This window comes from Neolamprologus multifasciatus, chromosome 11 (genome assembly GCF_963576455.1).
Source record: "Neolamprologus multifasciatus chromosome 11, fNeoMul1.2, whole genome shotgun sequence".
NCBI classification, from domain to species: Eukaryota; Metazoa; Chordata; class Actinopteri; order Cichliformes; family Cichlidae; genus Neolamprologus; species Neolamprologus multifasciatus.
In genome coordinates, this window is record NC_140449.1 from 30,523,472 (window position 1) to 30,593,032 (window position 69,561).

The following is a 69,561-nucleotide window of genomic DNA, read 5'->3' on the forward strand; positions in this document are numbered from 1 at the left end:
GCTAGTTTTAAAGCATGACCAAAAATAAATGGAAATGTGTTGAGGGAACTGCGCACTGACAGTCAGCTGTTCTAGTGTGTGGTGATCTTATTCACTCACTTCTGTGCTTAGATGCATCTCTCAGTATGCCTCTGTAATCTATATAAACTGTAAACTATATATAATCTATACATAGATGCCCCTTGTCTAGTTCATATTGGCTGTAACCCTGTCGAATACTTTGAACAGTTTTACCTGACATTCAGACAAATAGCAACAGTGCGTGAAGATTAAACAGCTGGATAACTCACTAAAACATTCTCCACCCTCCAACACACGCAGACAGTACGCTGCGTAAACAAACTCTCGCGAGATAAAATGACGTCAAATGATACTAATGTATCAGCCTGACCAAAGGTAAACTTTCGTCCCATAAAGGGGATTTAAAGGTAATTGGTCGCAGTAACAAAACCCTGCGGCCACTTTAAACCCGGGCAGAGTCGGTTTCCTCGATGTGAGAAGTTTACTCATTCGCTTGCACGCTCTCTATTTCGTAAGCGACCTACTTTAGGTGAAAGGTGCAGGGCACTGTGAGCAGACGTCTTGAAGTGGTTTAGCAGAACTTCGCACCTGCACAGGTAACAGAAACTCACCTGTGTAGCAGCTGTGAGTGATCCGCTGTCAGATCTGAAACCATGGAGTACGATTCGGTGTCGAGGGGAGCCCGAGCCATGTTTTTCATGCTCACACCGAATGAATCATCTTTTGAGAAAGTGGAGGATGTCCCTCAGTATGTGCAGCAGGTGGGTGTCGCCTCGTTCTCGTTCACAACTAATTCATCTGGTGTTTTAGGGTTATACTGAACCCGCCCCATTGTCCCCTCACTTTATCAGATACACTTGACAGAGCCTTTTCACCTGGTCAGTAAAGTATCGATTTGAGTTGAGTCAATCAACTGAAAATCGGCATATTTAAAACAGTTGAAGTATTCGTCAGAAGAAAAAGGTCGAACAGTCTGTTTTGCTTCTTTCTAAATGAGACTTTTGAACTGAACAGTTTTTATTCAGAGCACTTAGAGCTCTGGGGAGTAAGTGCACGAGTAAATATGAAGCGAGATTTGAAGTTTAAGTTAATAAATGTCAACCTATGGAGAATATTGCATTAAGTATGGAAAAGTTACATTTGTATCAACACAGTAACCAATCAGCTCAACTTATATAAATCTAATTACTTCTGCCTAATGAAAAATTTATAGCAACGTTCTTTCTTTTCTCCTTCTGTCACTTTACAGCATCTCAATTACCCTTTTATTGTGACAAATGGCTGGTGCAGGTTTAACAACACATGTTTGTTATGAGTTTTTATGAGCAAATCAGGGGAGGAGAACAATTACCCCCACAGCAGGAGTCCTAAAAATCCACTAACAAGTGTGATAAAGCAAATTTGTTGTTGCTGCAGGGCTTACTGGTGATTAATATTTTGCTTGGGTGTTCTCTCAGCTGTTTGGTGATTTAAAATGCAAACACAAAATTTCTCAGACAGCAGTGATAAAAGTGTTTTGTCAGTCTGCATGTTTTTAGCCAACATCACTCAACTGTGACCTTTTAAAATGGCTGTTGGGGGGGGGGGGGGCATCTGGTCCACAAATGTCATTTTCCATGTAGGTTTGAATTCAGAAGAAAATAAAATACAATTATTACAACGCCACAACAAACAGTCCACACAAGCTCAAAGTATACTCAAGTTTAAAAACAGGTTTGTGCAATTTTTAGTTCAAAATATAATCGCGAACAGTGTGACTGCATGCAAGATCACGAAGAACTGAAAAGAAAGAAGGTGATGCAAGTATTAAAAAGACAAAATAATGAAGAGAAGCTTTTCTTTTTGTTTTTTGATGCGCCGTTTGAGAATCGGCTTGCCTTGCTGAAAAATCTTGCCGCAAGCTGTCAAGAACTCAGGGGTGCAGCGGTAAAACTATCTGCTAGATAGGAAAGGGGGGTTGTCGGGGGGGGGGGGGGGGTTTAGGCCAGCGTCCAGAATGATAATCTCTCTCTCAGCGGGTTTGGAGGAGGTCTGCCTACGCAGCGAGCCCATTTGTTTGCTGCAGCTTTGCAGTCTGCTGCCAGATGTTGGAGTGTTGCGTGTGATCACTGGTCTCTGGTGGCGCTCTCGCCTCTGCTTGTGCGCACACGTTCACACACACTTGCATCACACACCTGCATGTTAAAGTTGAATCATTCACATGGGGATTTGTGCACACACACACACACACACTCTCACTTTAATCCACACATGAATACGCACACTTCCTCCCTCCTCACCTGCAGATGTGCTCCTCTGTGGTCTCGTCACGCCTTTCATTCCTTGCTGCTCTTGTGGGGGCCATGTGTCCCCTTTATGACTGCAGTCACTTGGTCAATGAGCACATTTGAGCTAAAGCTAAGCAGCAGGGCTCACATGCTGCCAAAGTCGTTGTTGTGACCCGTTTGCTAACCCCGTCCCTCGCTAATTTGTTCCATGTTTGACAAACCCATCAAGAGGTTATTACGGCTTTCCACCACTGTTACAAATAAAGGCATGTCACTGACTGTTTGCTTGGTGCTCACCATTTGTTTTGTCAAAAGCAGTTATTGTCATGTGTTTGTGGCAACTTTTTCTGTTTGCTCTTTGGTTCTTACAATGTAAGAAGTTATTCTTTTAAAGTAGGTTTTATTCATTTACAGGCCTTTACCCCATGAAACTCTTTCTACTGTTGTTAGTTTCTCTTTAAGTGTGAACTTTCAGTTTTTAACTATGTATCTTTAAAATGAGTAAAAGTTGGTGCACATCTTTCCAGATGAGTGTTTTCCAACTTGCGAAAACACCAAAAGTTTATGTACAGTCCATTACAATTTAAAAACATACTTATTTGACTTATGAGCATTTTAAACTGCTTTTTTAAAATTATCAAACATTCATCTGAAAGAAAAAAAAAATACTAAAAACCAACTTGCATAGCAGATGAGGCTCTTTTCTTAAAATATTATTTGAGGTTATGCTAAAAATGCCATATTTTGTTTTCCAAGACTTAAAGAATTAATTTCTAGGCACAGCCAAGTGTTGGGGGGTTTCCAGTTTGGTGCTTTTTGCAGATTATGTGGTGGTTCTAGCTGCTTCAAGCAGTGACCTCCAACTCACAAGGTCTGCAGCTGAGTATGAAACAGTGTGATAACAGTTAGTCCCAAGTATGAATTGGTCCCAATTAGTCCCGAGGCAATGCTTCTCAGCCAGAGAAGGGTGGAGTGTGCACTCCGCTTCAGGATCAAACTTCTGCTCCAAGTCAAGCAGTTAAATATAATGGGACCTTCTTGACTTAGTGGAGAGGGTGTAGAGAGCAGCGTCAGTAGTAACATGGCTGCTGTACCATCTGTTGTGGCGAAGAGAGCTAAGCATGAAAGTGAAGCTGGCAATTTACTGGCCAGTGTACTTGTGTACTTGCCTACCCTCCTCAATGACTGTGAACTGTGAGTATTGAGTGAAAGAATAAGATCACAGAAGTAGTGAATATGAGTTTCTGGGCTCTCCTTTAGAGATGGGCTGAGGAGCTTGGACATTCAGGAAGGGTTCAAAGTAGAGCTGCTACACATCAAAAGCAGAAACGTTGATGTGCTTTGGGTATCTGACTAGACACCTAAAACCTTAGACGTCAGTTTGCTTGAAACGCTCAGCTCTTATTGTCTCTTTTTTTCCTACCAGTGTGCCTACCCGATGGCAGCTCAAATAATTCCATATTTCATGAAACTGTGGCTCAGAATGTGCATTGAATACAAAGGTGGATGAATCCATGTGTAGATCAGCCAGTTAGAAGAAATTTGACTGTTTAGGGAGGATGGCCTTAAAGTGATAATGAAGTGGGTTGTTTCTAATAAAAGAAGAACTTAAGAATTGCATAAAGGCACAGTATAAGATAAGTAAGAATTCTACTGAAATGTGAATCGTGCAAAGTTGATTTAGTAGAGGTCCATGATGAAATTATGGAGCTGGAAAAGGGCACATCAGCCCTTTACGTGTTCCTGTAACATAAGATGCGTAGCTTGTTTACCTGCGGTCTCCATCTACTTACGTAGCCTAACAGACTTAATGCGCTCTCTCTGAACATGTATGACTTTATATTATCAGCGAGCGTGAAGACAATTAGGTTTCTTAAAATAAGATCTTGCTCCTCATTCTATTTTCCTTGGGTTCTGCTTGACATCACTGGAATGAAAGCTTGCTGTTGGTTAGCACTGATGTTTAATTCATCCACTGAGATAATTTCTACCTCCACTGCTGCCGTGCTTGGATAAATGTTTTTGTTCGCCAATCTGCCAATTGGTTGTGGTTTTATACCCGTTGCTCCAGGCTCATACAGTGAAACAAACATCATGGATCACAAGACATGAAAGTCCTGCAAGCTTTTAGCTCGTCTGCCAAAACAAATGCGCAACACAACGGGTAATGGCAACAGAGGACTTGGAGCAGTTGTGTTTTCATGGTTTGTAACACTGCTGAATCATGATTTTGTGTCTGTGCAGGCAACTCCTTTCTTTGTGGGACTGATGGTTCTGGAGCTGGTGGTGGGCTTTCTGAAGACGGGGGCCCCAGTGATCACAATCAGTGATGGAATCACCTCCCTATCTGCTGGAATGGTCTCCAGACTCCCACTGTGAGTGTTTAGGCAGGTCAGGTCACATAGTAATAGTGCAATTAAGGCATAATTTGGCTTCTGTTCATTTTAAACACCGTGGTTTTGTGTTTTTTGTGTTTTTTTTGTTTTTTTTTATATGGCTGAGCAATGTGGTTTTGTTTTGTTTTGTTTTTTTGTTTGTTTTTAGTTTAGGTTTTTTAGTTTATTTTTTTTGTGGTGTAACTCTGGATCTTGTATTAAAGAACCATTGCCTGTTAAAACTGAGTTCATGTGAGGAGGCCAGCAAGGAACAGATAAATTAGGTGATAAAAGGATGCAGTATGGCAGGTTTAGGATGTGCAACAGAACTGAATATAACCATTAATATTTATTTTTTCAAACAAACTTCAGCTTACTGAAATTCGTTTTAAGGTGGTTCTCTTAAACTGGTTCTTATAGTGGTTCATCTTCAATGTAAATATAAAGTTAGTTGGACATAATCTTTTCTAGTTCTGCATCGTTTTAAAATGTGGATTGAAATGGGGATGATGGGAACTCAAACAGGGGAGGCTTTGTAATACCTGATGTACAAAATTACTTCCAAATTAAACAAATTTCTGTCAAGGTGGAACACAAGGTGAACAGATGACTATCGTGATCCTTGGAGCGCAGCTGTACGTGATCACAAAGCTGTACTTGCATAAGCACATTTGAGCCGACACTGAGCTTTGACCTTTCCTCTCCACAGCTTGCTGATGAGAGGCTGTGAGCTGAGTGCTTACATGCATGTGTGGAACCACTACCGCTTGGTGGAGCTGCCCTGGGACTCTGCCTGGACCTGGTGGTTCACCTTCTTGGGAGTGGACTTTTGCTACTACTGGGTCCACCGTTTTGCTCACGGTACCAGTCGTACACTCACCCACAGCTGAAGGGAATTTATTGTGCAGATTTTAATTTACAAAAAAAAAAAATGTTTTGTGTAACAAGTTATGTTAATAGTTGTTGTTTTTTGCGTGTTCTGAAAACACGATTGCTCCTTTACCTGTAGGGTGCAGATAAAAAGTTCTCAGTCCCGCCCAAAAAAACCAACGACATACCTGATTTTAAATTTGCGTGCTCACCTTCTGTTGTGTTCGCCATTGTTAGTCAGTCAATACAAACTATAGCACAGGAAAAGTCTCTTTTGTTACATGTTTGGGTTTTTTGTTTGTTTGTTTTTTTTAATTACAAGTTTATAATCATTATTTATTTGGCTGAATGTAGCCAAAGAAATATGTTACAATGTTACAATATAGACACATTGTAACATATTAAATGTGAGATTCTATTTATTCAGGAATTTCAACCATAATGAGCACAGTACATTCAAAATATTCTTACCTGTTCCAACAGGGTAAGGTTGTTAATTGACAACACATCTTGATTTTGTTTTACTCAACTAAATATCACAACAGGAATAACAGCAAACCAAATCTAAAGTTCAGTTAATTGACTAAAATAGAAATAGTAAAAGTTGGATCTTTTTGCCGCTAAGTTGCTCCACGTGGTTTGCGAAGCGTCTTGTTTTCCTTGATATCACACGCAAAATGTTTCCATGTTTCCATTCTTCTCTTCGTCCCGTGTTGACATTACTTTGCATTTTCATGGGAAACGGAGCATGGGAGCTAGTTGTACCGTTTCCAAAAAAACCGCTGTGCAGTTTCCCAGGGATGCATTAAATGTGCCCGTCTAACCTTACTGCACAAGGACATAATAATAATAATGGATTGGATTTATTTAGCGCTTTTCAAGGCACCCAAAGCGCTTTACAATGCCACTATTCATTCACTCTCGCATTCACACACTGGTGGAGGCAAGCTACAGTTGTAGCCACAGCCTGAGGCAGACTGACAGAAGCGAGGCTGCCATATCGCGCCATCGGCCCCTCTGGCCAACACCAGTAGGCAGTAGGGTAAAGTGTCCCAAGGACACAACGACCAGGACAGAGAGCCCGGGGATCGAACCGGCGACCTTCCGGTTACAGATACGCTTCCCAACCCCCTGAGCCACGGTTGCCCCATTGCTTCTGATTGCATCACTTCCACATTGGTTGCACCTTTCTACACAACTTGATTAGGTCTTATTGGGTCTAGTCTCTCACAATATTTTCCTTATAGTTGAAGCAAGTGTTCATACATGGCATCATCATTTTTGTCCTTGTGTGTTAGTTTTTATTGTATGTCTGTATTTCTTTAGAAAAAGGTCGTTGACAAATAATTGCTTTACAGAATTATCACTAACTGGCACCATTACCACTGGCAAAAACATAAACCTGAGATATTCCGGTCATTCAGTTGGGGTTGAACCTCCATTTCCGTGGCTTATTTCTGCAAGATGTGTCTTGTGTTCCATAACTCCAGGTGCACAAGTATCTAGATCCACACTGTTTTGTAACATTGCTTGAAATGAACTTATAAAAAGCATTGTCCTGGTCAAGGTTGGTGACTCCTGTCAGTTTGGATTCATGGTGTTTGTTGTAAAATTTTTACAATGAGCAATTTGTGAATAGTAATAAAACCATTTAAAACATGTATCCAGGTTAATGCTGCTGAGTTGTGAATCACTCTGCTGCTTTTGGCTGCTCCCTTATTCATTTTTTTTAATATACACAGAATGCTCTACCTCACAAAATGGCAAAGGGATTTGTCTCCTCTTGGGACCAAACTGGTGATCTTACACTTGTTAGGCCAGTATGTAAAGTAATAACAAAAGCTGCAAAGTTAGCTGATGATAAATGGCTGTAAAATATTGATTTAGTTGCCATCCCCACAGGGAGGAGTCGTGAAGATAGGATGCACATCATGCTTTTCTGGACGTTGTAGAGGAAGCAATTATTTTTGAGTTACATCCAGCTGCTTTAGAGCTGTGCAGATGTGAGAGGCCATGGTCTCCAGAGGACTCCGGTCTTAACCCAGAGCTGTTGCAGCAACAGGCTGTACAAAGTCATGTCTCAGAAGTAGCAACGTCCTGCAGAATATGTCTTGAAAAAAAAAAAGGAAAGTATATTTAAAAAAATGTACATGTCAAAGAATTTTGTAGAGTAGTGGCTCTACAAAAAAGGCTTCTCCACGTGTCTTGTCTGATGTTCATGCCAGATGCTCAGCTGCCACTCAGCACATTGGAAGAGAGCTATTTATCTGTGGCCTGCGCTGATGTTTATTTGTGTCAGAGGCACATCAAGCTGACCGCTGTCTAGTCCACATAGCTTTGGATGAAAGTCCACTGGTTCTGTGTTGATGTTAGAATCTGAGTAAACAGAAGCTGTGTTTTTTAAACTTTCTGCCACAGCTGAACTGGCCTCTGTGCTTTTGAGGTGACCGAGAACATCAGCTCAAGATGCTGGTGGTCAGTTTTACTTTGACTTTTACTGTGCACTTTCAGAGTGCAAGGCATATAACCATCATGGTTATGTCTTTGTGTAAGTTGGAGTTTAGGCACTTTGGAATACAGTATAAGATGGTAAATTACAATCAGACATTCAGTGTCTGGTGTAACTATTAATGATGAAAATACAGCATTCAAGTTTTAAAAATCTACACGGCAACCTCTGTTGTAGTGCCTGCAAAGATGAGTAACTTGGATTTTTTTTTTCAGTGCACACTGTTTAATTGAGGAATAGCTTTAGATGCACACATATTACTTTATTATTTTACAGGGACATGAGGGATCCTCGTTTCTTGTTAGCATCACCTGCACACTAAACCTTTAAATGATCAATGACCTGGTAATGAAAACGAGTGTCAAAGAACAGATGCGAGTTACCTCGTCTTACATGGACTGGGACTGCACCACACTTTCCTGGCAGGGTGACAGGATGCTCATATTTTTCTGTGAGCTGAGGAACTCATGAGTCCATGTGGCGTCTGTTTAAAAAGCCTGCTTTCCTTTTAAATGGGAAATGCATGAAAGAAGAAGTTTAATAACTTAAAAGAAACAAGTGAATCTGCAAAAAGCCAAAGTTGCAACATAAGACATGGCTAATGAATACAAAAACATCAGCTTGTGTCAATTTATTGCATCATATTTGAAAAATGAGAAAATCTGTGTAGCTGCTCAGCAGCTGTATTGATGATGATAAGCTTTTATGTTGTCTGGATGCTCACCGGTGATTCAATCAAAGTATCTGTAAATCATTGAGGCAGGGATTGGCAGTCCTATTAATTGGGTCTCTCAGTTCAACTGTTGGGACAGAATAAATCCAAACCACTACCTGATCTGGGGAAAGAAATACCGGGCAAGGATCAACTTTCTGACTGGAAAAGTGCAGAGTCCATCTATCATGTACACAAAGCTCCAGACTTTTGTTTTGACAATCCAAGAAAACCGAGTTGAGTAACATTCACTGATTTTAAGAAGTATTCTGTCTGCTGAATCACATCCAATAACACCTGAAAGGTTATCTATGATGTTTTCCCATTGTTGTCGTCCTGTTGGTGTCACATGATGCAGAGGAATGTCGCCAATACTGTGACATATCTCTGTGGTGTGTTCGGTTGGAATTATTTTATTTTTGAACTGCAGAATCAGTTTTATGTCTCAAAAATGTTCCACTTACTTTCATTTCCTCTTTCTCCAGCCTCTTTGGGTTGTTATTATGGAAGATTGTGAGGTTGCAGATAGTCATCTGGTGCAGTGCTTGCTCAGGAATATAAGCTTTTTCCCTTGTTACCAAAGGGAAGTGGCTGTCCCTGACCACAGGACAGGGCCGGCACGGTCCTCACTCCTCACTCTGGTCAGGCGAGGTCATCTTGGGCAACCATTTTCTGACCTCCAGCTTCTTCCAGAGGAAGGTTCAACCAAAATGTTCCAATGTGAGTGAGGCATGTTTCCTATAAAGAAGCACTGAAGAATGAAATGGATGTAAGACGAGCACGTTTGCCATTTGTTGCCTCAACAGTCTGAACACTGCAACTGTAATTGTAGTGTCCAAATGAATAAGACAGAACTCCTAATATTGCATAATAAGAAAAAGATCACAATAGAAAAATGCTAGAAGAACCAACCGCATGCTTGGAAACGTCAGCCTCAGCATGAAATATCACTTTGTTTGACCAGCTTTATGGATATTTTCATAGTTTCCCCCTGATGACTTCCACATGAAAAGATGATTCAAAGATAACTGGAAGGGCAGCAGTCGTCTGTGCTGATGCCATCTTTACTAAGGAGACCTTATTAATTTGATGTTGCTCTTTCCAGACACTGATCTTGGGGATAACAGCAAATTAAAGAAGACTGAGCGGTTCAGTCTCCAGCTCTGTTTTTTAATTTGAGCTGGATGAAACTCAGGATTCTCATTCACAAAAGAAATGGCGAAAGCCTTTTACTACACTGTATTTATGGCCTTTGGCACTTGGTGTGATTCTGCTTAGGAAAACACCCGTTGTGGTTAACGTCGAGGCAAATCTGGAATTCCAAACATTTGAATGACCTTTGCGCACACACAGGCTCAAATGAAGTGTTTGTTTATGCTAACTCCCGATATCAGTATTTACTTGATCACATTGCTAATGCTAGAATTTTCACGAATCAGTGCTGTAACTTTACTTGGTACTGCTTGGTAATGTTTATCTATCTTTTCATGAAAGAAAAGATGTAAGTGTTCAACTGCTGACAGATTTCCAGAAAATTGAACTCCTCTGGCCTCTGAAATAATATGACCCTTGGTAAACATTTAACCGCTAGTTTATCTATTAGCAGCCATAGAAGCCACCTTCTAGAAACACATTGATTCAATAACCTGATGACTGACAAGAATAGAAAACAGATTCCCATTTTAACCCCATGCTTTTTTTTTTTGGGGGGGGGGGGGTTCCTTCTCCCCTCAGTTCTTTCAGCAGCAGGCGCACTATATATGTTAAAAACGCTGATATTCTGAACCAGCCTGAACGCAGATGGTTTTGGGTGAGCAGCAGGCCAGCTTGATTCAGATGCGGCCATGTTGTTGACAGCACTGTTGATTCTGTTTATTCTAACCTCATATCGCGAGTGCCACTAATAGCAGCTCTGCTCTTGGGCAGCATCTATATCCAGGCATGCCTGCCAGAGTAAAGCCATTAATCAGCTAGTCAGCTGTCTGTACTCTGATTATATGTGAGGTAATGGAGTTATGCTGCAGTTGTCTCACCACAGTAACTGCTGCTGCTCACACAGCTCAGAAACATCAGAGCATCACTTAAAGGTCCTGTGAGATGGTATCATTACTTCCACAAAGTGATGTATTTTGAGACAAGGGCAGTTTAATCTGATTTTAACAGCACAGAAGTGGAATTGGTAAACACTGTATGGTGGCATTTTTAACTGGATTTTTAAAAAAATACTGGCTAGTGCATTTCTAGATTAAAGTATTTTTGGATTATTCATGATCGTGGCTCAAGAGTTGGGAGTTCGTCTTGTAATCGGAAGGTTGCCGGTTCGAGCCCCGGCTTGGACAGTCTCGGTCGTTGTGTCCTTGGGCGAGACACTTCACCCGTTGCCTACTGGTGGTGGTCAGAGGGCCCGGTGGTGCCAGTGTCCGGCAGCCTCGCCTCTGTCAGTGCGCCCCAGGGTGGCTGTGGCTACAATGTAGCTTGCCATCACCAGTGTGTGAATGTTTGTGTGAATGGGTGGATGACTGGATATGTAAAGTGCTTTGGGGTCCTTAGGGACTAGTAAAGCGCTATATAAATACAGGCCATTTACCATCCAAGCTGGAACAGAAATATGATAAGAAGTAGCACTAAAAATTCGACCATGGCTCCGACCGTGGCTCAGGGGGGTTGGGAAGCTCATCTGTAACCGGAAGGTTGCCGGTTCGATCCCTGGTCGATTCTCTGTCCTGGTCGTTGTATCCTTGGGCAAGACACATTACCCTACCGCCTACCGGTGTTGGCCAGAGGGGCCGATGGTGCGATATGGCAGCCTCGCTTCTGTCAGTCTGCCCCAGGGCAGCTGTGGCTACAACTGTAGCTCGCCTCCACCAGTGTGTGAATGTGAGAGTGAATGAATAGTGGAATTGTAAAGCGCTTTGGGTGCCTTGAAAAGCGCTATATAAATCCAATCCATTATTATTATTGTTAAAATTCAGTTGTATATGTTGTAATCCTTATAAAGTAGTGCACTTTACATTCATCCATGATAAAGCAAAGGAACTAAACTATATAAAGTGGACACAGGATTATTTATCTTCTACCTTCGGTGACAATTAGATAGGAGTACTTTAAAAAAAAAACACATTTTGGTTAATCAATTTTAATGTTTGCGCACGTAATATTAACCCTGTTAATCATTGCTTTTGGTTCAGAGAAGACCATTATAGTTAAAGATTTTTATTTACCTCCTTATATTTGTCATTATGCCTCTGATGTGGGCCCTCTCTGACTTTCTCTGCATGCACAGTAAATCAGAAGCAGCAATATCCAGACAGTGGTGTTGTTTAGTTGGTCAGTGACCAACCAAGAACCAAGTTGTTTTGGCCTGATGCAGCATAGGAGGAGGAGAAGCTGGGCAGAGGTATGTTTCAACATGGATTGCGGTTTAGCAGCAAATATGATGCAGCTGCACCACTGCAGCTGATACTATGTGACATTTTCCAGCTGAGGCATCAGCTTGATGGCATTTTTTTTTTAAACATACAAGTTAAAATGATTTAGAGTCAAGGAAATGGATGATTTATTAGTTCATACAGACAATTAAATTTAGCTGCAATCCCAGTAGATAACCTGAACTCAACTCAACAAACAAACCTAACTTTAACTTTCTGCTGGTGTGTCCAAACACCCACTGTCATTCAGCCCTGCAGACAGCAGCAGTTGTTGAGACAAACAGATGTGCTTATCACTGTCCTCTATCCCAAAGGAGAGCTGGGCGGTGTGGATGTTGTTTAAAGAAGCACCTTCTGGCTGTGGGGCAAGGTTGAGAGGGTCTGGGCCTTGAAAAGACCCCCAGGCAGCCAGGTCTTCATAAATCTTTATTCTGACAGCAAGTTCCTGGCCTAGTGCAGGTTGCAGGGCCAACAGAAGAATCTGGACTCCTGCTTGGTTTGCTGGTTCTGTCTGTACGGTTTGGTCAGGATGTGGGAGTCTCACTCACGCAAGCAGAACAGAGCAAGTGAAAGGCCTCATGGGAGGTAAAGATAACATCAACAGTGATCTATAGGCCTCTTTGCTCATACTGTCTGCTCTGTGTGCGTTGAGAGGGAAAGAACTTTAGAATAAGACCAAGAAAAACTGGTCTGATTGACCCTACACATCACAACGAGATAATAGCCACAGTGCCTGTATGTACAGCTTTAACCAAAGTGTGGAAAAGAAGTGTGTGTTATGATCACTGAGAGGGTCGCTGAGCTCAGCAGAGGCCAGAGTCAGGCTGTCTGCTGCCCTCGTGTGCTCTGCTCGCTGCATGGACAGACTTCCCTCTGTCAACAGTTTTGACAGAAGAGGTGATTTCAGCTGCAGACAAAGCTGAGGACAAACTTCCACTGAGTGGAGAGATGAAGTGTGAATGTGAAAAATGAATATGAGGATAGATTAGTAAAACTTTTTTTTACTTTTGAATTTTAACCAAACCTGCATTTTTACGTAGGATTTTCTCATTTCCTGTTACATTTTTCACTATTACTACATTGTTTGTTCTTGAGTGGTAAGACATTACTTCAGCATTTATTGTTTTTATTTGATTTGCTGGATATAGTCTTTTTATGTAACATTTAAAATGAAAAATAAAATCAAAGGCAGGAGTCTTTTTTTTTTTTTCTTTAAATGTCTCTTCTTTTCATGTGAATGGGGTCTGATTACCTGAAACATACACATGCAAAGCAGTAATTGAAATTTCTCTTTAAACTTGGAGATTATAAATGTCATTTAAACTCTCATTATATACTAAAAACTAGAAATGGGTTCAACTGTAAATGTTTTTGTCTTAGAAATTCATAACCCTGCTAGCTGAATAAAATGTAACTAAATATATCTGAACTCTGTATTTAATGGGCAGTTTTACAAAGGAAACATATCAAATTGCGGGCGATCGTGGCTCAAGAGTTGGGAGTTTGCCTTGTAATAGGAAGGTTGCCAGTTCGAGCCCCAGCTTGGACAGTCTCAGTCGTTGTGTCATTGGGCAAGACACTTCACCCGTTGCCTACTGGTGGTGGTCAGAGGGCCCGGTGGCGCCAGTGTCCGGCAGCCTCGCCTCTGTCAGTGCGCCCCAGGGTGGCTGTGGCTACAATGTAGCTTGCCATCACCAGTGTGTGAATGTGTGTGTGTGAATGGGTGGATGACTGGATGTGTAAAGCGCTTTGGGGACCTTAGGGACTAGTAAAGCGCTATATAAATACAGGCCATTTACCAAATGCTGAAACCAAAATTACAATTTTTATAATGTACTCAGTTTTAATTTGATGCCACCAAGGCATTTTAATGAAGCTGGGAAAGGTGTATGCTAAACAGTGTTTCACCACTTTTTAAACAGTTCAGTAAACCTCTGGGAACTGAAGAGGTGGATTCTGATGTTGGGTCTGCAACAGAAAGCAATAAAAGGGAGGGCAAAGAACTGGTGCTTAGGATTTCAGCACACTGAAATAATGGACGTGGAAATATGATCAATTAAAAGCACAATGTTGATATAACAAAATTAAACAGAAAATCAATTTTATTTCTCCTGTCACTTTCTTTGCATAGTTTTTACACCCTGTTTGGGAGAGCTGCAAGTGGGCCTGACCAGGGTTAGTGTGTTTACTTTAGAGTGTGTGACTGAACTGTGTGGACAGCATGAAGTATGGCAGAGATGGAGGAGAGTTGGCCGACCATCCCACTGAGCCCTGCGTTGCTGTTTGGGTTGGCACCCTATCCAAGAGTCCTCCAATCCAAACACTGGAGAGCTGTTCACAGCCCATTAGTCCTGTGATTGACAGGGCAGCCCACCACTCAGAGGGCTGCACATGATGGCTGAAGGATGTTGCTTATTACTGCCAAGTGTTTGTCTCTGCGGGTGATGATTTAGACATCTAATTGATGTAACTGTAAAAGCATTTTATATGGTTAAGAGTGTCAGTTTGGATCTACTCCTATGGTGATTATTTTTCTTTTATTTAGTCATATTTTCTTCTTATAGAAGCATTATTCAAGGTATAAATTGGCACTTGTAGGGGGCTTGGTGGTGGCCTTGACTAGAGCTAAATTTATGGATCTCAATTGGACTTTGGCTCTTGTGTTTACATGACTCTGGTTATATAAACACTGCTCCTGACATGGTTTGGATAGATATAAACAGGCCGTGTCAAAGTTTAACCTAGTCACATTACATGACTGATTATGATTTCATTATTATGGACCTTGATTACGTGCCAGATAATGATTCTAAAAAAAGTTATAACGTAGACGTCCTGCAATATCTCTTCAATTGAGCCCATGTACTGGGACAGTAAGTTTCTGCTGCTGCAGTGTTTAAAATGTTGCAGAACAAACTGTTCAAAAGATGAATGAAAAGAAAAACATGAACATTTACAGTAAAGGGATTCTGTGGGTATTTTATCCCGGATGAACCCCCATTTTGTTACAATTGACTCTTGGTTGTAACAAAAAATTGTGTCCACAATATTGAGCTTTAAGTGATTTATTTACAGGAGGAAAAGGAAATCAGTTGTGTGGTATGTGGTGAGTTTGTTCTTTAGCCTAGATATCTCTCTTTTGTGAACAGAGAAGAACAAGAATAAATCTCCAGGTCACAAATGGTCCCCGTAACTTTTTTTAAAAAAAATGCTACGCTTTTATTACCCATCTATTTCACACCTGTGACAGTTGATTGTTTCTCCCTGAAACTGGTTCTGCTGGAGTGGGGGTGGGGGGATACTACCACCCTATTTATAACAAGTGCCTTCACATAAGGGATTGTCTGGTTGTTGAGGTTGTTTTTGCTCTAATGTTGTACGTTCTGACAATAAATGAAAACTAAATGAACTAAATAAGATTACAACTGCTTTTGGTACCTGCAGTTACACTGATATGCACTAGGGGTTAAACAGTTGAGCAAAGCAGTGGCACATTTAGGTTTCCCAAGTTTACTGGGGAACTGACAGTCACAAACATGTATCTCCTGTGGGTGTGGTAAAAAAGTGTCATAAATGTCCATCACCTGATTAGTATGCACTCATCCTTGTTGTTCCCTAGAAATCCTGATTTAAGGCTCACTGGAGGACAGATGGAAGGGCCGTCCACAGCATTTCTGTGCTCTTGCTGGGAACGTGGGCTCTGTGGCACTGGTTCTCACCATTAACGGGGCTTCCCTCCTGAATAGACCCTGCCAAACTATGCAGTGTCCCGCCGAGTCCAGAGATGAGGACATGGGCTTGCAGTGAAGCTTAGCTGTTCCAACTTCCTATCAATGACAACAAACATCAATCTTAGCCGCCCTTAGTCTTGAACCCCGCCAAGCATGACTCCAGTTAGAAGAAAAAAAGCAAGAGCTTCAGGCTGCTGGAATTGAACAAAGGCTGGCTTATCCTCTGAATATGTCTCTTAGCAGGACAGTTCATCTTTGAATACCCTATGGTTCAGAACGGAAGAAATATCATAATTTTTGTGCTTGACTGTTGTAGTTCAGTCACTCTCCTTCCTCCTTCCTCTCCTCCCACACGTCTCTTCTCTGCCTCATCAGCAGATTTCAGTGGCACTTGGGTTTAATAAAGTTTGAAACAAAATCCAACCCTGTTGCTTTCATTTTGAGTCAATCCAAAATATGGCATTTAACACGATACATGACACTTCCAAAAACAGTCTGTGACATTTATTCTCACACCTGCTGAAGTCCAGCAATAACCCTGTTAAATATGAGTGGTGTGGACTTTTTCACTTGAGGTTTTCTGAAACTGAATTCTGCCTCACTGTCACTGATTAGAAATGTGTTAGGACAGATCACCATGCTCCTCCGCTCTCTTACCACTCACCTTAGGTTTTCAGCAGTTTGTTTGTTCAGGTGGCCTTAATAAAACTCACAAATTTGTGAAATGGAGAACAAGGAAGAGTTAAACTTGTCAACATTATATATTTGTAATTTTCTTTTTTTTTCTTTTGTTTTTTCTATAAAGGTGTCACTGAGCTGTTCATAAACCATTGTCCTCAAAGTGTCTCTTCCTGTGTGGTGTCTTTCCATTAACAGTGTTCTAATTGGTTTGTACAGTGAACACATGAACATCAATATCAGCAACCTGCAAAACGTGATGCTCTTCGGTTCTTGTTCACAGCTTTCATCTTTATATGGTGTTCTCATGTATGATCTGGTCTTTGGAAATCCTTAGTAGGATTCTGTAGCTTCTATGTAATACTTATTCTTTAGTCATTTGTAAGCAAGTCATGGCTAACACCAACCAATCCGTAAATGACAAGAGCAGATTTGTCAAATATTGATTTCCAACTTTATGTATTGATGGGTAATTTTACAACCCGTATTTTTAATTTCACTTGGACATGTTAGTATGGAAGTTCTTGTATTTTATTTTATTTTTATTAAGCCTGGACTGTGATGGATTTTGCTCTTGTCTACAACTGAGATGTGAAAAGAACCTTTTAACCCTCCTTCACTTCAGGGGTGTTCATGAAGTGGTTGACAAAGTTGCCTGACAACAAGGTTCCTGATTTGAGTTTTCTATTCTGTGTGAAGGTTGCATTGTAGCCACACTAGGGGCATGCTCAGGTTAATTGCTGCTCTAATTTGGCCATCTGTGTCAGCTGTGACAGGCTTCAGGCTGTGAAAGTCTTAGATGAAGATTGACTACATTTGATTAGTCAATGTTGAAGTCCTAGGAATTCCAAAGAGTTGGCGAACCTAGACAGAAAAGATATGGGCATTTCTCAAGTGTCAAATGTCTTGATGAGAAAACATTTAGATGAATAATAATAATAAAAAAAACCAAAACAATATAAAGTGTCGTTTGAGCCAATTCTAAGCTGAGATTTTTTAATTTTCAACCACCCAATTGTGACCACATTCACACATCCTAATGCCTAATTTAACTCAAATGTAATCGCATTACACAACAAGGCTGCCATATGAAACTCAAACCTAATTTAATCGCTGGGGCTTTTACTATAAGGAATATATTACCATATACAGTCTGCATATAGAGTTATGTGGTTCTGAAGTATTTGAAGGTTACTATTCTCCTTGTACAGCAGCAGAAGCCAAAGTAGCCAGGAGGTGCCAAAAAGCACAGCCCAGACGGGGTGGTCCGGAAACGGTCTGGAGATCCAGTGAAACTTAACAAGCATGTTCCCTTTGGATGTTAAAATGAAGTGTAACACAGATATTAATGTAGCAAGTATCACAACACAGCAGAGGAATGTAAACTGGAGCACTGGGACATCAAGCTGGACGCTAACCAGCTGCAGCCAAATACCCCCATAGTCATAATAGCCTGAAATCCCTACCCCCTTATGGCCAGCAAGGCTCAGGTCTCAGGTTTTCTTCGCAGCTGGCCAGAAGCAAGGTTAAAATGGCTCCTCCTGGGGCTAAAAGTGTATAGTTGCTTATTTGGGGATTGGGCAGGGTTTGATTGGCATAAATCATTTGTTATACTGAGAGGCTTTAAGGCTAGTGCATGAATTGTATATAGAGGGCTACACGGCTGCTGTCTAATCTTTAACAATGTGTGTGTATGATTGCTCTTCAGAGGTTGCTGTCCTTTGGGCTGCTCACCAGGTTCATCACAGTTCAGAGTACTACAACCTTACCACTGCCCTCAGACAATCTGTCACCCAGCCGTTTACCTCATGGGTAAGACAATATTCATTCTTTTAAAGGATGTTTCAAGTGATAGCCTTTGTTTTAAACACACAGATTTTTTTCTAATAGAACAACATGATTGCATTGAAACATAAGTTACAGTATTAGACAGTTGTAATTTGAAAAACGAGATTCGGCTAACTACAGTAACTAGCCATCTCCAAAGAGTCTCTCATTCCACCGTCAAACTCCAAGTCCACTGTAGCAGACTGCATCTTTTACTGCTTGTGGTGTAGAAACCTGCTCTGAGCTGGAGGGCCACTCTAAACAGAACCTGTGCCAGGTGCAGACCTGTACAGCTGCAACGTAGAACATGGACTACCACCAGTGCCAGCAGTAGTTTTAGGTTGATGAGATGAAGACGTCACTGAAGAGTCAGTTGATGTCATTGTGACGTACGTTTTTAATTTAAGCCTGGGTGCATCAAGTGCCATTGCTAACAACAAGAATACAGTGTAATTTCATGGGAAACATTGGATGATGAACGACTGAAATATTGTCTGCATATCCAAAACTTGATGGGTTTTTTTATTTTTTATTTCTCTGCACCATGGAGCTGCCTCATTGTCCAAAAACAATGAAAAAGAAATCTAGTCACACTTTGGTACTAGATAACTTGATTCTTCTGATCACAGTGGACTTGGAGTTTGACTCATTTACTCAAGTGCAATCCAACTGCTGTAAAGACTCTTGACCACCAAATCTGCCCAAAATATGTCCCTAACAAATGGACTCCTAATATATAACTTCTAATATAAAGCACTTTGAGGCAGCTGACTATTGGGATTTGGCGTTACATTTAAAAATTAAAATAAATAACACTAGATGGAATAGAAATATTAATTTAAAGTGTTTCACTTAAATCTTTGAAAGCTTCAAGACTCAAATCTCTGACTGTGGAAAGAGTTTTATTCAGTTTTAAATAATAAACACTTAAACCTACAGGACATTGTTACCTGGATTGTTTTACTTTTGTTTAACATAGTCAGTCAGGAAAATAATAAAAGCGTCATTGAGCATCATTTAGCAAAAACAGGCTTGTAGTTCCACCTTATTGGAGCAATAAACCTGTGTTATTGGGACCCTGTCACATTGTACTCTGGTTCCATAAGATTTCTGTTGAAATCTTTCTTTCTTCAGGTTTTCTATTTGCCGATGGCTCTGGCTGTACCTCCATCCATATTCGCTGTTCACATACAATTAAACCTGCTCTACCAGTTCTGGATCCATACTGAGGTAAATGCCAAACAGGCAACAGTGTTTTTTTTTTTCTGTGAAAAATGCCAAAACAAGGGCCTGATTTTAATACTAACCCACTGTAGTTGTCCATATTCTTTGCTTACGTTTTCACTAGGTGTGTATTTATGAGAGATTTGGTGTCAGTACATTAAAGGTTTGGAGTGGCATTTTCCTATAAAAACAACTATCAGTATCCTAACGACTCACTTGTTATGTTTTTATGTGTATATATATATTTTTCCCTTAAACTGAATCTAAATCATTACTGACTCTGGATGTATGTCATCATCAAACTGTTTCCTGCCTGGTTGGGTGGTTGCTTGTAGGTTAATAGTCATTTTTCATGGAAGATCTAGAGTTGTCTGCAAACACCTGCTACCTACTTTCTCAGGAGTAGTGAAACTTAAAAAAGTGAAACATTCCCAAAAAGGAGAACGTTTGCCTTCAGAGTTAAAGTTGCAATATTTTTTTAACTTGTTTTCTTTGCAGCTGTGAGAACAGCTGTTACTTTGAAGCTAAATATTTTAGTAGATATGTAATTACTTTTCTAACAATAACAAAATTTCAATGAGGTACAATTAAGTGCTGAAATGAAACGTTTTTGCATGTTATATTTGGTTCTACAACAGACTCTAAATGCCTTCAGGCATTTTTGAGCAGTTATTTAGAAGCATTATCTAAATAGACATTAAGTGGTCACCTGGCTATAGACATTGGATGTTGAGAACTGGCAGACAATCACCTTACCGTTGGGGAATTCTTCTGTAGATTTCAATTCAGGGTTGTTTTTCATCAGTTTATATCCAAAATATCAAAGTTTTGTTTATCTATGGTGACATAATGTCTGGAAAAATGCTTATTTGTCAATTATTCAATGGCATAATTCAGTAACATGGCTGCAACTTCATTGTTTAGTCAAAGAGGTATTATAACTCTATGATGCAATTATAAAATATTTTCAGGCAGCATGTAGCACTACCAGATTAGTATTACCTGAATTAATGTGGTTGTTGTTTAAAGAATCAATAGGAACAAAAAATCTGTAAAGTTGTCTGTCTCTCTGTGCCAGTGCTAATCTGTCTGTTAAGCCAGACTTTTGTGGACTCCATGTTGCAGTGGAGCCTGTATTCAATAAAAAATAATGAGATTTTATGAAATATTCCAAACAGAAGCATGACCAGTCTGTCTGCCTTTTAAAGTGACTGAGAGTATCACTTTTACAATCCCCACAATCGTTAGAGGGAATGAATGGATTTGGAACGCCCTCGATCTTTTAGTGTGCTATTAGTGAGAACAGTCGTAATAGTCACAATTTTCTGAGGGATGTAATTTATGCCTTCTCTAGAGGGTGTTTTTTTTTGATGTCATAGAATTTACTGGCTCACTATTCGCTGCAGCTTCAGAGCTGGAGTGAAGTGGTGGAGACCCCTTTCATTCAAGATAAAACTCTCACGCTCGGCTGCCAGGCGCAGCCATTATGTGGAAATAATGAATCGCAGAGAAATTCTGTCCAACCACGCACATTTCTCCGTCTGTCATACTGATGTGATCCATCGAAATATGACTTGCAACCAAAAGAGAAACATGAACTGTGTGAAATATGCTCAGTGTGACCTCTTTAATCTATAATGACTCACTGATGAATCAGTTTGGTACCTTCCAACAAGAAATGAATGAGAAAATGTATTCCTGATGGTTTAAACCTTATGGGTGTTGGACTAGACCGTGTGTGTGTGTGTGTGCGTGTGTGTGTGTGTGTGTGTGTGTGTAACAATGTCTTTAACCATTGTCAGGAGTTTTCTGCTATTGCCACAAAGTCTTTTTTCCAACACTGTAGTTGTTGTGCTAACATCACCATAAGTAATGTTATTTATTGGAGAAATTAACTCTTTTGAGTGTGTTAATCAGGGCAACAAATGTAATTATGGATGTTATGAATATTTGAAAGTGATTCTGACAGCTATAGTAAGGCTTCCAACAGCAATTTGCTGGAATATTTAACTTTTTTTAGTACTAGAGTTGCCCAAATTATTTCCATTGGCCAGTTTTGGTAGCTGGGTATCGGCCCGTCAGGACCTCCGCTCCTAGCCGCCGCCTGGCTCACAATGCACCCGACCCCTATGGTACCTCCTGCGGGGTCTCTCCCTTAGAGATAGGGTGAGAAGTTCGGCCATTCAGGAGGGGCTCAGAGTAGAGCCGCTGCTCCTCCACATTGAAAGGAGACAGTTGAGGTGGTTCGGGCATCTGACAAGGATGCCTCCTGGGCGCCTCCTGGGTGAGGTGTTCCGGGCATGACCCACCCGGAGGAGGCCCCGGGGCAGACCCAGGACACGCTGGAGAGATTATATCTCTCAGCTGGCCTTTGAACCCCTTGGTGTTCCCCCGGACAAGCTCTAGGAAGTGACTGGGGAGAGGGCGGCCTGGGCTTCTCTGCTTAGGCTGCTGCCCCCGGAACACAGCCCCGGATAAGCGGAAGAAGATGGATGGATGGATGGATATTTCCATTGGTCAGAGGAATGGTTTTGTTAATGCAACTCTTGCCAATTGAAACACTAGGGCAACAGTTTTATTCAAATTCAAATAAAGTTTCATCATTCCACTATTTAATGTTGTTTGATCATTGACAGTTTTCTTTGTGGTAGCTACATGAATACTTCTGTGCTGCCACCATCAGACCAGTTATACCAGTTGCCTTCACTTACAGTACTGTAGCATTCCTGCTCTCCAGAAGATGAAACTTCCTGAGTTTACCCACTGCAGCAAAAGAGTTTTCTGTCCACTTCATTCCAAACAGAATTGTTATTGCATGTAAAGTAATATATATTTGGTGCTATGGCTCTGTTTTGGGACCTCCCCGCCCTTCAACATACACACAGATGTTAATGACTGCAGACATTACATTGAGATGTCTAAATGGGACCAGATGGAACTATTTCATTCTGGTTTCTCTGGGAGATGGAAAATAATAAGTTAGGGTTACTGTCTGAATTTTGTCTTTACTGGAGCATAAACGAAGCAGAAAGGACAAAAAGAAATTAAACACTTCAATGCTGTCACTGGGAAACCAAGTAAAGACGGTTTATTTGTATTTTAATTTGTATAAGGAAAATGAAAGTGGTTATTACTTTAAAGTTGATTTTATGTCTTTCCTCCAGTTAATCAGAGACCTTGGACCTCTGGAGTGGATCTTGAACACTCCAAAACACCACAGAGTTCATCATGGTAAGAGGACGGTAATTTTATCCAACCTTACGCTGTTTACATCAAACATTGCATAAGGACTGAAAGATTGAATGAGTAGACATGTTGGAGATGTTTTATGGATCAGAGTTAATTCTGAAAATGTTTATATATCACTGAGATAACAGATATATTTTTAAAAATGTGAATAAGTAATACAGCAACCTCACAAATGTAAACTCAACAGGGCGGAACCTTTATTGCATTGACAAGAACTATGGTGGTATTCTGATTATTTGGGACAGATTATTTGGTAAGTCATCTGTATTTGCTTCTTATTGTTTTTCTTTTGGATGCAAGTGAATGTACTTTATTTATGACAGTGTGATTTTTAGTCTGTGATGGCATTTGTAGAGTGTGACAGCTGGATCGCCACTGAGTTGTGTCAGCATTTGTATCTGTTCCAAAATAATACAATTCCTACAATGGGATTAATTCTTAATGCCACCAGTGCTTCCCCCCACATCTGTTTTGTGCAAAAGGCAAATGGTTCTTCTTGCACTGACTATACCATTTATAGCTGCTGTTGACATGCATTATTTTTAGCCACACAGACCTCAAATACACAAAACTGCATAGTAACCCTTACACGGGAAACTGTATTTCTATAGATTTTTTTCTAAAATTTGAAATCGGAACTTTCCCTTCAAAGATTCAAAGCATTCAGGTGAAATACTTTAATTATGATCAAATTTCTGTATGATGGACTTTCTGTACCATGAAAGTCTTCCAGGTGTTGTTAGTTTCTCCTGTCTGTGATGGTCTTGATTACTTGAGTTCAGAACAACTGAAATTCTTTTGGTTTATGAAGATACTTTACCTCTCATCTGATTTTCTTTAGTTTCAAAAACTATTGGAGACCCCTATTGAGGTTGTCCCTTTGGAGGTGGTCCTGAGAGTGATTGTGAGTCTACACGAGTGAGGCTGTGAACCCAGGCATGGGTCATTATGCTCACAGGAGTAAAGATGTGGAGTCTGAGACATTGCCATGCCACACGGCCATAAAAGTTAAGGTCATCTGGTTCAAGGTTTGAGTGGGGGTTGAAATGCCTGCAAAGGGATGTTAAGACTGTGACTTATAGGAGGGGAATATTTGGTGTCGTATGCTTCAATCTGGTAATGATGGCTCACAGTAGAAATAGATGGCCTCCTCTCAAATTGTTGTCATTGTCCAAAATATGAATATTCAGAGGCACTCCTTTGAGGATACGAAGTGTATCCGTACGTCTGCGGCTGACAGTCCACTAGGAATGAAATACCTGGGACTCCATCAGTTTTTAGAACCAAAGAAACATCACAGATAAGAAGTGAAACCTCTTCATGAACTTCCTGTTCCTTTCAACTCAAATGCTTAAGACTACCGTGGCCTACATAACTGAGAACATGCAGACATACCTGTGATGCTTGGGCTTGAAAAATTAAGGTATCACCAAAGACTACAGTGATGAAAATAAAACAGTTTGTCACAAATGTCTGTGCAGGGTATCTGTTTAAATCATGAGAAACCCACTTCTCTGTAGTTGATGGTGGTTTTATAGATGTTGAATAGATGTTCCTGGTATTTTTATAGTACCTTATTGTTTTTAGGGTATATGTTCAAAGAAAAGTCAGTTTATGCAAAGGATACTGACTCAAAGGAGCGTTTTTACATTCCCTTAGTAGCATTTTCACTGTTAAACTGGAGGCCGAATTAAGCTTTGTTAACCATTGTCTGTCACTAACCCTCTCAGAGTTTTAGCATCTTTTAGTTCATTTTCATTTTACACTTCAGTTTTATTGTCTTGGTCAAGTGAACAACAGATAAAATCAATAAAAAGCTGGTGAACGTGGAGCATTTAGCAGCTGGGTGGAGGAACAAATAGCTTAAAGATGAAGAAGATGCTAATAACAAGAGAAACATGTGATTCATTTCCTGTTTGTCTTTCTGGTGACGCGTTTTCTTTGTTGGATATTTAAACATCTTAAACTTTTAAACCTTAATGTATTACCTCAAGTTTTAAGAATAAATAACAGGAATAGAAGTTTGAAGCATTTATTCACATCATTTTGTTTTGCACACCGCTATTCATACCATCCCCAGGTACCTTTGCTCAAGAAGCCGACCAAGTCGTGTACGGCCTGGTTTTCCCCATCAAAAGATTTGAAATCCTCTATGTGCAGGTTAGTCTCATCTTTCATCATTGATGTGGCTACCACAAGTTGGTGATTGGTCAAGCAGCTCACCTCCATCTGGGTGTAAACACCTTTGGTAGATGAGGTGTGAGCTCATGTTTCCCTCACTGGCCGAGTGGCCATTTTGTAACCATAACATTATGACTCTACTCTAAACAAACTGCCCAGTTGAGGTGAAAGAGGCCAATAAAATGTAATGCCAGGTGGATGTTATGATTATTTTTGCTGCCATCACTGTTGGCAGAGCGCTGCATGAGCAATGTTCTGCCCAAAGAAAATAGAAACATTCATTCTAGGATTATTGCTGTTCCTTTGTTAGCATTCATCAGTTAAATGTAGTGTTTGATTATTTATTAATGTCTAATTTGGTTGTATTTTTTTTCTCTTTTAGTTGCATTACTACTTGTATTTGTGGAAGAAATCCAAAACCTACAAAACTATCAGCAACAAACTGTCATCTTTCCTCAACGGTCCAAGTTGGAAACCTGGTAAACGTCGGCTGGGTGACCACAACGACAATCCGAAGGTTTGCATCATTTCTAAGGACAAAATGCCCTCATGCTTCATTACCCATCATTTTGACAGACACAACACACAGGCCTAAATGACTCAGAGCATTCCTTATTGAAGGACTCGTATATTCTGCCAGTTTTACAAGAAACTGCCACATCAAATAAAAGCTGCAGAGCCTTTGTAGAGGCGACACAATAAGTTTAGTTTCACTGTCTTTAAACACAGTCTGCGTGAATAAAACCACTTGCAGTTTAGCGTAAATGTGCATGTGTGTGCGTGACTTTGTGTGTATGCAGAAAGAAATACAGGCTCCAGCTGAATGCCCCGGTGGTTAGCTTTGAAATAACGCTGATGGTGTCGCATATTTAGTTCCCTCATGCTTCAGACTGCAAAAAAAAAAAAAGTCCCCTTTGACTTTACGATTAAATTGGCTCTTTAAACCCAGCAGGGTAATTCTAAACATGGTCAGAGCTGGAACTTAACTGAAATATCTTGAAAGGCTTTATGTAGGCGGCTACTTCTTGATATCTGCTGGTGAAGGAAAGAGGAAAAAGAGGGGAGTGAAAGAGGAAAAAGGGTTCAACGTGTTTCAACTCTGAGAATAAGCAGAGCAGCAGACTGGAATATCTACAGGGTTGGGGATGGGAGTTTGACGGGGAACCCACATGTGATGGTTTGGTTCCTCAAAATCCTGGGAAACCCCCTGAATGAGAAACAGGCATTGCTGATTGGCCAGTTATTTTTCATTCCCATAAAGCCCTCAGGGCTTAATTACTTATTGTCTTGGACAGAAGGGAAAAACAGGTCAAATGACTCAGGGAATTCTTACAGAAGGACTCAGATATTCCTCAGTGTTTAAGGGAAACCGCTGCACCCAATAAATCCTGGATGACTTTGTAAATGGAAAACAACAAGCTAATTTTCACCAGTTCTGAAATTCCACTAGTAGGACACTAAAGTAAGAAAATGTCTTTTTGAAGAAAGGCACATTGGGTGGGTTTACAAGTTTGTTTGTTTTTCTTAATTAAAGTTTAGCATCTTTTCCTCATCTTTATCTTACCCTTTTGTTTTGTTTTTTTCACCACCAGCATGCAGTGTTTATACACGGCATATTCTCAGAGTTAGCCACTGGGTGCAATTGCATTCTACAAATGGCATTTTCTTTGTTTCTGTCATTACTGGTAGAGAATAATTTTATCATGCATGACTCAGAGGATTTGCTGGAAATGATTCATGCACATATCTGAACATGCTGCAAAATGGTGACATGCATTTAGAGAAGAAAGTTTGGTGGTTGCAGATGGTTTCCTTTAATCCAGTCTGTTGACCTAATATGAGATGACTGGACCGCTTAGCTCATTATTTGTTCAACAGAACAGTGAAAAGAGTCTGTTGTTGTTTATGTTCTGTTGCATGTCATAGTACCCTTAAAGTCGTCTTTTTCTTTGTCCAATGGGAGCTATGTGTATCATTTTAAGGCAAACTAGCGTGAGGTGTATGGTAAATGGCCTGCATATGTATAGTGCTTTTCTAGTCCTTAAGGACCCCAAAGCGCTTTACACTACATTCAGTCATTCACACACTGGCAATGGCAGCTACATTGTAGCCACAGCTGCCCTGGGGCGCACTGACAGAGGCGAGGCTGCCGGACACAGGCGCCACCAGGCCCTCTGACCACCACCAGTAGGCAAACATGGGGTTAGTATCTTGCCCAAGGATATTTGGCATGCAGCCAGGAGGCAGCCTGGGATCGAACCACCAACCTTCTGATTAGTGGCTGACCTGCTCTGCCACCTGAGCTACAGCCACCCCAATAAGCCACCCCAAAGGTGTAGCAAATAATAAAACCTATATTGACCTAACACCCTACATCTAATGTTATTAAAAACTAGCATAGCATTGCTGTCAGTACCTGTGTGTCAAATGTTAAGGAACATGCCTCAAATGCCCAAGCATGCAGTTGTACAGGGGTACGTTGCGTGGGCATAGGTGACTATAACTTTGTTTGTGTAAACATAACATCTGAGAAAATTAATTTATTGATTATCAATCTTAAATTTTTAGACTATGGTAATAATGCCACAATCATAAAGCAGACATGTGTTGTTGTTGTGTTGGTGGGCAAATAAGCCTGTGAATAGTCTTGGTGCACGTTCTATCATCATTGGAACTATTTTAACTATTCACAGGCTTCTGTGAATGTGGGGTAATGTGTCACTGGTTAATGGCTTCAGTTGTTTTTTGAGTCAGAAATAATAGCATACATGATGTTTTCAGAAGATTTGGGGTAGTAGTTTTGAATTCAAATGACAGCATGACATTAAAACTGTTACCATCAGGGTAAAATTGGTATTTAAGCCATGTTGGCTGTGAGAAACTGTTTAAAAATATCAGGGTTCGGGGAATTAAACATGTTTATTTTCCATTCACAGGTTACCGGAAAGGAAGTGCCTCATAATCCCAGCTGGTCACTGCCTGTACAAATTTATGCAGTCATACATTTCCTTTTGGTGCTGAAGACTTACCAAGATTTGTTTGAAAACAAGATGGTATGTATTTGTCACATTAGACAAAGTGATTGTTATTAAACTTTATTTGGAGGGTGACACTTCAGCTCCCTTCATAGAGTTCTTTAAATTCCCTTTTTTAGTTGGATTTGTCAGATATATAGGATTAAATCTGGGGTAGCTTAGTCTAGACTAACTATTGATATGTTTGGGCTACTGTAATCCCTCAAAGTATGACAGTTTACGTGTTTGTTTGCCAACACTGATTCATCCAGTCATCTAGTTTGTTGTGGTGGGTCCATAATGGAGCAGAGTCCTCTACTTAGCCAGCAGAAAAAGACTAGCTGTGTCTAACATCATGACAGAATGACGGATCAGCATTCCCCTTTAAAGCAACCTTGTCTATTATTTTCCACCCGACAAGCCAAAAGACCCCCTTCCTCCTCCTTCAGGAAAAAAAAAAGAAAGAAAAGAACCTCCCCAGCAGTTATCTTTGGAAGGATTTTCCCCCCAGGCACAGTTTTGGTTAGCCAGAAAGTGCTGTCACACCCAACCTCTTCAAACTCTAAATAAAATGCCCTGTCTTCTTTCTTTCTTTTTTTCCCCCCTGATCGCTACCTCCGTGGGGCTCTGTTAGTTGTGGTCATCTCTCACACACAAGCACACACACCTCCTCTGCAGCATCGAGGGATCCCCTCCCTTTTGGCGAACGAAACACCAGCTGGTGGTCCAGCAGTGAACACAAACGCCTTAATTGTCGAGTCAACCATTTCCCAAACCAAATAGCCTTCAGGATGCAGCAATCAGACTTGGAGGGAAAATAACAAAGTGAGCTCCTTGGCCCAACAATAAATCATGTCACTCTTATGTATTTATACCCACATGTTCGCTAGCTGCTTATTTAGCTTGACAATTGAAGACACGCTGCCGGACAATTTATGTGCTTTGTGTTAATTCAAAGCCATGAAAACATGGCTATTTCAAACAAGTGAAGCTACTCTCCAATTACATCATCATCAGGCCAGTGTGTATGCTTTACATGTACGGATTTTAAACAGTTATTATTAGAGGCAGGGCAGTGAGGGAAATTGACCATCAAAACTTTTTCTCATTTAAAGTATGTTTGGGCATTTCTACCCAGCAGACCAAAAGTGAAACACGCACATGCACAAACACAGGTTTTGCTTTCACTCTTTTGAAGTTACCAAATTGTTGCAAAGTTGCAAATTACCAAAAGTACAAAAATATTCACTATTTGATCAAAAGTACTGAGCTGCACTGGTCATCTCTGAATTAAGGTGTTCTCAATAGCATTGCCACAGGTGTATGAAATAAAGCAATACGTGCACTGCGTCTTTACAAGAAATGTTCTAAAGAGCTCACTGAATTAGTTTGCTAATATAATAGGATCCAGGATAATTGCTAATTGCTAATATAATAGGATGTATATGTGTATATATATATATATATATATATATATATATATATATATATATATATATATATATATATATATATATATATGTATATGTATATATATATATATATATATATGTATATGTATATGTATGTATATGTATATATATATATATGTATATGTATATGTATGTATATGTATGTATATGTATATATATATATATATATATATATATATATATATATATATATGTATGTGTGTATGTGTGTATGTGTGTATATATATATATATATATATATATATGTATTTACACATATATTTATTATGTGCTGGAATGTGCAGAAAATAGGTTTAAATGTTAAACTAATTTCTTCCAGTCAGAGAGTGGTGCATATAATTAAAATTTTGCTTCATGCATAAAGTTAAAAGATTAAAACTAACAAAACAAGTTTTAAAAAGAGACTTTTCCATTTGATTACATTTTGTATGATGGATTATGTAGAAAAAGTAGAATTGGGCTGAAAGATCGATCGCTTTATCACCTATTCAAGTTGTAAATCATGTTTTTAAAAAGTAACTAAGTAATTAATTACTTTTGAAAATAAGTAATCAGTAAAGTAACGGGATTACTTTTTTGGAACTTTTTTCAAGTAACTTGAACTTGAACTTTTTTCAAGTAACTTGACCAACACTGAATGCAACAAGTCAATTTTTGAGATTTCTACTCTGCTAGATATTCCACGATCAGATGGTGGTATTATGAAGTATTTCAGAACAGCTGCAACACAGACTGTAAAGTTGAAGAGTGCATGTAATAGTTACCAATGCTCTCAATAACTGACTTAATAACTACAGACTCCCAAATCGCCAGGCATTAACATCAGCACAAAAGCTGTACGCCAGAAGCTTCATGGCATAAAGTCCCATTTGGAGCCTTTAAGTGAAAGTTTTTTTTCTTTTTTACCACCACAGTACATTTCAGATTTTTGAAGGTAGACACATGAGCATGGGGGCAGATCTGACTGTAAAATCAAGAGCTACTATAAGCTCATTGGCTAATGAATCACACAGTAGAGCAAGCCCTGCTTTTTTCCCATTTGAATCTAATACAGTAAGACTGCAATCAGTTCTACAAAATATAAAATGCTGAGACTACTTTATTCAGATGTGTGGTCACTTTGGATGATGTAGTTTGTAGAGCTGTCCCTGTTACTTTACATTAGCAGGTGTGTTATTTTGTTATCCCATTTAATGGTTTGCTGGAAACACACTCGCCTTAAAATAGTTCAGTATAACAGGAATCGTGTTTACCTACCTGATGCCTGATTCATTATTACATGTTACTGGCACTGTTTTTTGGTTTGTTTGTTTTTTCCTGTTTGATCAGTCTTCGTCAATAATGGCCTGGGTAATTAGTTAATTTGCTCATCGCAAGAGACAACATAACACAATCAGTCCTTACAGTGCTACCAGATGTTAACTGTCATTTCCGACCTCTGCTGATATTGCTACAAGTTGTCAGTTGATCACTTGAAAAATTACCATGACAAAAGAAGCACAAAGTGTTTCATAAAAAACTCTTGGAAATGAAATGTGAGTTGATGACACTTAGGGATTTATGGAGGAATTTCTCTCTAGTGTAGTGTCTCAGCTGCATGCCCCCTGGATGATAGAAAGACAAACAAACAACAACAAAAAAAGATTAGGTTATTAAATACGTCTGGTCTGCTGAGCCTCTTGGGTTATCAGACACAGATAAGTTCACATAACCTTTGATATCAAAACAATTCTCCTCTCATTATACCTCTTACCAAAAATAACGATATCCATAGCCCATGAACTCCATTGCAGTGATTAATCTGCCTTAATAAACTACGAATGAAGGTCACCCTAGACTGTCAGTCCTTCACAGATGGACTGAGCTCAAATTATTTCCTTGTCTGATTCACAGAAAGCATTATTGTATCTGTGTTCCTGTAAGAGGCTCCTGGTAATATTGTGCTTATGGCAGCTTATGGGTTATGACTTGGATAAACGTATAGAAATACAGTTTTATTGTATCCTGTTGATGGGTTGATTTTTGTGCTGGCAAGCGCGAGCCCTCTGGGTATTTACAGCATGGGAGCAGTCCGTGAGATTTGGCTGTTAGACTCTGTATTGAGTGTCAGAGAAATATAAACCAAAGCTGACAGCCCACAGCATCCTCAGGAGACAATGGCTTTCCAACGGCTGCCCTTAGCCAAGGCCGTAGGTTAGAGAACGCAGATTAGAGCGTACGTTACTCTTTGTGTTTATGCAAGTCTGTTTGTGTGTATGTTCCAAATAACTTGGAAAGGTCAGTGAGAATCTGCATTGGATTTCTCCTCCAAAGTTGGTTGTTTTGGCTCCATTTAGGGGATTCAAACTACAGTCTCTTCAACTGTGGTCAAGTCCCCTGTCAAGACCCATCTGGGATGATTAGAGCGTCTATGTAAACTAGGCATGTCAGTGTAAAGTAAGAGGCAGCATATCGTGTGTGCCAGTACACTTATTCCGAAGGTCAGACATGTTTTGGTTGGCATTACAACTCTGCGGTTTATGACTGCTCTCCCAGTAAGGTCTCCCGTGATCGTAACTTGACCGGCCATGATATTGATTTAAGGGTTTGAATCTAATGTATTTTTTCCTGACCGCATTTCTCATGGTATGCAAATGTATCTCAATCCTAGATACTGTCCCAGTTAACTATTCTGGGTATGACTGGCTACGTTCTGCTCACTCTCACGTCTCTGGGGTTCCTCATCGAACAGAGGTACAGTACAGACATTTCGTTATGGATTCATTTTCAAAGAGACTTTTAGAGGATTTAAAAATTAGACTAAACTGTTAAAAATGTCTTGGGGGGGGGGGGGGGGGGGGTTAGAGAAAAGCAAGACGGAGAACTATTCTGGCTTTGGTAGAGGTTCTCAAGCTTTGAGTGGCAATCATCCAAAGACTGAATTTGAAGGAATACAAAATGTGGACTGTTAAAATTAGCATTGAAGTAAAAATGCCAAGTTGATTGTACTTATCTGTTTAGATTTCTTCAGTTGTTCTTTATTCTCCTCTGAGCTGCTAATTGCTAATAATGTATTTGCATCTTAAACTCAATGATTCTGAAAATGGCTTGCTTTTAGACAGTCCAACCTCTTTTGGGGTCCAAGAACGAATCAAAGAAAAACTCTCAAAGAATCTCTGGGAGCCATAGGTCTTTGCCAGCCAAGATTTAAAGGTCTGAACATTAGTATTAATATTACTGTGGGGCGGTCAGTAGTATGTACCCTTGTTTTCAGGAACTAAACTATGAACCTTGCATTGAATCATTTCATTTCTCTTCATTGTTACCAAATAAAACTCTGCATACTTAGCTGTGAAATTCACTAAAAGAAACAGAAACAGGATAAAGATACACATGCTTTGTTGTGAGTGAATGTAAGATTAACTTCAGTCGACGCAAGTACCACAACACTGGAGCTGACTTCAAAGTGGGGCGACCGTGGCTCAGGGGTTGGGAAGCGCATCTGTAACCGGACGGTCGCCGGTTCAATCCCCGGCCTCTCTGTCCTGGTCGTTGTGTCCTTGGGCAAGACACTTTACCCTACCGCCTACTGGTGTTGGCCAGAGGGGCCGATGGCGCGATATGGCAGCCTCGCTTCTGTCAGTCTGCCCCAGGGCAGCTGTGGCTACAAACGTAGCTTGCCTCCACCAGTGTGTGAATGCGAGAGTGAATGAATAGTGGCATTGTAAAGCGCTTTATAAATCCAATCCATTATTATTGTTATTGTAATTATTATAAATCTCATATCAAATCTCTCCTCATCAACTCTATTTGATCAGCACAGGAAGTTGATATTATATTTTAATATTAGCTATTAAAATATAATTATTCCATCAAAGTGATGCGTTGTTGCTTAATGTGTCCTTACATTCAGGCCATCATCGGCTGTCTTGGAGCTATTTCGCTGTGTCGTCATGATGACATTGCTGAGGTACAACTACATGAAGCCCCTCGCACCTTCACTGGCAGTGCCTACAGAGGTAAGTGCAACTGTAATGTGTGGAGTGCAGTTTAAAATAGGCAGCATGACTTGAGATTTTCTTTTCATTCTACTTAAATAATAAGCAAATATGTGTGCCGTATATGATAGATGGAATTGGTGTTCATATCTGGAAAGTGAAGCCAGTGCAAAAGTACCTTAAACCTGCATTTTAAAAAATAGATGGGCTGATATTTCATATTAAAAAGAATAGCCCTTACACTTAAACACATCTGTGAGCTCTGTTTTGAGGATTATTTAATCCATGTTGCTAGTTGCAAGTCTTGTCTTATGCAGCAAGCTAGACAATAATGCAGGGTAAGATCTGTAGCCTTGTTACATTGCAATGCACTGCTTGCTATGGACAAGTGAAGTGTCCACTGATCCACCCCAATACCCCCAAATCCCGAACTCAGTGCTTCAGAAAACAAACCAAATGATGATGTTGGTGATGTCAATCTTTTACAGAATTTGTGATGAACCTGGTGCCTCTTTTTACTGCAGTATACTGCAGTATAGGACACACATATTAACAAGCATACAGTTCATGGAAAAACTCTGTTTGTTTGCTTTTTTGGCACTTTTTTAAATGATTATTAGACATAACTTGTCTAGGACTGCCACGACAGACACCATAGGCAAAAGTATCGGGCCCCATCTCTTAATCTCTGAATTCAGGGGATTTCATAGCACCTAGCCATGAAGTTTGCCTTTGCAAACATTTATGAGAGAATAGGTTATTTTACGGAGCTCACTGAATTTGAGTGTGGTATTTTTGACAGTTGCCACCATTGCAACAAGTCAGTTTGTGAAAATTCTTTAGATATTCCATGATCAACTCTATGTGGTGTCAGGAAATGGCAGCTCAGCTTTAAAGTGGCAACCAACCTAAAGTTACAGCGTAGGCTCGCCGAGTGCTGAGGCAGACTCTGCATTAGTCGCTAATGCTCTGCTGAGTCGGTCACTGCAGCGCTCATAACTTCCTCTGGTCTTAACATCAACACAAACTGTATGCTGAGGGCTTCGTATTGTTTCCACAAACAAACAGCAAACTGGAACTAACTCAGCCTCTGCGGCTTCAACACTCTTTATGGCTGGCTACTGCTAATGACACATATTTTCTGTTGCTGTGGCAACCCCATCAGACCTGCTTAATTGGACTGAGTCAGTTGCACAGATGCAGTTATTTGACAATTCATAAGACAGGTGAACTATGGAGGATTTATATATTTAATTAGCAGTTTATCTGCTCATTCCTGCTGCTTCTCGCTGTTTTCCAAAGTAACACATTGCTTTATTACTAGCTGCTTTGTTAAAATGTGCTACTGTGCACCCTGATCTTTAGAGTCACTGCAGTTTCTGCTAAATTTATGATTACAAATACGTATTGCATATTTCAAAGGCTGTTCATTTGCTGATTTAGCAACATCTTTCTTTAGCATTTTCTTTTATCATAATTGATTATTAGTGAATAATGGTCTGTCTTTATGCATTCCTTTGATGGTGTTAATACATCCTGGTAATGATGTTTGCTCTTAGTTGATATGCAAGTTGTAACTGGTCCACATTGCCCATTTGATCCGCTAAACAATTTAGTTTCATTTTATCCACTGATTTTGCGATATCATCACTATCTTGAGTTGTTGTGCAACAATAATGGTGGCACTGTTGACTTAACAGCCACCTGTCTAGCTGCCATTTCCCTGTCTCAAAATGAAGTATTCGTCTAGATTACTTACAAAGGTGTTGTCACTTTCACGAGTTAAACGATCTTCGATGGAGTGTCTACATGCACTGGTCCCAGAGACCATGTTTACCCATTTTTAAGTTTGTAGTTTGGCCAAGTCTTGGAAATAACATTAATTAGCCACAGTGAAGTTGTTTTTTCAGCTGCAGATATTGGCGGTTACCAGTTAAAACAAAGAATGAATTCTGATTTATTAATCGAGTGCTCAGATCAGCAAAATGCGATGGCCTTATTGCTAAAAGAAAAAAAAAGTAGCACTAAAACATGATGGTAAAATGGATGTTTAAAATCAGCAATGTTGACAGAAAAAAATTTAAATTTGGCTAAAATCTTACCTTGTGTTCTCTTTTCTCGTGTGCGCGTGTGTGTGTGTGCGTGTGTGTGTGAGCTTTTCATCACACGGCATGATGTTGTTCATCCGCAGTCTGATTTCGCTCATTCATCAGGAAATTGTAGCTGTTTGTACTACTATGTTTCTTTTGGCTCAGCAGCCGAGGTTCAAAGATCATGGAAACAGCAGTTGACAAAACAAACTAACCTCAGGTTAGTAGCTGTTCTGGAGCTTCCAGTCATATCGCATGACCTTTTTATTTAGGTTTTTTTAAATACCCCATACTCCAGGGAACTTATACCTTCCAGCAGTCATTTTGATATTCACATTCTCAATGTGGTGACTTTCTGAATAATTTCCAAAAACTATTTCATATAATTTTTCAAAGTACCATAATTACATGTGGTGGAAATCCTTTATTCATTTGACTTGATATAGTGCTTGGCCGCATGTGTAATTCCCTCCATCAAAGTTTAGTTCAGCATGAAAACGAGAACCAGTTTTTGTCCAAAATACATTATATGCAACATTGAAACTGTCTAAACACAAAGTCCAACCAACAACACCTAATTAGTCTGTTATTAGGGTGTAGAATAAAGACTGGGTATACAGTGAATCATTGCATAAGCATGTTTTTCTAAGGCTACTTACTAATTGCTTTCTCTGGTGGTAGTATGTTTTCTATCTCTGTGCATGTTGAAACTAGTTTTATTTAGCATCACAGTCTGATTATATACTTGGAGCCTAATTCCAGCTTGTTAACTATGGAAAATACTGGAAATAAAAGAGAGAAAAAAAATGTCTTATATGTCTTAAGATGACAGTGGTATGATTTTCACAGTACAGCACTCAGAAATCTTTACTTTATGAAATCATTGAGGAAAAATATGTGAAGCTCCGGTATTAAATGCGCATATGCCTCATGTATCGTGTTTCTTCGGTTTGTGTGCGTTTAGCCTGTTTGCCTGTAATTGTGTGTGTTGTGTGGTCTGTGTTGTGTGTGTGAAATGTGTGAGCTGGGTGCTAAGTCCAGCCTCGCAGCCCTGTGATCTATGAGTCCAGATGCGTCGCCCAATTGACCATAAAATTGGCGTGCCTTTCTGGCTCTGGCAGCTCAACTGTAAGGCGGCTGACCTCTCATTACTTGCCCTCCCTTGCAGCTTTTTTTTTTTTTTTTCGTCCTCCCGCTTTCTGCCTCCGCTCACCGCTTGCCGTCTCAGCTAGTGTGAATGAGAGCAACACTTCTGGAACCAATTAACGTCGTCTGCTGCTAACTAGCGCTGGCTGATGAGATTCGCACGTGAGATTTGCAATCGCTGCTTTTATGTCCTCTGACTGCACATCTGTGGCGCTCAGGTGTTCAAATGACAACCCGAGGCTCTCCAACCTTTTCTTTTTCTCACCATAAAATGAAATAAAACCGAATGAATAATAATTCATCTAAAATGAAGCGCATAACCGATCACCTCGAGAGCAACGAAACGGGGTGATTTATGCTGCACATGCTGCACGGCTGTGTCACTTTGACAGGGCTGTAAGTTTTATGCAGCCGTTTCCTTAAGCAAATCATTAGGCCTCATTTCAAGTCATAGTACATCAGTTTGAGCTGAATGAATGTCTTGCTTGCAGGTGGGGCTCATTGAAAATCCTCACAATTTACTTGAAATGGTTCCTGACATGTTTGTGCCCTTTGTTCAGAACTACAGCAAAGGGGAATGAGGTTGAACCACCCCCAGACTTTAAGGTACTTAAGTGATATATGGATCTGACGCGTGAGGCGAACGGCGGGCTCTTTGTTACAGAGGGAGGGCTCGTTTTGAAGTCGAGCCAATCAATTAACAGTCACTCGAAATGTAAAAGGGGTAAATTCACATTTAATTGTCTTCAGACTCACTGTACATTTGAGAGAGGGGGAGGGGGAAGTACGACAAAAAAACTACAAAAACTAGGTCGGTTTGTGGTCCTTCAAAACCAGTGGTGTGATATACTGCACCCTTAAAACTCACAGTGGTATTTATAGTGGCTCTGGAGATTTCCCTTGTAAAGCTGCAGGCTTGACCTGTAAACCAGGGCTGCCTCTTGCTCCCAGCCGCCCACTCGCCCGCCCAAACCCACGTCTGTGCGGCTCACATGACGGCCTCACTGCTTAAGAGGAGACTAAGCTGGTAACCAGGGCTGATGGAAGCTTTAGCTCTCTGTGCATGTAATATTTATTTGTATTTGTGTGTGCTGTTAGCTTTAATTTGTTTTAATTTATGTCATTTAAATAAAATTTTAATTACATATACATACCAGGAAATATTGCAGCTTATAAATATAACCTTTGTCTTTCTGGTGCACAAACTATAGAAGAATAGAAGTTTAAATTACAGTCAATATTTAAGCACTTTATTGTGCGCAACATACTGAGTTTAAGAACTCATTTATACATTAATGTCAGCTTGGATAGCTTATCAGATTTCCATGCACGATAGACAATTTTAAAACATCTAAATAAACAAAGCCTGTTGTGCTGCGGCTGCACAGTTTAATCATTTAGGTTTGAAATGAGTGACATTTATTTAAGAAGGCTATGAATAACTGTACACTGGTCACAGCACACTTCTGGGTTTTCTGGTCACACCAACACAACCTTTGCTAACCAGCACTACGAAGCAGATTTTGCTTCCTATCATTTCCCATTCTCCACACTGAAACATGAGCGAAAGACTCTCTGTTTTGATGCAGTGGGCAAGTTTGGGCGTGCATGGGGGTGTGCGAGTTGAAGAGGTCAAAATGAGACTTTCTCAGGGTGAAGTAAAAATAGCCACAGTGCAGGGGTGCACAAGGAGACGGGTCACGTTAAAATGTTCTTTTTCTTTTTTAAGCTTTTGTTTGGGCGGACTCTTTTTTTTTCTTTTTTTTTTCATCACACCTCGTAAAGGCAGCAAACTGTGGCATTTGGAGAATATGTAATTTATGCTTAAAAATGGATTTCCATTTCCTTTCCTTAAATCAGTAATTTGATCATCTAAATAATTTATATAATAATAAATAAATAAATATTTAATCGATTTAACCACAACATTGTGCACTTGAGGATGTCATCACCTAAAAGCTATATTTTTGCCTATGTTTGACCTCAAACATTTTATTTTATTCTTTTACCCTTTGCATCACCTATATTTCTCTGTTTGCAGTGTGACTGGGTGGGTGGGGCATGTGCACAGTGATGTAACACATGGTTTTATGCTGTGTGGGCCTCTGGTTTTGCCTGAAGGCAAAAGAAAACAGGCCACAGAGCAGATCGTAGACACTCTGTATCCCAGAGTAATTATGCAGCTATTCTCTCAAAGACCACTAACAGCAATTTAAGAGGAGAGCTCATAAAAATTCACCTGCCAGGCTCAAACCAGTTTTTTAGTTTTAGTAAAAAATAAAAAAAACAACAACTTTGTTTACAATTTGTTTTTTCCCCCCTCCATTATTCTTGATAGCTGCAGATGGATGTAAAATTTTAAAAAGGCATCCAACTAAAATAATAAAAAAAAGCCAGAGATGCTTTTATTATTGTCTGCTTTGCTTTTCTTTTACAGTGACTGAAATGTTTCCTTGTAATAAAAGAATTTCAGTAGTTTATTAGCTCATGTGGGTTTGACTCTTGAAGGAAAAATAAATCTGTGTAATGCCTTTGATTCCAAAACGTATACATGTAAAAAATGTTTTTAAACCCTTTAGGATTTTCACTCTCCGTTCTCCTGCTGATCCCACTTGCCAATCTCTCAGATCCTTTTTCTGTCAGACTAAATGGGAAGTTGAGGTGCTCCACAGATAAATGAAGAGGTCACAACAATATTATTAAGTTCACGTCAAACACAAAGGCTTCGCCTCAACACACATTGGCTTTATCTTCAACAAATCACCATACTTGTCTTTAAAAATTACAGCTCACACCCCGGCTTTCCCACCATCCCGGCCATGAGTGAGCAGATAAGGCAGTCGGCGGTGAGAGGTCGCTGTGTTGTTTCCACTGGACGAAACTCAGGTGCGAGGGGTTAGCGGTCTCTTCTTTTGAAGCAGGAATGTGTGGTGGCAAGAGGCAGTGCTGAGGTTAACAGGCTTGTTTGGGGCTGTGGAAACTCGGCGAGCATGACATCATCTGAGAGCTCGCAGGAATGGAAAAGGAAAGGAAATCTCCTCCCAGGGAGAAAATGGAGGGATTTGAAAGAGAAATGCTGGGTAGGACTGTTCCGTTGGAGTAAACAGCGGGGTGGTCGAGCATACACAGTGTGAAATATTATCACTCAATGTGCAGGGGATCGTGCCCGTCAAAGAGTAACCACTTGGTTTATGTTGTCAAACCACTTGCCAGGTAAAGTTATGGAAATCTAACAGAAAGTGGACCTTTGGGAGATTTCTAGGAATATTTAGTTTGGCTTTTGCGGTATCAGGTTTTCTGGTCTACAGTGGCTTTCTTTTAAATTTGTATTCCTATTTGTCCTTTAATTCATGGGTCATTCAGTTTGTGATATAGCTTCCGAGCCAGCGTGTGAACCTGATTGAACCTGACAAAAGCTCTTCTGATGTGTGCATGTGGTTTCTCCCTGTTCTAAAAGGCACCGAAAGCTGATTTCAGAGAACTTGAATGCCGGTTTCCAAAGAAGTCTGCTCGCAAATTCAAAACATTACAAATTATAAAAGGTTTAAAGTTCAAAATAAATTAAAGTTTTATACTGTAAAATGTTTCGATAGTGCTGAATGAAGGCTTAGCATATTAATTTAGCTATCTTTATCGCAGTGCAAGCTTTCATCACTCAGGACTCAGTTTATTAATCTCTCTTTCAAGGCTACGTTCATTGGATTACTGGCTAACAATCACACGTCTGATTTTGTAGTAAAATTCTTTGTGGTGTATTTTTTTTCCTTAGTAGTTCAAGCTACAGCTTTTTGCCTGAAGTGAGCTGGAAAATGTCTCCTTCTGCCAGGATTTGTGAGCAGTGGGGGGGGTTTCAAGTTTGGAAAGTCTTCAAATCTGAGGCTGTAAAAGTTTGAGTGGCTGCTATCAGAGAAGCCACAATAAGCACATTCTCTGCTGTCCGGTCACAAAACAAACTGCATGAACTAAGGCTCAATCAATATTTTCTACCCTGACAATTAAAAAGGTGTTTTTAAAAAAACAAAAAGGTCTGTTTGCCAACAGCATTTTTCTTCTTGGAACTTCATGTGGAACTTTCAGACTTAAACCAAAATCTCCAATCCACATTTTAACACCCGCCACATGTTTCTCATGCTGGGGTCCGAACATTCAAGCGTGCACCTGCACTTTTACAATCATATAATTGACATGGACCTGGTTTTGGCCACTCAAAATGTGACACATTGCACTGCACAGGCATGCTGACTGTGTGCAGCAGCTTGTTGATAATGTGGTTTATAGTAACCACAACCCTATGGCGTACTCTTTCTTATCTACAGTACTGTGCAAAAAATCTTGTTCCTTTCAATGAGCCAGACTGATGATGATGATGATGATGATAATTAATAATAATAATTAATAACAATAATATATTTTTTGTGAGTCTTTCAACTTTTCTTTGGATACTAGCTGCTCTCTGACTCCAGTCAGCTCCTTGTACCTGATCATTTTCAGGAGATTTTTTTTTTTAATTTTTCATTCAAACATAAACACCTAACTCAAATTTTATCTTAAGGCTGTTGCTACATCACATTTGCCAAAGATAACAGTTAGGCAGTCATAAAATAGCATTTTTTCAACAGCGTGATGATTCCCAAAGAGCTATTTAGATGGAAACTTGGCGTGCCGTTATGTGATGTGCAGTGTGTCCTTTAAGAACATGAGGAAACTGGGCAAATGGAGGAGAAAGACAGTGACGTGTCTTAAAAAATGTACAGCACATAAACGGCATCAGAAAGTCATGTCGTTAAGAAATTCAGCAGTTGCTGTGTACAGAAAAGAGCTAATACAGGACCTGAAGTCTGTCTACTGCTTTGCCAAAGTCTCAGCAGTAGCCACTTATCATTCTTAGATAGTTTTTGTTGGACAAATCCTTCCCTGTAAAGATGAAGGTCTTGAAGCTCCGAGACAGCAAAGGTGACCAAACTCACTAATACTTTCCTAAAATGATGGACTTCTTCCGCTGCAGAAGCTAAAGCTTCATTTTTGCTTATGAAAACCAAATTATCATCTTTGCACGGACGTGTCTTACTGGCTCGTGGTAGATTTGTCTCCTCCTTTCATATTGCTGCCAAATTCCTTAATGTTATCTGTGCTGCTGATTTACGTGTTCTTTTGAAGAGGTCTGATTTTTGTTTCAGATTGCCATAGTTACACAAACTTAAACTGGGCTGTAGATATTTGTAGAGAAGTTTTGCTGCTGTACCAGTGGTTTGGCTCAGGCCTGTAGAGATGCACTTGGCACCAAACTCCACAGTAGGAATGTTCAACAGAGACTGTTTTAATTTTTATAAACGTCAGTGGGTGGATTAAAGAAATCAGGGTAAAGATACACGTCTTAGAGGCCCTTGGAGGCTCATTCATGTGTACTTCTTCTTAGAGGAATGCATTGAGCTAATCCACAGTGGACCCAAACATCTTCTCTCGGCTTCATAAAAACACAAACGGGGGCTTCATTTTGCAAGAGCATAACCTCCTGTCTGCTCCATACACTGTTTTTGCTTTCATTTCCTTTTCTGGAGTTTTGCCAAATAGCTCGCCTTCTGCTTTCCTGCTGGCTAGTGTGCTCTTTAGCAATTAACCAGCCAATCTGGCCACCCAGGGAACCACGGTTAATACTGAGGTGATGACTTCTTCTCTTATTGAGGCTGAAGCGGTGCCAGGCTGCTGGACTCTGAAGTGTGTTGAAGAGATATGAAAGCTGGTGTCCTCTGGGGTTTCTCGTATGGTTTCAATGAGGCATAGTGGTCTGGATGAGTTGTGGCTGACCTTACATGTGACCTTCGAAGAGACACATGGTAGATGCCTGCAGCTCTCCAGATGTGTAAAGTAAAAGTTCTAAACAACTGTATCACTCTAAACTAGCATATCATCAGGCCACTTTGTGTTTTGCTACACTTCGCCATGCGGCCACTACTGTTTCACATGTGTTTTGTCTGGCTGTGTTGTGTGTGCGTGGGAGTGTAACGGCGATATTTCTCATGGCAGCGCTACAGCGTAGGCACTACACTCATTCTCTGGTGGGACGTTAAACTGCTCGGCGTATCCTTCCTGAGTCTGCTCAAACAACCAGCACAGAGACTGTATATCTGCTCATAATGAACAGACAGGAAGTTGTGTGTGTGTGTGTGTCTCTCTCTCTCTCTCTCTCTCTCGGTACACATGTTTTGTGTATATGTGCAGGTGTACTTGTGTGGGACTGTGCACAAAAAGCTACCTATGCTCATGTGTCCATACTTCTGTAGATGAAAATGGTGATTAGTTTACTTCCAAGTGTAAATTTCAAACTTCAACTATTATTTACCACAAGTATGTACAGAGTAAACGCACTACAACTGTAGAATTATGTTAAAGCTGTAATGGAAAGTGTGTAAATATTAATAGAAAAAAGATTTGGTGATAAAAGAAATGGATAATTTAAAAAAAATCAGATAACACAGAGATGACAAAATGCAAAAACACTGGAACTAAGTGGATGATCTTAAACAAGAGGATATGAAAGAGTAAACTGGGGGGAGGGGGCGGGGTTATAAAGATGTCAATGTCTGGCATTTTAATTAGTTTTATTACTCATATATTTGGTAAAGGTACATATGAACTGTATACAAAACCTGTGGGCTAATCGAACCCATGTGAGAGCAACTTTGAACGTTTTTCCTAGTCCCAGAATAGTCCCACCAGAATTTTTTAATGGTTAAAGGTCACTGTTAATTTGCATCATTCCAGACCATGTGATCAAATGACTATTTCCCCTTGATAAAGGTTTATATAAGACAGGCTAAAATCTATAATACTGTGCGTGTGTATATTTTATATACATGTATTTAAAAATAAAATGCAGTACATAAATTTGCACAATTTATAAAATCTTTCTTGCCAAAACCCCCGAAACTTAATTTCTCCCATGTTTTTGTTTGAAGTAAAGAAATGCAGAAATTCATGTAACAATATTCAGACTCTTCAAGATGCTTTTTCTGATCTTAGTGGGTGTTCATGTCAATATGAAACTGATGTTAATAATTTTTAACACTGCATGAACCTCCAGTAATTAACACCTCACCAGTGAACTAATCAGACACCTGTGTCTGCATTTCTGTTTAATAACAAATGCTATCAAATGTGGCGTAGTTGCGTTAGAGCGCTGCTACGTGGCAAGCAGCACAGAGTTACTATATAAACTTAAAATTAACCAAATTGTTATAACAAATCAAACAGAATGCAAACTGTAATTTCATTTCTCTCAAGTCTTTAGAAATGTGGCGTTTGGATTATTAACAAGAATTTTATATAGTTTATTTTCACCAGTTCAGCAATGTCCTGATGTAGCACGCTACACCCACACAGGCAGTTTCAAACAAAAAAGCTCCGAATAATTTTCCGATGCAGTTCAGTCCAGGTCTGGTGGACTGTAGGCAGCCATATGGAGAGGGAGCTCTGGAAACATCCCATTACAGGTCATATATCACACGTCTGACAGCAGCCATTCTGCCTTGTTTTCATTTCAATCACGAGTGCAGCTGCATTGGAGAACAGCAAGCCTCCGCCATGTTAACCCACTGAAGGCTGGAAGGTTGTTACTGTTATTGTTAGAGGACACTAAGGCGCACCCTGGGGTGTTTAATGTCTCCTTCATGCTTAATATCCATCAGCGGCACCCAAAATGACCCAGCTCAATATGGTGTTGGATGAGTGTGGTTCTCAAGGCCAATACATGTGTGGGAACTGGTCACATTGAAGCGACATTTCACTGAGAGTAAAGCACTAAAATGTTATCCAGGTAGAGATAATTGTTTACTTACAGTAAAGTTGGTTAATCGTGATTAAATGTAGCTTGAAGGAGACACACAATAGGTGTTGCAAGTCTTTAGATGTCAACTAATCTATCTGTTTATGCAGACTTGAAATTTATACAAAGGGCTGCCACGCTTCATTTCATCCCTATTTTAGTTTTGTAGTTTGTGAATTTTTAAGCTATTGCCAAAAACAAGTTGGCTATAGCTTAGCCAAGTGAAGAAAACAGTTTTTCAATGAATGCAGTTACATTTCAGGGAGATGCATTTTTATTATTTATCTGATCTCATTGATAATTTAGGTAAACAAAAACATAACATGACAAATGTCTGTTTTGTAACACAGTGCAGTTTATACAAATCAGAAGCTACAGCTGAGCATCCTTATTAAGGATATTTAAACATTACCACTATACTACATAACATATTGGACTATGATAGAGTAATACTAGACTATTTTATGGTATCTAATAAACTGGCATCTTGAAGTAACTGAGCTGCTTTTGAGCAAAACATGTGGTGTGCATCAATTTCTTAGTGGAGCTGGGAGCGTGACTACTTTCTAACCAGACTGGTATTGAAATGGAATAAGCAAAGGTAAACAAAGAAACAAGAAAAAACCTACAGAACCACATGTTAGTGGCTCCTTGAATCACTACCCTTAACTAAGTGCTTTCTGCCCCAAACTGAGTGAGTGTGAGTCGATCTGCTGAGATGTCTACTTCGGGAGTCGGTGGTGTCTGGCCGTAGTGCTTATTTGTAGATGATCAAACCTGCTTCCTTCCACTATGTAATCTGTCCCACATGGATTTCCTACAGACTCCATATACATGTAGCATAGCGGCTCAAACGGAGAGATGGGAACAGGGAAAGATTGGTGCCCTCAACATGCGGCTTTGATAGAAACCTCTGTCATGTTTCGGTCCTTAGTTTGAGTGAAATGTGATTTGCGAGGTTCTGCCAATTCTGCATACTGCTCTCGATCTCAATCCATCTTAGACAAACACAATGCAGCTTTACTGATTTGTAATCGTCCATCTGTTTTTCCTTCTGGGAGTTGTTGAAACTATTGAAATACCTCTACCCGATATTTTGCAGAGGCAGATCGCTGATTTAAAATTTGGGTGCATTTCTTGTTTTATTCTGAGTTTCTACATGATTCTCAAGCCTTATCAAAAACACACTGAACCTGACTGAAAACATCTCAGCGATAGTTATGTTTTTGTCTTTTACTTAAATAAATGTAGCAGTAAATTTATTTTTATTTTTAGCTGAAGTGTTGTTATCAGAAAGTGTTTTCTTACAACTTACCAAAATGTGTGTTGTGTTCCTGATTTGCTAATCTTACCAGACAGCCGATCAGTGTTTGTATATCCGAGGTGAACTACGCTGATCAAAATGCTCACATTAAAAATAAGTCTCTGCAGTTTCAAGGAAGTTTTCCTCTGACTTACATTCAGATATTTTTATCAGTTACTCGACTTTATGAAGATAGATTTTTTTTTTTGAGTCAGTGACCAATTATTTCTCTTAATTACATTTTAATGAACTAAATAAAACTAATATTACCATTGTTATAAAAGTTAGTTTTAGGTTCTTAAAAAAAATGATAATACCCTTCTTTACAAATGTTCTACAAAGTTGTTTGTATGAATGTATGTATGTTTTTATTTCAGTAGTACTACTCATAAATATATCAGCAGCATTTTAATGTTAGATGGCAAAGCTATAGGTATTTTTATTTACTTTATATCCTGTTAGATGGTTTAATCTGTTTGTGTCAAAACACGTTTTGTAGAAAACCCTTGGTGGTGTAGCTGCCAATTAAATGTAGTGTGAAAAAAGTTTGATATCTTCCCTTCAAATCTATTTTCTTTTATACTGCTTCCCATAGACACTTGTATAATATAGAATTTACACTTATATACTTTTTTTTTTTTAATCACAAGTAGTGGTGTTCATTTGAAAAATGAATGTGACTTTGGTTTGAATCTATCATCACACTCCAAGTCCCTTCTTTGCTTTTGTTTCATCCAGTGGTTCATTCAGCAGGAAGCAGGGAGGCTGTTCTCTGAGCAGGTAGCGAGAGGTGGAAAAGCAGAGAGAGGTTTGTGCTGTATGTCCTCTCTCTGTCTCTGAGGAGAACAGCTGTGTCCAGGAAGAAATTGGGCTTTTTTTTCCCTATTGGCCTTTTTTTGCCTATGATGGACAACGGTCTGATTTTGGCTTGAGTTGCAATGTAGGATGCAGTTTATGAGCCAGAACCCAGTAAGGAGTGGAGACAAGGGCTGTTTTGGGCAAAGCCCCCCTTCGTTCTCTCTGAATAGCAAGGTTCCCTATGGCTGTGACCCTTGTGACCCTGTTGTGAGAGCATCGGGGGAGAAGCCCTGCTTCTTAACCTCTAAGCCTACTTTCTGCATCATCCTGAGACTGGCTGCATCTGAGGTGTCTGTTTTCTTTCAGTTGCAGCATTGCTTTCACAGTTTAACATCATGTTGTAATAGAAATGTTATTTTTGTCATCTATTTTTCTAACTCTTGTGACAGCACAACATTTTATAGGCTACACTTAAGCTTTGTAAATTAAAGAGCATGTATACGTACAAAAGTGAGCAAATATACAGCTTATAGTACTTTCAGTGCTCAAATAGTTCTAAGTGGAGGAGACTTTTTTTGTAGCTCATAAACCAAATGAAGAAAACATTTACATAACATACAACATACTCTTTGTATATTGTCAAGCACCTATAAAATTGTATTACCGCTACATTACAAATAAATTAGTTTTCATTCCAAGACCATCATGCCCTATAACTTGTATACATAAACTCAATCCATCTACTAGCGATAACCACAGCTTGATCCCAGTCACGTAAAATGTTGCTGTTCTTTGAGGCACAAGAGTTCTGTTGGGCACAATTGTTAATCAAATTTGAATGCAAAAGTTATCAAATGTAAACCTTTTCTTAGTCTTACATGATATTAATCACAACAATGGAGTTGTTTTGCAATAAGCTTTGCAGTCTTGTGGCCTGAAAGTGCGACCATATCAATAATTCACAATTTTAAAAAAATTGATCAATGACATAATCTCCCTAAATCATTTGTTACGTCCATTTATGTAAATAGAAAGTCAGACGGTGAGCTCAGGAAGTTTTACAGAGTTGTTTTCTAGTCAAAGTTTGAACAGATTTCACTGTGATTTTGATAGCACAGCGCTGCAGTTGCAAGTTTTTAGTTTTTTTGTTGGTTTTTTAATTTTATCTCCCAGTAATGTTGGTGGTAATGGTAATCTTAACACAAGTATTAACAAACTGCGGTAGTTGTCATTTTGAATGAAATGGATCAACTCGAGTCTCTGATCCTAACCACCTCTGTCAAACTTGTCCAGGCCTTTGTCTCCATCTCTCTGCTGTACTGGGCTCTGCACAGCATCGTCTCTCAGCTGCTCGGCATCAAGAAGAAGGCTAACTGATCCAGCTCAAGATGGCACAAAGTGATGGATGGAAAACCTTTGGCATTGTCATTGCTGAAATAATTTCCATATTATCATGATTTTAATCATTTTAAACACTGTGCATCACTTTATGTAGTACTGATATCTCTATGTTCAAGATAAAACTATTTTTTGCTTGATTAATTTTTACAAAATTTTATAAGTAACTTCAAGGTTCATCTTAAAGGTTGTTGTCATGTAAAACAGTCACAACCCAAGGCAAGGTGCTCACCATATGTTTTCGTTCTCCAAAACAACTCGTTCTGTTTAATGAAGTCATATTTTTTGCCTTAAAATGTGTTCAAGTGGTGCTGCAGTAACTAACTCGCTTAACTTCAAAATAATCACGTTTATTTTCTGTTGTTTCACATCAGTTACTATGCAACTATATATATACTTTTTTTAAACAAATGTTCTCATTGATGAATGTTAATCTTGCATCTGAGTTTCAGTTTTTTGCACAACATTGCATAGTGTTTTTTTTTTCTTTGCTCAATTAAATAAAGCATTGCCTTATGTAAGACTCCTTTAATGTCTTAAAGATTCTAGAGGGTGTGCAGCTTGTCAGATTCAACTTAGTTTTGAAACATCAGATTAGTCATGTGAATTATTCTTCCCAACCTCCAGATCTTGTGTGGGAGTGACAAACAGTCCACAGCAGATGGTGCTGTCATCACTCATACTTTTTCTTTTCAATCAAACATCTTGTTCTCAAGAGACACCTGCTCAGCGTTTTAACATTAAGGCATTTATCAAAAGCTTGAGGTTGAGTAAAGGAAAGCAAGCCTTATCAAAGAAAAAAGAAAGTCCTTGTTTGATTTAAAAGATTAAAAAAAACCACATCAGTACAACATTTTCACCATGGAAATTCAATTTTTTCTCATCTGGCTGCTGCTTAAGCTTCATAAGTCACCTTAAAGCCAGAGTCATGCAAATTCTCATGACCATTGATCAACAACAAATGACCAAAACCCACTGATCAAAGACCACTGATCAATGGCCATGAGTACCATTCACAGAGAGTTGGGGAATGGCTGCAATCACATGGTCATGAGAATTTGCATAATTATGATTAAGGAACTGACCTCACAGCCCATTGTTCCTTCAGTGGGCTGGTTTCAGTCATTATGCAAATGTACTGTTTATAAGATTGGGGAATCCTGCAGTCAGCTGAGACTGAAGAAGTCATTTGGATGAGTGACGAAACGTTTCTCCCAGAAAACGCTACGTCCAGATGAACAGAATCAACTTTTGGAAACGTAGTGGACATGTTGCTATCCAAAAATAAATAAATAAATAAACCTTTCCAGCTTTGACGCATGCCTGGCCATCCTCAAAATCCTCCATAAAGATTTTCAGGCAATGCCCGAGACCATACACCTGCAGCAGGTGGAAACATTCAGGTCTGTGAAATCCCTCACTGAGGGAACGGCCCAGATCTCAGAAGAAATTTTTTTTCTTAATCTAAGAAATTGTCATCGAGCACCACGTGAAGGACAACTTGGTGTTTTCATGAGTACCAGAGAAGGCAGAAGATGACCCCAAAACAACAGCGAGTCATTTCATCCAGACTCACCTCAAACTTCGGAATATGTAGTTAAAAACATCCGCTTCCATCGTGTCCATTGTTTGGGAGGTTGATGAGCTGATGCACGCAGACACAGACCGATTGTGGCTAAATTTGAACACTTCAAACAAAAAGAGCTGGTGAAGAACTGTGGCTGGGAGCTGGGAGGAACGGACTTCAGTTTCAACGACTGGTTTCCCAAAGAGATCCTAGTGCAACGCAAGGTCCTGTTTCCAATCCAAGATAAGTTTATTCAAGGAGGCTCCTGACTTGTCATCACTAACATCGCGCCATGGCTGTGCCGAGTCAGGCGAAAAAACAATGCAGATTTTGATGTTGTTATTTTTCTTAAGTCACTCAAAATGGTTCTTGGGTGGCTGCACCACCTTATTCCCCTTGTCACCTTTCACATCTCTTCTTGTCTTCTTCTGTACTCAAGTGACTGGTTGCTCCCGTATGGGATTAGAACAACGCCTTATCCCATAATCCAGCCAATGATGCGATTCACATTCGTATATACGCAGCTAATCAACGTGGTTGACAGGCTATGACAGCGTCCTTATGTGCCGACACCGGTGTTTTAGCTGGCAAAGCGGCGTGGCTGATGTGGAGTGAAGCCACGTTAATGACAACTTGTACAACCATTGGAGATGGTCATCACAGCCACAGAATCTGCCATTCGGATTAATAAATTATCACAGACAGAAGCAGAGCAAATCAGGATGAAAGTCTCAGCCACCCTCTCCAGTGCCAAAGTCCCTCCGTCCAACCTCACAATACAGGAAAAGAAGGCCGTCGCTTCCCTGAGCAAAGACCACAACATCACTGTTTTACCAGCTGATAAGGGAAGATGCACCGTGGTCCTAAACACTACAGATTACCATACAAAGATCACTACTCTCCTCAGTGACAACAATACCTACGAAGCCTTAAAGCGAGACCCCACAAGCAGCTACAAAAAGAAAGTTATAGCTTGCCTCCAAGACTTGGAAAAGGACAAAATCATTGACCGCCTTACTTATCACCGCCTTTACCCAGGGGATGCCATACCCTGCATTTACGGACTTCCAAAAATCCACAAGGAAGCTGTCCCACTCAGACCCATAGTCAGTAGCATAAACTCAGCCACTTATAACATTGCAAAACACCTTGCTACCATCCTTGCTCCTCTCGTGGGGAACACCCCACACCACATCAAGAACTCCACCGACTTCACTGACAAGGTCCAGAAACTTACCCTGGATCCAGATGAAACCATAGTGTCCTTTGATGTAGTCTCTCTCTTCACTTGCATACCCACCACTGAGGCCGTGGAGACTGTCAGAAAACGACTACAAGAAGACAGCTCCTTGGAGGACAGGACCAACTTCACACCCGATCAGATTTGCACACTGTTAGACCTCTGCCTCACCACTACATATTTCAAATACAACGAAGGCTATTACAGACAAAAACATGGCTGTGCTATGGGCTCCCCCGTGTCACCTATTGTAGCCAACCTTTACATGGAGGAAGTGGAAAGGAAGGCTCTTGGCTCTTTCAAAGGAAGAGTACCCAGCCACTGGTACAGATATGTAGACGACACCTGGGTCAAAATCAAGACACAAGAAGTGGAATCCTTCACTGCGCACATCAACGCTGTGGATAAAAACATCAAGTTCACCAGGGAAGACACGAAGGATGACTGTTTGCCTTTCCTGGACTGCGCTGTGCACATTGAAGAGAATGGCAACCTCAACATCGAAGTTTACCGGAAGCCCACACACACGGACCAGTACCTCCTGTTTGACTCCCATCACCCTCTGGAACACAAACTTGGAGTAATTAGGACCCTACACCACCGGGCAGAACATGTTCCCTCTAAGCCTGAAGGGAAAAAGAAGGAACACACACATGTAAAGGAAGCACTCAAAACGTGCGGCTATCCTAAATGGGCGTTTTTAAAGTCAGCAAAGAGGCACAGAAAAGAAGATCAGACACCAGCGAGGGAGGATAAGAAGGACAGGCGCAACAACATTGTCATCCCCTATGTAGCCGGTGTATCAGAGAAACTCAGGAGGGTTTTCTCCAAGCATGACATCCCGGTGTACTTTAGACCCAGCAACACACTCAGACAAAAACTGGTTCACCTGAAAGACAAAACGCCAAAACACAGACTTAACAATGTGGTGTATGCCGTACAGTGCAGCGAGGAATGCCCAGACCTCTACATTGGAGAGACCAAACAGCCACTTCACAAGCGCATGGCACAACACAGAAGAGCGACCTCCACAGGACAAGATTCAGCTGTCCATCTGCATCTTAAGGATAAAGGACACTCTTTCGAGGATGCCAATGTTCACATTTTGGACAGAGAGGACAGATGGTTTGAAAGAGGAGTGAAAGAAGCCATCTATGTCCACTGTGAGCGACCATCTTTGAACAGAGGCGGTGGTTTACGACACCAACTCTCTGCCATCTATAATCCAGTTTTGAGATCCCTTCCCAGACGCCTTAAGGCCCACTCACACCCTGGGCCATCTGACCTCAGGAATTCGCATGATAAGGTGGGGCCAGGTTTCACAATGAAATCACCCGAAACTCTGGCTGATTGGGACCCACACCCAGTTCCACACCTTGGCTCAGGCGATTAGAGGATCATCAGGGGGTCCTTTTGTCCCTCTGTGGGGGGACACTCCCACTAGGGTTATATCTGGGACTCTCCACCATTTGACCTTAGAACTGAAGAAGCCTCTCGGATGAGAGGTGAAACGTCTTCAAGTAACTTAAAGAAGTCCAGACGCTTTTCTTTGCAAGCTCCTTTGACTACGATGACCTGGATGACTGAGAACCTTCACAGACATGTGACAGACGGAACAACTGACGCAAAAGGTGTGGACTTTATACCAGTTTTTAAATTGTGTTGATAGGCCACGTAAAACCAGAGTTAAAACCAAGTTTGGTTTTCTTCCTGAATACTGTCGTTGTTTATATTTACTGCGGGAAGAAACGGTAAAAACTGCGTTTTATAAGGAAAACGCTCGAAAACACTCTCCGCCTGTGAGCAAAAACAAAACCAAAAATCCCCCCACCCTTTCTTGTTGGTGGAAAAATGTACCATGTCGACCAATCAAAACATGGCATTTGTTGTTTAGGGAGGGGGGAAGTTTTAGGAGTGACATAAAAAAGTTTTAGGAGTGACGGCGGTGTTTTGAGATGTGAGAGATTTGCGAAATTTAGCGCAAATCTTGTGTAGTTAGTGTGTAGTGTAGTCAATAGTTTTGTTGTGTGTGTCAGAACAATGAGGCGACTGCTGAATGTTACAGGTGTTACAGGAGTGATACATCTGTTGTCAGGCCTGCAGGTATCAGGCTGTTGTTCTCCTTCATCTCATAGTTGACAGAAATTATTTTTTGGAGTGGCATAAATAATTTGTGTGGCATCAGATTTGATGCAGAACAGCTGATTGTTCTGTAAATAGTTTGAAATGTTTATTTTACAAAAAACGCCATGGCTGCATTTTTAGGTAAACAGCTGCAAAAAACGTTGTTGTTTGCAAAACTCAGTTACTTTTTTGAAGAAGTAACTTTATAATTAATTGCCCAACATTGGTCATTGTATACTGTATTTTGCAGACAGAGTTACAGACTCTCTCACAGACTCATACTCATAATACAAGTCAAAGCTTTATAACAAAAAAAAAGAAAGAAAGTTGTGTTTTCAAAATTGGAGTTCAAGTTATTTTTACTTCCAATAGTGTTAACATGCTACACAGGTCATGAACAAGATTTCTTTTTAATTTTCATTGGAAGTGGGCTAAAGCAGTTAATTAAAATAAGTCTAACATAAATGCTGTAATTTGATTATTTTAATAAACCATGTAACTTGGATGGATTCGATGCTGGCGTGACCACAGTGCACATGTCTGCTGTCGCTCACAGTGGTCCAAGGGACCGCTCAGGGAGTTTGTGTGTTCGCTCAGACACATGAAAAATTAGAGGCAACATTGCTCCTGGGTATGTAAAGATGATATATAGCTTCCCTTTTTCAAGTGATCCCATTTCTTGTTCAATTTGTTATCCAATGTAGATCTTGCTTTCTTATCTTTTATACACAGCAAATCCAGCATGTCCAAATTAACACTGTCAGATTTGATTTCAACACTATTAAAGTGTCTGTATGGGTCCACACCAGAGAGTGTTAATTTAACTCTTTTTGGAGAGTTGGTACGTTAACTCTGATTTAGTGTTAAACACCAAATCTGTCTGGAGTTGATAATTTAACACTTAGTGTTAAGAGTTTATATATTAACTCTCAAAGAGTATTTTAGTTTAACTACGTAAGAGTTATCTTCTAATTAATTCAAAAAAGCGGGAATTTTACTGTTCTGAACTTCTAGAAATTTCTCTTGGAAATAAACATTTACTAAAAAGACGCAATGGTTTTTGAAAAACATTTATTCTGAACTGTGCACCACAATTTCAAAACATTTTCTGAAAGATGTAACAGTGTACATGTTCTCACTTTCATTAGAATTTTGTTTATCAAAAGGTCTGACATAGGTGAGCTGGTAAATGCAAATAACAGCATTCTCATCACTTATTTCAATAAATACAAAATACAATATGCATGTCCTTCAGTCATCACTTTGTGGAACTGCAATGCACTTCTGCTCTCCCCCATATTCCATCTTCGCAAGCATATCCTATGTGGAGATTGAATAAAAATTAGTTGACACTAATTAATGGCACAAATCAATTGCAGCACAGTAAAAAAAAAAAAAAAGGAATCCTTTTTGAGCCATTACTTGTGTAAAGTATTTTCCCAAAAGACAAGGACACAGGCAACAGGTAATACTGGACTAAATGTAAAACCTCAACCTTTTTCATTTTTACCTAAACCGTGTGCACAAAACTCTGGAGGGATCTAAATGTTAACGTAGAACTCAGTCAGGACATCTGCTACTGCTGTTTGCTCGGTTTTTTTTAATGGGAGATCGTTTTCAGGCTTCAAGTAGCACCATTATACCAACATTTCACATTCTAGACATTGTTTTAGGTGTATTTGACCAAAAAGTTGACTGAAAATTCACCTGCAAGCTTTTTTTCAAGGCTGTGGTATTTGCCCGCAAACAATACCTTTCAGCTAGCTAAAACAGAATATTATGCTATCAGCGAGCAACATGGCTAATGCCTTTCACACAGCTTTGTCTCAACTCCAAAGAACCACAGAAGTAAAAGCTAATAATAATAATTGAAACAATCTTTGATAAAATGACTTACCAAGCATGGCAAACAACTCAAATATGTAGAGCAAAATGTTCTGAAACGGCTTCACTTCAGCTTCGATTGGAGCCTATGGTGCTGGGGGCAGAGTCTGTGAATTTACTCTATTGGTGTCATAGCCCCTGTAGGAGTTCAGAGTTAAGAGGTCAAGAGTTAATATTTCCATTGTAACACCTCCAGATTTGACATAGAAACACTCATTTTTAACACTCGATTTTAACTACTATCATTTTACACCTCAGAGTTACATTAAAAGAATGTGACTCTACTTAGAGTAAAATTAACTCTAAGACTACTAACACCAAAACATTTAACACTTTTGAATTTGCTGTGTACCATCCAGCATCCGGTCGTTGACATATTTCTCTAATTGACCCAAAAATTCTCAATTTCACCCAAATTCTCCATTCTGGGTGAAACTGCAATGCTCGCCATTACGTTTTTATTTAAATTCTCTTTTTATTGTTTTTGTTCAAGTTCCTATCCCTTTTTCTATTTTTCTATATGTTTTTTGTTTTCTTCTAGGAACAAGGGCTCCCTTACTCCCAGGTCTAATTATTATTACGTCTTTCTTTTATTCTTTGAAACCGAAACCAAAATTCAACTTCACCAATGACTAAAAATTAGACACTCAACCTCTAATTTGAAACGATGACAAAGCAATGCTTTTCTCTTTTCCCGAAATTGCAAATATCAATTTTAACAATAAAATAATACTGAAAATAAAAACTGCAAACTTAATGATTTTAATTCAAAGCAAGCAAAATCACAACTATTCAACCCAGCTGGTAATTAATTCAAAAACAAAAACACTGTATTAAACTAATAAAAGATGAGATCAACCATGCCAAAATTCAGCTTAGGAATTAACTCAAAAAGAATCTCTAACAAGACTTGATAAGAAATTAATCAAACATAATAAGATTTGATTTATCAATAAACGTAACAGTAATTATTTCAGAATCAAACAAAACAAATATGAGAATGAATTGAGGAATTGATTCACTCAGTTAACAACACATTAAACAGATAAGAGTCAATCAAAGAAAATTATATAGCATAAACAGAATAGCAGTTAATTTAGAACTGTTAAGATTTATCAGTCCGACAAAAATCAAATATAAGATCAAATGTAAAAGCAAAAACTAACCCCAAGACTATGAACTTGTCACCAACTGATAATAAAAATTAATCTCAAGATCAACTGCAAGGATCAGAAACAAATACCGGTAATTCTATAGCTTTCAGCTGATTACAGACTAATAACAATATCAAATTAGACTGATCAATATTCAAAAACAGACATGAAAACAAATGCCAAACTTTATAGCTGTTTCCTGATGTCAGAAATCAATTTAAGGGAGAATCAGATTAGAAACCCAATTAGCAGTTAGCTCTATAGCTGTAAATTGATCACAACTGATAACAAAATCAATTATAATGATCAAAGTGCAGAGGCAAATATGAACAAATACCAGTTAATTCCATGGCTGTTTAATTATATCAGAAATTAACTCAAAGGAAACTCAGAATAGAAACCCAATTAGCAGTTAACTCTATAGCTATTAATTGATAACAACAAATTGCAAATCAGTAGAAGGATCAAAAATTCAAAAAATAAACATAAAACAAATACCAGTTAATTCTTTTAGCTACTGACTGACGATAACACACAAAAAGTAAGAGTCAATTTAATATTTATCTTCAGAAACACCAAATTCTTCATCAAACAAAACCAAGTCAGACATCTCACATTTAACAATATCAGATAAAAACAAAACCGAAGGTCAATTTAGTATTTAACCCTTTAAGACCTACCATAGAACCAAGTCTGCCAGAGCTTATATTATATTTTTACATGCTGTAGTGCCATTTTTGGGAGAATTTCAAGTTGCTATACATCAATACAACTATTATAGCCCAGATTTTAATAATATGTATGCATTAAGTGCATAATAATTACAATCTAAAAAAAATCTAAAAAAAAAAAAAGTGCAATAAACTACAAATAAATTGAAAATCGTTTTTGTTTTTTTAACATATATTTCTAGTTAGAGAAATTTAAGAGGCTTATCCCTCAAAACTGTAAATACAAAAAAGTTGCACAAAATAGTTTCCCACCACAGGAAATTTATTTTGAGTGTCTTCATAGTTTTATTTTTGAAATACACCAATTTTTATATACTGCAGGAAAAACGAAAATAAATATTATACTGCAAATTTGCAAAAAAGCAACATATGCATCAAAATAAACTATTTCCAGCAGTGCAATATGAGTCCTAAGCATCCCAGAAACGACACAGAAAGTCATAAAGTCAAAGATAATTTTTAAAAACACCAGTATAGGCTCATGAGGCCCTGATAGTAAAAAAAAAACCCCTACATTTCCGCGAAAATGACGTCACTTCCGGTTTCGGCCAGGAAATGGCGGACATGGATAATTCGCGCTGACAATTCCAAGTAGGAAGTGTTATGAACAGCTGATTGGCTTGGCAAAGCGTGTTTCTGGAATATTATGTTTTTGTTGCTGCAAGCGCTTTTTATGCAGTTTTTGCAAAGCTACATGTGGAAGGAAACTGTGACCTAGGACAAGCTGATGGCATAAGATGTAAGTACAACTCCTCCGGTTTCATATGCAAAAAAAATTATTGCGCTAGCTTACGTGTTTGCAGTGCTACCGGGATTTAAAAATAGTTATGCAAAACAGAGCGTGCCTGCTCTGACCGGTTTTAAAGGGTTAAGGTTTCAAAATCATTAAACTGTTTATCAAACCATTTAGCCTAATGAGACGAAAGTTAAACTTTCTGGAGATTTTTACTGTGCTATGCAAAAAACAACCACACAGCATTTCATAAAAAGAATATCACATCAACAAAAGTAGTAGTGTAATGCTTTGGGGCTGCTTTTCTGCTTTGGTAACTGGGTGACTTGTCATAGTTTAACATAAGAAAAAAATAACAATAATTTTTTTTCTAAAACATTAGAAAATCCTTCAGGAGAATGTCTGGTCATCAATTTCTGCCCTGAATCTTTAGCATACTTGAGTTATAAGGCTGAGCAATGATCCAAAGCACCCCAAATCTCTCTAAGTTTCACTATTCTCCTCGTTCTCTTGTTTCTTGGGTTGAATGTTCCATTGCAGCTTGAAATCAGTCAATCCTTGGCTTGTTAGCTTGGCTCTTAGCTGTGATAGAACAGAAAGATAAGTAGGTGGTTTCATCATTTTCTTGAAGTCAGTATATTTATCCATTGCTCTTTCAGTTTTTGTTTGTTTGTTTGCTTTTTTTTCCAGAAACAAAAACAAGGATTTTACCTGCTGGAGGATCTGGGCGTTAGTTGCAGAGTCACTTAAGTCAACATCAGTCACAAACTTCAGCTTCACTGTCGTCCTCAACTTTGCAACTTAGAAGGAAACATGTTGTTATAAAATAACAGTAAGTTTTGACAAATTGAGAAACTGGAGTTAGGGTTAGTCAGGACAAGTTTTCTTTATGTGTGTGTTTGTTTGCTTTGTGTGTGTGTTATTGAACATTTACCTTGATGGCAAATGAAAACATATTTTATTGTACATATGTCGTCATCCCACACGTGGACGTTATTCTCCACCACACAATGCTGGTTACCCGGAGGGTTATTTGGGCTGTAACTTCGCCAGTTTTTAAAGGAGCTCTGACTCATGTCAGACCAGGTCCATGGCACTCGGTACAGACCGATCCAAATGTCATCACTGTTTGGTTTTAATGAATTGACCTCAGCGTTCTCCTCACTGTTTTCGATCACTGCCAAGTTCATGCTTAGTTTTATGCAGTGTTCTCGAGCAGAGGTCCAATTTTTTGTAGTAGAGATGTACATGTAGTTTTTCTTGTTTTGCTGTGTAACTGCAGCAGATAGAAAATGAACCAGTGAAGGGGAAACGCATGAAGCAAGTGTTTAAGCATCCATGGCAGATGATATATGTTCAATTTATTAGGGATATTAATCAGTTAGCATTGCAGTGAATGATTACAAGTTTTGGATAATCAATTTAATGTTTTCCAATAAGTTCAAACTTTTTGAGCTAAGGTTTTTCTTATATTTTATACAGCAAATCTTCAGTGATGCTTTCTGTCAAATCTGCCAGTGAAAAATGCAGGTGAAGTCAGTAGGTAAAATCCATGAATGAAAATATTTTCTTACCATTGTAGCAAGCAAAAGTTTTGATTTCACCACAGTTTTTATCGTACCACTTTCCTCCAAGACCCATTATCACACAGGTTTCTTTTGCGAGATAATAATCGGGTTCAGTAGAGTCCCAGTTGTGGTAATCAATTTTGCTCGTTTCACCAGTTATTGCCCATCTCCAGGAGTTGGTGTCATTGCCTAACGTATTCTTCCAGGATTTAGGGTCATCCTGCAGTCCAATCCATGCCCAGTCGTAGGAAAAAGATGAACTTAGCCTGCTTATATCATCCATGCTTTCAATGGTGGCCAGGTCAGTGTACTTCTCTCTGCAGTATTGTTGAGCATCGTTCCAGCTCATTGTTTTGTCAATGTAGTAGTACTTACGAGGAGGGAACTTTGAGCAGGAGCAGAGACTAAATCCTTAACAATGATAATAGATAGTATAAGTAGTATTAGATTCCTCACAGTACACACAAGAAAAGGGTAAAACAAACATTAAAGATTTTTTTTGCCCTTACAATTTTTTAACTACATTGACAGGCTACACAGGGTACCAGTCTACTAATATAAAAACTGCTAAAGGAGGGCAGTAATGTTGCAGTAATGACCAAATGTTATATGATCAATATTGAATTCAGTGTTTGTCATTATATTTGGGATTTAAGTATCTGCATACAGTTTTTGTGATAGAAAACATTTTTATTTTTAAACATATCCCAACAGCGTATTTTACTTTGTTGCTGGGGTCATGAATGGGTCATAACTACTCGATGATCTGAAGACGAAACAATAATTCAAGTTTATTTCAAACATGGCATATTTACCTTTTCAGTCAGAGCTTAGACACAATGTTAGACTTTAGCAACTCAGTGCTGAGTTGCTCCTGCAGACTTGATTTTGGTCTCTTTTATGGATTCCAGTTCAAATAACAATGGCCAACACTGTAACACTGTGAGGAATCTTGAAATCGTTTTTCACCAGTATATATCCTTCTGTGTGCATATTAAACAAATATATTGGACTGCTTTTTTGCATTTACACAATATCTCTTCACAACCTTCAGCTGATCCAAAATACTGAAGCAAGAGTGACAAGGACTCGAAAGAGAGACAATATTTTTTCCCATATTGGCTTAAGTGACTTGTAAGCTAAATTGAAAAGTGTGTTGTTGTTTTTTAGTAGCATGAAAGCACTCCAACAGGCCACTTTTCTTGGTAGGTAGCGCCATAATTTTAATCACATTTACTGGCAGTAAACCTTTAATGTAAGTTCCTCATAAAAGTAGGTTACTCTTACTCAACACTTGTTTGTGTGTGCTCTGCAGCTCTCCATTGAAACAGACACATGGAGCAGAGCAGTTGCTCATAAAAGAGAGACGTGAAGTTCTTGTCCCTGAAAATTTATGAGTGAGAGTTGAGGAAGTGTCTGCATGGGAGTAGTTCATGTTATGCACAGTGTCAAAGGTATAGCTTTAGAAGGTCATTTGTAGGGGTTTATATAATACCTGGAAAAGGAGTTTCAATATCAAGTTATTGTTTCACCTCTTTGCACCTCCTCAAAGTTTTAATAAAATGAAACATATAATTCTTTCTGACACATTGTTTCCATAATTGAATATGTTTTAAATGGCTTCCTTTTCAACTTTACAATTCAAATCACACATTTCCATTATACAAATTTGGGATCTTACCAAAGAAGAGGAGAGTCAGTGTTGGGAAACAGCCCATTTCTGATTTCACTGTAAAGAGAGGGAAATAGGTATAAATAACACACCAACTTTAGAGCTTTTGCATGAGGGGTTGAGTCCATTGAGGGGTTTAATAAATTTGTCGATATTTCTAGAAATGAGAGCTGCTCCATCCAAAGTGGGATGGATGCCATCTCTCCTAACAAGACCAGGTTTCCTCCAGAAGGTTTGCCAATTATCTATGAAGCCCACATCGTTTCTGGGACACCACTCAGACAGCCAGCAATTTAAGGAGAACATGCGGCTAAACATGTCACTCCTGGTCTGATTGGGGAGGGGACCAGAGAAAACTACGTCTGATTGACGTGTTGATCAGTTAAAGAATGACATAACATGCTTTTGAGAATGAGAATTATGTCAGAAAATAATGACTTTAAAAGTTTACTTTGGGGATATGTAAAAAAAAGAAGATTACTATTGTTGATAAATAAATATATATTCTTAGTGCTTATTTGCTGATTATATATTCTTTTATGTATTTTAATAAGAGAGGGCCAGCTCTGAGTGTAAACTAGGTCGCAGGCTGACAGGAAACTGCATGCTTTTGCAGAGCACAGAAGGTGCAGAGAGAAAGGGAAACTGAGCAGATTGTTTTGATCGAAACTATATGTGACGTAGCAGAACTATATATGCACATGTAGCTATAATGCTTTCAGAACTGTGGGTGCATGAGAGCGCCTAAAAGCTCTCCATTTCCGGAAATGTAAAATAAAGATAATTTTTTGAGTTTTGATCACCCTTAAGGTGCGATCTAATATGAGGCGGACAGGAGACCGGTCTAAAAAGATTTAAAGGTAAGCAAAGGTAAAAACAAGCCTGTTCAAAGAAAATGAATGAATAAATGGATGGATAAATTATCTGTTCGCCGAATGGAAGATCTCAACCGTTAAATTGGCTCAGGAGTGGTGAAATTAAAGTAAATTATAAAATCTGGTAAGTAGATTTCGGGTGACATGTCCATGGTAATTTTGGGTAAGTTGTGATAAATTAAATTAAAGTCTGGGGATATTTGATGAAAGCTTATTGTTGTTAATGCTGGGGTGAAGTTCAAAGTTGTTGTGACGTGTGTTTTGAAAATATACGACACTAGATACTTAAATTGTAAGAAATAAATGTATAAAAATTACAGTAAAAATTGTTCTAACAGTCTAATTGCCCAGATAAATTATTTGTTTACTTATTTTACTGTAGACACAAGAGAAAGAAACAGATTTTTTATACTACATTGTGAAAAAACAGGAACTTTTCTGTCATTTAATTGTTTATCTATTACTTCATCACTTTGTTTCACATTGTTTAAAAATGTCAATTGGGCCAGATTGGAGTTTTTATTGGGTGGCTTCTGGCCCCCAAGCCTTATGTTTGCCATGTCCGCCTTAGCATCACTGGCAGGTTTGTTAGGTTTTGCAGCCATTTCAACCATTATCCCTGCCACACTCATTGTCTCCACAAAGAGCAAGATCATTCTGAATTATGTAACTTTTTACTAGTTTTAATGTTGTGACTGATCAGTGTATGTTCGTATTGAATGAGTTGTTTTTTCAATAAAATGACGGAAAATAGTGAAAATCTGAAAAAAGTTAGAATTCCCAAATAATGTCTACAAACCAGTACACACCCAAGATTTATTCACTTTACAGCTGTTATCTTTGTATTTTTAGGAGTTGATCTTTCATTTTCTTTTTCTGTGTTTATTTTTAGTCAATATTAAACTAAAAAGAGACAAACACTGTTCATTTATTGACATATAATATATGCAACAGAATGAGTACATATTGTTCCATCTGTAATTTCTATGTAAAGAGACAATAAAAAAAACATTAACAATAACAAAATCTAAATGTATTGTAACACTCAAATGGTGAAAATATAAAGATATACTTACAAGTTTGTTGAATATTGTTTTAAGGTTGAGATCTGAATGCTCCACATATGAATGCAGACGATCAATTGGCCACCCTTCAGTCAGTCAGTCAGTCAGTCAGTCTTCGACCTTATTTTCATATGTATATTTTCATATTTACACTGGCTGCCTGTCCGTCAGAGGATAGACTTTAAAGTTCTGATGCTGGTCTATAAAGCTCTGAATGGTTTAGGACCAAAATACATCAGTGACCTCCTGACCCAGTATGAACCTTCCAGATCCCTCAGGTCATCTGGATCCGTTTTTTTATCAGTTCCCAGAGTCAGAACCAGACACGGAGAAGCGGCATTCAGCTTTTATGCTCCATATATCTGGAACAAACTCCCAGAAAGCCTCAGATCAGCTGAAACACTCAGTTTATTTAAATCCAGGTTGAAGACTCACTTATTCTCAGCTGCATTTAAATAAAACACCAAATCCGCACTTAAGCTTAAATTTCAAAACTTACATTTTAACTACTGATTTTATCTACTGTTCTGATTTTATCTGTTTTGATTTTTGATTTTATATACTGTTTTGTTTGTTTGTTTGTTTGTTTGTTTGCTTGTTTTAATCAATTTAAATCATGCTTTTTATTTGTCTTTGTTTCTAATGTCTCTGTAAAGCACTTTGAATCACCTTGTTGTTGAATTGTGCTATACAAATAAACTTGCCTTGCCTTATGTAAATCATAAGGAAAATTCTCTAGAGGTGGTAACACACATCCAATAAGTCACTGTGACATACTTAAATAAATAATAAATATTTTTTTATTTATATAGCACCTTTCAAGACAGAATCACAAAGTGCTGCACATAAGATTACAAGTCATAAAAAGATTTAAAAAGAGAAAATAAAACAGGCAAAAAATGTAACCAAAAGCAGTTTTAAAAAGATGAGTTTTGAGTTGTTTTTTTAAAAACAGCTACTGAGTCCACAGTTCTTAATGTTTGGGGGAGAGCATTCCACAGTCTCGGGGCCACAGTGGCAAAAGCTCTATCACCCTTAGTCCTCCTCTTAGCATTTCTCTTAGCATTTTTTAAAGCAAGTAAGCCCTGATCAGATGACCTCAAAGACCTGCTAGTGACATGGGGCTGTAGCAGATCAAATATGTAGGCTGGTGCCGGTCTGTGCACAGCTCTGTAAGTCAAGACCAGGATCTTAAAATTGACTCTAAATTTAACAGGAAGCCAGTGTAACTGAGATAACAATGGTGCCACATGTGAGTACTTGGATGATTTTGTCAAAAGCCTAGCTGCAGCGTTTTGCACAACCTGCAGACGATCCAGAGAACCTTTGCTTAGACACATAAAAAGTGAATTACAATAATCCAAGCGTGACGAAATAAATGCATGTATAGCAATCTCCAGTTTAGAGCGAGATAAAATCGGGCTTAGCTTAGCCACATTTCTTAAATGATAAAAACAAGACCGAACCAGAGATTTCACATGCCCATCCAATGTGAGACTAGAGTCAAAGGTGACACCTAAATTCCTGATACAGGATTTAAGATACACTGAAAGAGGACCAAGGGCTTTCACTATCTGTGATAAAAATCTATCAGGGGCGCATACCAGGACTTTGGTTTTCCCCTCGTTGAGTTGGAGGAAATTTGCAGCTGTCCAGTGTTTGATCAAATCTAAGCAATCATTCAGACTCTGAAGCTTAGATAAATCCTCGGGCATAAAAGAAACATACAACTGAAAATCATCAGCATAACAGTGATAAGAAATGTCCTCAAAAGAGCCCATTATATGCTGGAGGGGGAGAAGATATATTAAAAACAATAAAGGCCCCAAAACTGACCCTTGAGGGACACCATAAGTAAGGGAGGTAGAGGATGACCTAAAATCGGAGACTGCCACAGAAAAGGATCGGTGATTGAGATAAGAGGAGAACCACTCTAATGCAGTTCCAGACTTTGTTACCGCTGTCCTTCCATGATGGTTCCTCCTCTTCCTCCTCTTTCTTGAGTTTCTGCTGCCTGAGGTATTCACTGAGCACGTGGTGGGTTGGGGCCATCTTCCTGATGTATTTGTGGATGTTCGTTGCCACATCCTGGACTGTGGTACTGACACTAGTCCCCGGCCCCCTTCCTTCTGCTTAGCATACAGCCTCAGGGTGCTGGACTGGGGGTGAAACCCTCCACGCATGGTAAGGAGCTTCCTTGTCTTGATGTCAGTGGCTTCTATTTCCTCCTTTGGCCAGTTTATAATCACAGCAGGGTACCTGATCACGGGCAGGGTATAGGTGTTGATAGCCCGGATCTTGAAAAGTGTGCATTTAAATTAATGTTGAATGAAAGCTGAAGGCGCAAAAGCTAGAAAAAGGAAAAAGCGTAAGTGTATGAGAGTCTGACAAGAGCCATATAGTGATAGTTAGATGAGTGGGTCAGAGCTACCCCACAATGGTAGCTCTTGTGAGGTGTTCCTGGTCTGCAGTGGTCAGTATCTATCAAAGGGACCAAGGTAGAAAAAGTGGTAAACCAGCAATGGGTCTTGAGCAGCCAAGGCTCACTGAAGCACATGTTGAGCAAAGACTGGTCCATGTGGTGTGATCTTACAGACAAGCTACTGTAGCTCTAATTGCTGAAAAATCTGGGGGGCCTCCATGGTTCTGGTTTCTCTAGCAGATCTCACAGATGCTCGATTAGATTAAGAGCTGAGACAGAGCAGGGAAGGGCGACAGGTAAGTGAAGAGAGCGATGTTGGAGTATCGTGAGAGACGGTGAAATCTCTGCATCATTGAACATGGCGCACCACTGAAAACATTTTAGCTACTAATGTTTTTTTCTGCAAGATTATTCGTTGAAGGCTTTTAAGGCAACAACAGGAATTACAGTGGCTTGCAAAAGTATTCGGCCCCCTTGAAATTTTCCACATTTTGTCACATTACAGCCACAAACATGAATCAATTTTATTGGAATTCCACGTGAAGTACCAACACAAAGTGGTGGACACATGAGAAGTGGAACGAAAATCAGACATGATTCCAAACAAACTGTGACACTTGGACAGTATTTTGAGTGTGTTGTTTTGGGGAAACCATGTAACAATGTAACCGTATTTGAAACAAAGCCAGCTTCATCACACAACAGCAACGTAGTGGACATGTTGCCATCCAAAAAAAAGAAAAAAAAAACCTTTCCAGCTTTGACACATGCCTGGCCATCCTCAAAATCCTCCATAAAGATTTTTATGCATTGCCCGAGTCCATGGCATTACGCCTGCAGCAGGTGGAAACATTCAGGTCTGTGAAATCCCTCACTGAGGGAACGGCCCAGATCTCAGAAGAAATTATTTTTTTTAAATCTAAGAAATTGTCATCGAGCACCACATGAAGGACAACTTGGTGTTTTCATGAGTACCAGAGAAGGCAGAAGAGGACCCCAAAACAACAGCGAGTCATTTCATCCAGACTCACCTCAAACTTCGGAATATGTAGTTAAAAACATCCGCTTCCATCGTGTCCATTGTTTGGGAGGTTGATGAGCTGATGCACGCAGACACAGACCGATTGTGGCTAAATTTGAACACTTCAAACAAAAAGAGCTGGTGAAGAACATCAGTTACTATGCAACTATATATATGCTTTTTTTAAACAAATGTTCTCATTGATGAATGTTAATCTTGCATCTGAGTTTCAGTTTTTTGCACAACATTGCATAGTGTTTTTTTTTTCTTTGCTCAATTAAATAAAGCATTGCCTTATGTAAGACTCCTTTAATGTCTTAAAGATTCTAGAGGGTGTGCAGCTTGTCAGATTCAACTTAGTTTTGAAACATCAGATTAGTCATGTGAATTATTCTTCCCAACCTCCAGATCTTGTGTGGGAGTGACAAACAGTCCACAGCAGATGGTGCTGTCATCACTCATACTTTTTCTTTTCAATCAAACATCTTGTTCTCAAGAGACACCTGCTCAGCGTTTTAACATTAAGGCATTTATCAAAAGCTTGAGGTTGAGTAAAGGAAAGCAAGCCTTATCAAAGAAAAAAGAAAGTCCTTGTTTGATTTAAAAGATTAAAAAAAACCACATCAGTACAACATTTTCACCATGGAAATTCAATTTTTTCTCATCTGGCTGCTGCTTAAGCTTCATAAGTCACCTTAAAGCCAGAGTCATGCAAATTCTCATGACCATTGATCAACAACAAATGACCAAAACCCACTGATCAAAGACCACTGATCAATGGCCATGAGTACCATTCACAGAGAGTTGGGGAATGGCTGCAATCACATGGTCATGAGAATTTGCATAATTATGATTAAGGAACTGACCTCACAGCCCATTGTTCCTTCAGTGGGCTGGTTTCAGTCATTATGCAAATGTACTGTTTATAAGATTGGGGAATCCTGCAGTCAGCTGAGACTGAAGAAGTCATTTGGATGAGTGACGAAACGTTTCTCCCAGAAAACGCTACGTCCAGATGAACAGAATCAACTTTTGGAAACGTAGTGGACATGTTGCTATCCAAAAATAAATAAATAAATAAACCTTTCCAGCTTTGACGCATGCCTGGCCATCCTCAAAATCCTCCATAAAGATTTTCAGGCAATGCCCGAGACCATACACCTGCAGCAGGTGGAAACATTCAGGTCTGTGAAATCCCTCACTGAGGGAACGGCCCAGATCTCAGAAGAAATTTTTTTTCTTAATCTAAGAAATTGTCATCGAGCACCACGTGAAGGACAACTTGGTGTTTTCATGAGTACCAGAGAAGGCAGAAGATGACCCCAAAACAACAGCGAGTCATTTCATCCAGACTCACCTCAAACTTCGGAATATGTAGTTAAAAACATCCGCTTCCATCGTGTCCATTGTTTGGGAGGTTGATGAGCTGATGCACGCAGACACAGACCGATTGTGGCTAAATTTGAACACTTCAAACAAAAAGAGCTGGTGAAGAACTGTGGCTGGGAGCTGGGAGGAACGGACTTCAGTTTCAACGACTGGTTTCCCAAAGAGATCCTAGTGCAACGCAAGGTCCTGTTCCCAATCCAAGATAAGTTTATTTAAGGAGGCTCCTGACTTGTCATCACTAACATCGCGCCATGGCTGTGCCGAGTCAGGCGAAAAAACAATGCAGATTTTGATGTTGTTATTTTTCTTAAGTCACCACCTTATTCCCCTTGTCACCTTTCACATCTCTTCTTGTCTTCTTCTGTACTCAAGTGACTGGCTGCTCCCGTATGGGATTAGAACAACGCCTTATCCCATAATCCAGCCAATGATGCGATTCACATTCGTATATACGCAGCTAATCAACGTGGTTGACAGGCTATGACAGCATCCTTATGTGCCGACACCGGTGTTTTAGCTGGCAAAGCGGCGTGGCTGATGTGGAGTGAAGCCACGTTAATGACAACTTGTACAACCATTGGAGATGTGACACGGAACAACTGACGCAAAAGGTGTGGACTTTATACCAGTTTTTAAATTGTGTTGATAGGCCACGTAAAACCAGAGTTAAAACCAAGTTTGGTTTTCTTCCTGAATACTGTCGTTGTTTATATTTACTGCGGGAAGAAACGGTAAAAACTGCGTTTTATAAGGAAAACGCTCGAAAACACTCTCCGCCTGTGAGCAAAAACAAAACCAAAAATCCCCCCACCCTTTCTTGTTGGTGGAAAAATGTACCATGTCGACCAATCAAAACATGGCATTTGTTGTTTAGGGAGGGGGGAAGTTTTAGGAGTGACATAAAAAAGTTTTAGGAGTGACGGCGGTGTTTTGAGATGTGAGAGATTTGCAAAATTTACCGCAAATCTTGTGTAGTTAGTGTGTAGTGTAGTCAATAGTTTTGTTGTGTGTGTCAGAACAATGAGGCGACTGCTGAATGTTACAGGTGTTACAGGAGTGATACATCTGTTGTCAGGCCTGCAGGTATCAGGCTGTTGTTCTCCTTCATCTCATAGTTGACAGAAATTATTTTTTGGAGTGGCATAAATAATTTGTGTGGCATCAGATTTGATGCAGAACACCTGATTGTTCTGTAAATAGTTTGAAATGTTTATTTAAAAAAAAACGCCATGGCTGCATTTTTAGGTAAACAGCTGCAAAAAACGTTGTTGTTTGCAAAACTCAGTTACTTTTTTGAAGAAGTAACTTTATAATTAATTGCCCAACATTGGTCATTGTATACTGTATTTTGCAGACAGAGTTACAGACTCTCTCACAGACTCATACTCATAATACAAGTCAAAGCTTTATAACAAAAAAAAAAAAAAAAGAAAGAAAGTTGTGTTTTCAAAATTGGAGTTCAAGTTATTTTTACTTCCAATAGTGTTAACATGCTACACAGGTCATGAACAAGATTTCTTTTTAATTTTCATTGGAAGTGGGCTAAAGCAGTTAATTAAAATAAGTCTAACATAAATGCTGTAATTTGATTATTTTAATAAACCATGTAACTTGGATGGATTCGATGCTGGCGTGACCACAGTGCACATGTCTGCTGTCGCTCACAGTGGTCCAAGGGACCGCTCAGGGAGTTTGTGTGTTCGCTCAGACACATGAAAAATTAGAGGGAACATTGCTCCTGGGTATGTAAAGATGATATATAGCTTCCCTTTTTCCAGTGATCCCATTTCTTGTTCAATTTGTTATCCATTGTAGATCTTGCTTTCTTATCTTTTATACCATCCAGCATCCGGTCGTTGACATATTTCTCTAATTGACCCAAAAATTCTCAATTTCACCCAAATTCTCCATTCTGGGTGAAATTGCAATGCTCGCCATTACGTTTTTATTTAAATTCTCTTTTTATTGTTTTTGTTCAAGTTCCTATCCCTTTTTCTATTTTTCTATATGTTTTTTGTTTTCTTC

The 69,561-nt window shown here is 39.3% G+C and overlaps 2 protein-coding genes across 3 annotated transcripts; one reads left to right on the forward strand and one right to left on the reverse strand.

The window, feature by feature from the left end:
- Positions 1 to 360: 360 nt before the first annotated feature.
- agmo (alkylglycerol monooxygenase) lies at positions 361 to 48,624 on the forward strand. 2 transcript variants are annotated; one of them, XM_085177727.1, is made up of 13 exons: positions 363 to 782; positions 4,533 to 4,663; positions 5,373 to 5,524; positions 18,300 to 18,403; positions 19,553 to 19,648; positions 22,807 to 22,873; positions 23,079 to 23,144; positions 24,972 to 25,051; positions 25,455 to 25,589; positions 28,009 to 28,125; positions 32,209 to 32,291; positions 33,451 to 33,556; positions 47,988 to 48,621. In XM_085177727.1, exons 1-13 carry the CDS (start codon positions 675 to 677, stop codon positions 48,069 to 48,071), a joined length of 1,329 nt encoding a protein of 442 aa, XP_085033853.1. In that variant the 5' UTR covers positions 363 to 674; the 3' UTR covers positions 48,072 to 48,621. The 2 variants fall into 2 exon arrangements, with proteins under 2 accessions (XP_085033855.1, XP_085033853.1); XM_085177729.1 differs by lacking the exon at positions 32,209 to 32,291 and having other exon boundaries at positions 361 to 782; positions 47,988 to 48,624.
- An 8,290-nt stretch (positions 48,625 to 56,914) lies between these two features.
- LOC146508815 (macrophage mannose receptor 1-like) lies at positions 56,915 to 63,748 on the reverse strand. Its single transcript, XM_085178633.1, has 6 exons — positions 62,717 to 63,748; positions 60,775 to 60,822; positions 59,100 to 59,504; positions 58,460 to 58,801; positions 58,237 to 58,325; positions 56,915 to 58,107 (listed from the first exon to the last, which is right to left on the reverse strand). The coding sequence occupies exons 2-6, from the start codon at positions 60,809 to 60,811 to the stop codon at positions 58,009 to 58,011; spliced, it is 972 nt and encodes a 323-aa protein (XP_085034759.1). The 5' UTR covers positions 60,812 to 60,822; positions 62,717 to 63,748; the 3' UTR covers positions 56,915 to 58,008.
- Between the last annotated feature and the right edge of the window lie 5,813 nt (positions 63,749 to 69,561).

Bases quoted from the DNA above. Each gene is read 5' to 3' on its own strand.
- agmo (XM_085177727.1), top strand. From the start codon at position 675: ATGGAGTACGATTCGGTGTCGAGGGGAGCCCGAGCCATGTTTTTCATG. The intron at 22,874-23,078 runs GTAAGAGGACGG...TAAACTCAACAG, and splicing joins ACACCACAGAGTTCATCATG to GGCGGAACCTTTATTGCATT. The intron at 32,292-33,450 runs GTACAGTACAGA...CCTTACATTCAG, and splicing joins GGGTTCCTCATCGAACAGAG to GCCATCATCGGCTGTCTTGG.
- LOC146508815 (XM_085178633.1), bottom strand. From the start codon at position 60,811: ATGGGCTGTTTCCCAACACTGACTCTCCTCTTCTTTG. The intron at 58,802-59,099 runs GTAAGAAAATAT...TATCTGCTGCAG, and splicing joins AACTTTTGCTTGCTACAATG to TTACACAGCAAAACAAGAAA. The intron at 58,108-58,236 runs GTAAAATCCTTG...GTTCTATCACAG, and splicing joins ACGCCCAGATCCTCCAGCAG to CTAAGAGCCAAGCTAACAAG.